At 39.5% G+C, this 72,089-nt stretch overlaps 3 protein-coding genes across 6 annotated transcripts; 2 read left to right on the top strand and 1 right to left on the bottom strand.

Annotated features, from left to right (window-relative positions):
- Positions 1-36,661: 36,661 nt before the first annotated feature.
- LOC149932447 (uncharacterized) lies at positions 36,662-37,689 on the top strand. Its single transcript, XM_090156980.1, has 5 exons — positions 36,662-37,055; positions 37,120-37,190; positions 37,252-37,347; positions 37,408-37,533; positions 37,599-37,689. The coding sequence occupies exons 1-5, from the start codon at positions 36,917-36,919 to the stop codon at positions 37,644-37,646; spliced, it is 480 nt and encodes a 159-aa protein (XP_090013106.1). The 5' UTR covers positions 36,662-36,916; the 3' UTR covers positions 37,647-37,689.
- Positions 37,690-38,868: 1,179 nt separating this feature from the next.
- Positions 38,869-55,945, top strand: LOC149932446 (uncharacterized). The gene is made up of 6 exons (XM_090157124.1): positions 38,869-39,004; positions 39,719-39,789; positions 39,883-39,972; positions 42,177-42,293; positions 42,358-42,420; positions 55,693-55,945. Exons 1-6 carry the CDS (start codon positions 38,869-38,871, stop codon positions 55,771-55,773), a joined length of 558 nt encoding a protein of 185 aa, XP_090013250.1. The 3' UTR covers positions 55,774-55,945.
- A 189-nt stretch (positions 55,946-56,134) lies between these two features.
- On the bottom strand, positions 56,135-58,920 carry LOC149932445 (uncharacterized). Of its 4 annotated transcripts, none has more exons than XM_090155526.1 (10): positions 58,798-58,920; positions 58,593-58,713; positions 58,437-58,531; positions 58,250-58,371; positions 58,028-58,178; positions 57,853-57,961; positions 56,979-57,227; positions 56,826-56,905; positions 56,592-56,759; positions 56,135-56,531 (listed from the first exon to the last, which is right to left on the bottom strand). In XM_090155526.1, the coding sequence occupies exons 1-10, from the start codon at positions 58,816-58,818 to the stop codon at positions 56,457-56,459; spliced, it is 1,191 nt and encodes a 396-aa protein (XP_090011652.1). In that variant the 5' UTR covers positions 58,819-58,920; the 3' UTR covers positions 56,135-56,456. The 4 variants fall into 4 exon arrangements, with proteins under 4 accessions (XP_090011652.1, XP_090011654.1, XP_090011651.1 ...); XM_090155528.1 differs by having other exon boundaries at positions 56,988-57,227; XM_090155525.1 differs by having other exon boundaries at positions 56,826-56,908; positions 58,798-58,918.
- Positions 58,921-72,089: the final 13,169 nt, after the last annotated feature.

Below are 72,089 nucleotides of genomic sequence, written 5' to 3'. Positions count from 1 at the left end.
TATAGGCTTCTGGTAGTATTAAGAATTAACAATTCACTGAGAACCGGTTGCCCTATCAATTTTAATGTAGAACTTTCCCATCAATTATATCAATCGAAAACTCACCAATATAGCTTGTCATTATAAAGTACTAAACATGTTATTGATTTTGAACCATCCAAAATTATAACTCAACCAAATACTCGCTCGTAGAGAAATGCACGTGAAAGTATAGAAACCACATAGTAGATTAATGATTTAATGAATCTAGAAGAAGATTCATATTTAAAAATTTAACTAGTTTCAAAAATAAATGTATGATTTATTGGTTCTACCACCTTCACCTTGTAGTTTATAAAATCCACGTATGTCAAAATACCACTCTTTAGTCTTGATGATGACGTTAACACCACTTTATTCATGTTTTATGCTACCTTAGACCCAAGTCATCTAGCTATATTTTTGACACACCCTCGTTGTACACCCTAAAACCAATTTCAATCCATTTAGTCCAAAATAAAGGTCAGTGTTCGGCTAGCCCTTGTCCACGGATAAGGTTAGGGTTGGGTTAACCAGACTTTCTCACGAGTAACTCCATAATGGTATTGATTTCAAATTCTAGTTTCTAAAAGGCCAATATTCAAATAACATTTTCCGTTGATTAATTTAAAGTTTTCATTCATAGCTAATTTAATCTCAAACTATTCAATATTCTAAAAATGTATTTAATTATACTTTGTCATTCTCAATATGTTGAAACCATTGGTTTCCACCATGGGCGCCAACAGGGGGCAAACGGGGCTACAAAACCACTAATAAAGGTATTAAGATTCTTCCCACTCTTAGAAGAAATGTCTGTGTGTATTCATGGCGGCCATCTCGGTTGAATATCTTTCCGGATTTTATTTTAGAGGGAATAATCGTTAGTTTGTTCTCTTCGAATATGACAACCAAAAAAAACGATAAGAACTCTCTAAATTGTCATGCAATCAAGACTACATCACAAAAAGGTAGTAAACAGAGAGATTAAGCAGAGCACTATAGACGTTTGAACAACAACGTCGAGAGTCACGTAGGCATTTTAGACGTTTTACTTTCCCCATTTGTACTTCGGAGTCGAATATTTAACAACGCCATATTTCTGTCGAGCTTACCTGACGCGTCGTAATATATTCATAGTGTATAAATACAAATACTGACAATTATAATTTTCTAACTCAACAAATCGAGACAGAGTTATGACTACCAACGTACTTGTTAAATAGCGTAAATACTTGTTTGAATTGAAATTCTTCAAGGCCTTGTAAAATTAAGAAACATTTGGCGAAATAAGTACGAATATACAAAGAGATACATTTGCGGTACACCCCGGCACATGAAGAAACAAATATTTATATTTCGACAACACTCATACCCATAACTAACGCCTGTTTTTATATTGATCAAACGACGTTTTTACTCTGGGTTAGCGAAAGATGTTCAATTTGTTAAAATTCGATTGCAAATGTACTTGATTGCGTTAGCCGGCGAACTGAAAGCGCGCTCAACTGATTTTAAAGAATGTTTCTCCTCGAACGTCGAGGTACTCCCAACATTGTTGTTAAGACTTCTAATATTGCATAAAATACCTTAAGCCACAGCTCTACTGTTGAAACGTCTTTCAGTACACGATTAGATAGACGGTACTAATATGAATCGAAATGGTTCATGTTCATTCGAGGGTTGAAATCCGTCTTCTCTTAACAACAGCAGCACGTCATTGGCATCAGCAGATATAAAGCTTTTATATTCAATCCTATAGATTCTGTAGAATATATAAAAATGTTATAGAAAAGACAGTCTTTTATCTCAAATTTCTATAAAAAAAATATGTATAGAAAATCAATATAAGTTTTTATATATAATTCATATAGCATATATTAGAAATATTGAAACAAAAAATATAATTTCACAACATTTTATTTCAAAATATATTATTTATTTACAAATATTTTTTAATTATTATTTTTTTTGATAGCCTATCAATCGTACGTCAACACGTTTTTATAAAACAGCTGAAATATTTCTATGAATTTTACTGTTTTTTTTTCTGCAAAGTAGACTAGCCTTTTTCTATCAAATATTCTAGTTTTATATATGCTAATTTTTCTACCACATATACCAGTTTATTTTCAGTAAAATATGCCACTTTTTCTATAGGTTTTCTATGAAACATTTCTGTAGGTCTTTTATTGAAAACATCGGTATTTATTAGAAAATATTTGTACGGAATTAATATAAATAGAACGACGTATCAATTAAACTTCTATTAAGTGCCATTGAGGATAAATCAATGAGTTAAATGGCGTATTATATTCTTAAAACATCCCCGCAACGACACCATTGAAATCAGCAACGACCTCCTCATTTAGATCCTGAAGGTTTTAAGCTAAAAAGGCATAACTTATCGAAAGAAATTTTACTTATGATCAAACGTATTTCTTTCAGACGATTATTTTCAACCCAGGACAACTTACTAATTTTGCAAATTGGCCAGTGGGAATCTCTAAACTGTCACCGCAGGCTAATACTAGTATGGTATTTTATCTGGGATAAGAGTGGCTAGTTTAACGATCGGGCTCCCAAATGTAGCAAACGAGGCTTATTTCCCGAGTTTTACTGCCGAGTGAGTAAAAGAAAAAAAGAATAATAAGAGCATCTGAAAGTTGTCGCGAAACCATAAAAAATCCGGCGGAGTAATCTAGTTAGTTACATTCTTGTTTTGCCAGAGATCTAGTTTCCAGCATTGCGGAGAGAAAGAGCTTTCACGCTCCATAAAAGCTGCTGGCCGATGTCGAGAAAACCCGAATAATAAGGGATTAGGAGCGGTTAATGGGGCGGCTCTCGTTTCAGCCTTCCCAGAACTGGCGGGTGGCGTGCCTGTTTTCGAATAATCCGCGGAATTCCCTTCAAACCCGCTCTTCTCTTCGAAGGAAGAGAAATAAACGAGACTGGCGTCAGTCCTATCCCACCAGCCGCAGCTCGAAAACACGTAAGTAATGAAATTAGGAAAGAGTTATAGTAAAACCGCTTTTACCGGAACGTACATTTTCAACCAAAGGTCTTAGGGAAAATGTCTAGCCAAAGAAAGCGTAAACCCTCTCCTAGATTCTTATATACCTTTCCAGTACACGCGCGCGTCCCCTTCGTTTTTAATCCCTTCATCAAGAGCTCTGATAATTTAATACATCGCCTCTCATTGCCAATCCAGACCGTTTGGGTTTTAAGGGGCCAAAGTAAGCGACTGTTAAGCTAAATTTAAAGGAAAGGTATACTGCAACGAGGAAGATACGGAGTTGCGAAGGTCTTCACCTCAATAAATTACGTCAACTAGAAACCTAATATACATCCGAATTGACGTGACTACGTAGCTTTCTCGACAAACTTCTATTAACTATGGAATAATTGGGTTCGTTTCTCCCTTACCAGTTTCTAAATACTCTCAATTGTGGGGCTACACGCACACGTCTGAAATGGCTTCCCTCGGTCAGATATGGCCGATATTAGAATGAAGCAAAATGGGAAGAAAAAAACACGATCTAACTCGATACGTGGCTAGAGCTTTTTCAATATGGACAGTGCGGGAGGTGGTGGCAATTTCCGATTTATTTCGTCGGGTGATCCATCGACTCGTACACGGCAGGAGAAAATATCGTCCGCGGCTTGTTTTGCCGAAGCCGCGTTCCGTCAACACGGGTCTATTAGAAAAACAAACGCGGCGTGGGCAATTTCCATATCCGGGGCGAGTAAACACGGGCCGCGCTGCCCATCGAGGGCCTCCTCACCTACTACCGAGTACCAGAACGTATACTAACGCCTAAGAGGAATGAAGAGGTGGCTGGGAAGGCGTACGAGCTAGGACTGAAGTGATGTTGGTCTTTGCCAGGCTAGACTGACAACGCGGCGTGGCTAGCAAAAGGGGTACAAGCTGAACAATAGATCGTAGCGGTAAGAGGATGGATTGAACCATCCAAATGCCTCGCGGTGAAATACCTACCGAGTTTGAGACTGAAGTGCCTGATATATATTATGGACGGGCGAGAGAGCGAATACGGATATTCGGTTATATTGGATACCGGGGTGGTTTACTCGGTTTACGAGCCTCGGGGCTCCAACGAGCAGCGGGGATCGACAAGCTTTTGAAACATTACGTTAATTTCCAACGTAAATAATTTATATCACGCGGGAACAATCTAGCTCCCTTTGGCGCCTTAGGGCACCTCCAAAATTGACTACCGATTAATTAAATGGAATAGACTTCTTGATGGTTTTTAAGCGGGTCTCCGGAAAAAAAGGGCGATGGAAATGTTTTTACGGCCTTCTCGCTATTTATTTCGAAAGGGGCGGTCTGTTTATTTCCCCGCGGAGGGTCCGGAAAACCTTATCTATATGATGGCTTTGAGTATGAAGACGGGGAGCGTCCGTTCTCGAAATAGTCGTAAAAAAGGGCCAAAAACCATTTCCCGAATGAAGAGGTCAGCGAGCGAGTCAATATTCGTCGCCTTTGGTTTATTATTACAGTACTATTACGATCTCGAGAAAATCAAAGTTCCCGATCGTGTCTCTCTCCGCTAAAGTGCAATACGATGTCGCCATAAAAATCGAGTGTAGATATATAAGACCCTCTGCCTTTCTCTTACGCGCACTCGCCGCTCCTTATAACTGTACGAAGGTCTTATGGCTCTTTCGGACTCTGGCGAAAAAATATAACGCCATACTACCGGAAGAGTAAGGCATCAATCCATAAGGTTAACCTTTAGACTTACACGCACTCTCTAAAGTTACTTCCCTTAAAGCAGCACCCCGGATCTATATAATTGAACCATATCAGTAAAAAGGGCATTATCTTTTTCCAATAAAAATAGGATACACACCGGATTTCCGAGCAAAATTTTAAGCTAGGGGATCGTTAAAAGTATACGTTAAGTTTGAGGTATTAAGTTTATAGCAATTAGAAAATGTTTCAAACAATAATAGCCAAAAATAGGGGCGAAATTAAAAATATATAACGGAATAATAAACTTTATTTATTTTATAGAAACTTCGAAGAACATTAGCCATACTTTAAGCGATATTTGCTAGAGACTATCCCGGAATTTCCGGTTGTCTGTCCTCTGAAATGTTCGAAAGCGGCGATTGTTTACGATTTGTTGTTTTTAGAGACTAAACTTTAACCGCGCCCATTACGTCTCTCGTAAAAAAAGGATTTTTTGTTTCTTTTCAACCATCGTTGTAGTTTGGGGATTGGAATTGAAGGAGAACGCAATGTGTCGGATCGTACTTAGACAAAAAGTAGAAGATGGAGGAGGACAATAACGTAACGTTTCTATCTTTTTTATATGGTATACGTTAATCGGGAAGAACAAATATCAAAGAGAAATAGAACCGCCAAGTTGAAGGCGCGGACTGGGGTGGCTCGTAAAAGCGGGTGCGAGAGATCGTAAACCATAAATATGGTAGGGTGGACACCGCATTTCGGGGCTGTTATACCTCTCTACGTTGTCTGATTCCGGGGGCGACAGGGATAAAGGAGGAACAGGCATCGTTTTAACGTTCTTCGTCTCTCTCTCTCTGGCTGCGCCATTCTCTCAGTCTACGCCGGAACCCCAGAAAAAGTGGAGGAAAAAAATGTCGTAAAACACTTTTTGGAGAGGAAATATTGCGAGGCAAAAGTTGCGAGCGCGGAGACAATGGGTGGCGAGCTCGGTTCTAGTGACAGACGAGCTGCCTTATCGAAATGGAGAAGAGAATTTCCCCCAGGTCTAATCCTTCACTTGACCCGCGGGGCTTTAAGGATTGGCGTCAATCGCGACTCCTTAACGCCCCATCCTCGCAGTTACGGTAGACTTACATCCAGTGATGACTGAGAAAAGCCAACTTGAACTTCCGGAAACACGTTACGACGGTACCTCGAACGACTAAAAAGCGTCCCCGACCTCTCTGCTCCCCGACCAAACTAGACTGGAAAACATTACGTTAAAAATAAACAGACACTTTTCGTCTTTATTTGGGTTACTTTGCGTCCCGGTATAGGTTCTCGGTTCCTCTAAATCTAAAAACTGGATCGTTGTTACTTTGAGAGCACAGCGTCAGCGGCGGCGTTTTGCGAAAATCACCCGGCGGTGGCGTGGCGCGAAGGGGCAAAAGTTTCTCCTCCCTTTTGAAAAATTTTGAAAAGCAATTGGTGCTTCTATAAAATACGGGAGGTCATGTGACCATGTTTTGTGTACGTCACTTAGCTCTTGAAGGTAGAGAGCAAGCGCTGCCGTCGCGAGACCCTCCGGAATATGAAAACCGCGTGCGAAACTCCCGTGCACGTAAAGAACTAAATAACTGGCGCTCGTGACGCAGACAAAAAAAATTTATACTCATAATTTTTATTGTTCTATTTTATAGAAACACCTATTTCCAAAATGTTAAAATAAAATTGATTAGAAAATCTCAAAAATATATCGGCAGCGGCTTCGGGGGCGCGCCGAAAAGTATATGACGTATCGGTTCGGCGCCAGATAAAATATTGGCGACGGCGGCGTGTAATCGGCGGCGCTAGGCTCTAGTTACATTCTCCTCGAAATCACACTATGGCTGCTTTCAAACTGCGCCGAGGACAAATAAACAGTTTTTGCCGCGCGACCAATAATTACAGGGACGCATCAACGCAACTCGATATATAGTTTTGGAAAAGATCATCGTACAGAAATTCCCGTAACAATAAATTGTAGGATTTCCACTTCAGAAAGAAATACGCTCGCTTATTATGTAAGAAAAGAAGAGAAATAAAATGAGATCTCGAAATCCCAGACGAGTCTAATGTTTATTGCTAAAATGTCTGGACCTTTTTTTGCCATCGCAAATCTTTTCTCTAACGAAAAGAATGTTAATAAAATATAGGGTGATAAAGGAATTCACCACTCCGTTAAGAATAGGATATCAACCCACGTCATTGCTAAACTGAAAGCCTCTATATTAAGATCAAATGGAGGTAACTTCTTCTTGTAAAGCAAAATAAAAATACGGATTAATTTATTTTAAATCAGATTAATTTTTAGACTCTTGACCATTCGTTGCAGCGACTAAACAATGAAAGCTCAAAATGAATTAAATAAAAATAATAATAAGCTAGGCTAATACCCAAGGCACCCACCACCTCAGGCCTAAGTCATCAAGCGACTTTTAAAGCCATTAATTCAGGTGGCTGGGTTACAATGCGTAGGAGGGTGGAGGCAAGCCCCTCACGTCACGCGTGCCAACAGCTAACTACGCTAACTATTACCGTTAATCTCAACAAGTTTTTATGGAAGGAGAAACCGAAGAGCTTGTGGGAAAACCCCTTAAAATAATTTTGTTAATTCAATGATATATGATCAATACCAGAAGGCATTTCAGAACATGATCTTAGTCTTAATCGAGGGGCTAACAACTTCCCGTAATCGATGTACACCCTAACTGTAATGATTACGTAATCTTCTGTAATCTTTTGTACTCATTCGTAATCCCGTAATCATTTGTAATCTTCGTACTCATCTATAATCACCCGTAATCATTATGAAATCATGCGTACTCATCTGTAATCACGTGTAATCATTTATAATACCGCGTAATCATCTGTAATCACGTGTAACCATTTATAATACCACGTTATCATCTGTAATACCGCGTAATCATCTGTAATCATCTGTAATCACGCGTATTCATTGGAATTATCCCGTACTCAATTACTCATCTGTAACAATTTTAAAGTTTTAAGTTGCCTGTGCACTCATCGTAATTATTCTGTACTCATCCTAATCACTCTGTATTTATCATAATTATTCTGTACTCATCGTCATCATTCGGTACTCGTCGTAATAATGTGTACTCATCGTAATAATGTGTACTCATCGTGATCATGTGTACTCATCGTAATAATGTGTACTCATCGTGATCATGTGTACTCATCTGTACTCATTAATGATTACGTAATCGGTGTACAGGCAAATTCTTACTGGTTAGCCCCTCGGTCTTAATTGAGTACTACACCATTTTACCTATAAATTTAACCAAGAAAGCACTTGATTGAACCTAGAAGGAACCAGAATGGGAGTGATTGGAGTAAAGGGGGGCGGAAGAGGAGGGGGTAGTAAAGATAGGCTAGCCAGCAGACTTGACGCGTCATTTGTAACCTCCTGACACTCCATTTATCCCAGAAAACGGCTTCGTCTTCCCCACGGCACCATCTCCTTTTCTAAATATAAAAATAAACTCAAAACTCAACACCACGAGATAGCGCTTAGCTTCACTCTAAAGAGAGAGAGAGAGAGAGAGAGAGACGAAACTCGCCATGTTTCATTAATATCCCAAAAGATAGCCACGTACACAGCGCGTCATCTTTTAGAGGAAAAAAGGAATTTTCCCTGGCAAAAAAAACGCGTTTAAAGAAATCTGGTTAGTCCGTACTAAGAGAAAACTCCTTTTACCCTTTCTGAAAGGGCCGTCCGAGATAAGCCGCGACGAAGTTGGCCTCTACGTGTACGTACTAAACCCAGGGAAAATACGGAGGGTTTATTTTTATAACCATACGAAAATGTTTAATGCCCTGTGAAGGCTTTACGACCGAAAAAGAGTGGCAATATTTATATATCTTCCCTAAGCGAGGTTATTTATGCTGGCAAATATCGCGTTCCGCTAGCCTTAAATACATGGTACAGAGTCACGACATATTTTAGGAAATAAAGCGCTCCAGACAGACGGCCCTCCGCGCAGTTATAAATAAGAAAGCAGTGTACTAAAGCTAGATTTGACCATAGTTACGAAAGATGTTTTTCAATTGCGGGTTCTATAAAAGAGCGAAAATTGGTCTACTAACTCCTGTAGAAGTGTTCAACTCGCAGCGCAGTGGTGTTCAAGGAGATGTTAATTTACAGGGTATGGTTTGTAAGCGACATCTACACGGGATAAAGTTTAAAAAAAGGTCTGTATCTAGATTCTTTAATATTTTACGAAAAGCTGCTTAATGTTATCTCTTTACAACGTAGATCTGGGTTGATTTATAAATAAGAGTAGTTAACATTAATTAAAATTAGTGTTGTTAATTTTCCGGAAAAATGAAATGCGGAAAAATCTTTAGAAAATTTTCTGGAAAAATTTCCGAATTGCGGAAATTTTTCGCAAATCGGAAAACTGGGCGTTCACTTTTGTAACCCAGAATTGATCCTTAATTACAGGCCAGGAATAATAATCCGAATGACCATTGGGACATATGCAGGATACCTTTAATTCGCAGAATTCATGCGAAATTTTCTCAACTACTGCTATATAGTAATTTTTTTCATAAACACGATACAAAATCCCCAGTAGATATTTTACCAAAGACATTCCGCAGTTCGAGACTCCCATTGTCCCGAAGGTTTTCATCTCTTTCATTGACGAAAGAGCTGCGGCATTTACTTGGTCAATTGGTGCTGTAGAAAATAATTTTTTTCTCGAAAACTAAAAGTAATATATCACGGATGGGGAATTCGAAAAAATTATTAAAATATTTTTAAAAAATGAGTAACAAGTAAAGGTCAAAGGTCAATGATTCAATGTGAATTATCATAAATAACGGTTCAATGTAGAATGTTCTAGATTTTAATTTGAAAAGAACGCAAAAATGTCTTTATAGGCCTAATAACTTTGTTTTGGTTAGAATCGGACTATTATATCAAAAGATATGAATTTTTGACTTTAGAGGCCATGGTCACTTTTTCCATTTTTGGCCAAATTTGGTATAAAATATCTTCAAAACCATTTATAGTTCATTAAAAATAATTTGTAAATCGGCTTTTTGGCCCAAAATTACCCTAGAAACCAGAAGTGGGGTGGCGGAGTGGTTAGCGCTTTCGCCTCGCAGCAAGAGGAGCTGGGTTCGATCCCAACTTGTGGCACTGGGTGAAAACTCGGAACTACTTCCGCGTTGAGTTTGCAAGTTCTCTCCCCACTGGTTAAAGGGGTTTTCCCCCGAGTTCTTCGGTTTCACCTTCCCATAAAAACTTGTCGAGGTTAACGGTAATAGTTAGTGTAGGGAGCTGTTGGCTCGCGTAGCATGAAGGGCTTGCCACCACCATCCTACGCATTGTAACCCGGCCACCTGTTTAAAGGCATTATAAGTCGCTAGATGACTTGGGCCTAAGGTGGTGCCTTGGGTAATAGCCTAGCTGATTATTATTATTGATTATTGTTAGGGTGGACACCTCTGGTTGATTTGTCATGGAATGACCAACTACGTAAAAATGTGAAATATATTACGTTAACTATTAGACCTTTCGAAAACCAGCCTTTATTGTATCTAGCTATTGATCTTCAGACGAATAGTTGAAAACCTTTTAATTCTTACAATTCATGGATGCAAAGTGAATGAAGAATATTTTTAATAAATATTTAATAAATATTACATGAAGTAAATATTACAAGGTCTACATAATTTATAAAGTAAAATTATCCAACTAGAAATAATCGATACCTAGCTTTATCAAACGCTTACTCGAGTAAAAGCCCCAACGGTTATCGCGATTCCGTAACGTATTTCACTTATCCTACATCTCTACGGCTTTTGTAATTGCAATAACCGAGAAGCTCAACCACTCAAGCCGGAAAGCTAGTCAAACTTTGGAATGGCAATTTCAATAACGAAGCTAATCAGGGAAATTTAGATTGGTATAAAAGGCATCAAATTGAAAACGATAAAAAAAAGGTTCAAATAAAGCAGTCATCGCGAGTCTAAGTCTAGCCTCGCCACAAACTGAACGCGCGCGGAATAGCGAGGTAGTCTGCGGTGGTTCGCGAAAAGCGGAGAATTTTTTCCGTTATCTCAACGATATGAAGGGGAGCTCCGGAGGCGGGTCAGGTCGGACAGAAATCTAGCGGGGAAGGCGGAAAATAGCTATTCGTCAAAATGTCAGAAATTCCGGGAGCCCCAATTCTCTCTCTCGTCTGCCGAATTCTAATTATCATCGGGCGCTGGTGGGGGCTGATGTCTCTCGTAGTCCCCTTTCATGCGCCATCCAGAAGCCAGAAGCGAGGACTGGCGAAAGAGAAAAGGAACGGTGATTATACGCGGCGCGATCGTCTTGGGACCCGGGAAATAGAAGCTCCTAATGCCGCCAGGAAGAACCGAAAAAAAATAAGGGAATAATTCGCCAAGCCGTGATCAGATAACGTCAAACGACGTCGAGGAGGGCTTTCCCGCCGACGCGCACTCGGAAAAGAGAAAGCGGAGATACAGGCGCGTGGGATGCCAGTTTTCCCTCTCTTCGGGCGCGGGAAAAAAACCTACCCCGCCGGTTAAAATATATAAGAGAAGAGATGGCGACGGAAAAGTGGCAAACATACTGGAATAGCGGATAAGATGGCGAAGAAAACGTCCCCCATTCGCGTCATTTACAACGGAGCTAGACTAGAGATTGGAAGGGGGATTCAACCGCGGAAAGAGAGCTAAAAACCTTAACAGAAAACTCGGTGGGTTGAAAACGGTGGCAATTTTCTTAACAGCATTACCAGGGTATACAAACTTATCTCCTTGTCATATTAGGTGGCCCGCAAAACGCGATACGCTATTGCAGACACTCATCAGAAATGAGCAATACGCCTCTCCAGCGGGGTTTTTTCGACCTCGTCTAGCCGCGGTTGCTCGGGGATCAAGGGAGAGACGCGGCTGATGTTGACTGTCTCCACGTGTTTCAGCCGAGAGATAGGCCGATTCATTACGATGATAAAAAAGCTTTATATCTGGCACCGTCGCTAATCGAGTATACCTCGGTGAAAAGGAATGCCATACTTCAGTCGGAATTTAGTATGAAGAAACACGTTACGGATTCGCGTTGGACGTTCAAACAAAGCGCTCTTTGACAACGATAACGGGACGGGGTGACGTATTAAAATTCTCCAGCGGCTGAAAATTCCTGTTCGCTTTAATTAAACAGGCCTATTTTTACACCCCTTTTATTCCGAATTTCTAAACTTCCCGTAATGACTGTTGTTAGACGTTTCAGGATCGCTGCTTTTGAAGGCGCGCGTTTCGCTAATGGAATGTTCCGGGCAGTTCGCGTTAAGGTATACGAGATTTAGGGCTCAAAACTGGTGGAGATTTTTGGGAAGTAACACGTGGTAGTCCGAGGATATATATATATATATATATATATATATATATATCTGACTGCGGTCGATTTTCAAAGCTTCAAGGCGGATCGATTTCAGCGCGTGGGATGGAGGGATAGGACAAAAACCGCTTTATACTGACGGTATATGGCGATTATTAGAGGCCCTCGATAAGCGAGGCAGTTTCTATCGGCACCGAAAAGAGGCCCGTTATTTCGGCTGCGGAGCCCTCTACGGGGAATTTGAGTAGATAGCTTTCCATCCAGCGGCGATGCGGGGCGGCAGCGGGTCGGGAGGAACGCTGGTGGGGGGTGAAGAAGAAAAAGATTTCCAAGATAGAGAAGTTGTTAGGGAGAGCGGTTTAAAGGGACAGCGGCGGACCATGATAGGGACGGAAAGAGAGAGGGCCGGCCTTCTCGTGATCGAGTTGCCAGAAAAAGAAGATGGATATATTTTACAATGGTTTTCCCGCGCGCTGATAGCCTAGTCTTTTCGTTTTCTTCTTTAAGGGGAAATTTCGATCATGGCTTGAATTCGCGCCTGGAATAGGAAAAAGAACCAACGCCGTATAAGATTTGTTGGACAGATATAAATGAAAAAAGTACGGAAAGAAAAAGGTAAAAATAATTGCCGTCGTCTCATTTCCAATTTCGAAGTATCTGGGCGGGGGAGATGCCGAATTAGAAACCTTTTTTTAATACAGACGATAAAAATAGAAAAAAGAATATTGGTGGCCGTTCCGGAGATAACTGCCACGATAAATCACCCTTTAGTGATTTTAATTATTGAGAGAGTCTGGTAAGTTAACTGTATAAAGTTCGGTCTAAATCTTATTTAAAAATAAAGAATGGAGTTAAAAAAATGAAACCAAGCAATTTTTGGGGAAGAACGGGAATCTATAAGGCCCTGAAAACAGCTCAGACAGATTTAACTGGCTTAGGCGGTCTCCTGGCTTTAGCTTGGCGCATCAATTCCCAAGATCGGATTTGGACGGAAACTCCCTCCTCAATATCCCGTTCCCGCGACTATCTCTCTACTACGGGATATATCAATATATCCGCCAGATAGAGATAAAGTTGGCAAAATTCCGAAGAGGAGCGACACCTTTAGGGACTGGCGGAAGTTACCTATCGTATTATACTAGACAGTAATATAGCTTCCAGCGCGTTTAGGCTCGATTGGCATTTTGGAGGTAGTCTTCACGAGGTGACTAGCGAATTCGAATAGCGCGAAATAATTCCAGCAAAAGTGGAATTAGTTATCTCTCGCGTACGCGCTACCGCGTAATAGAGTCCCGCGTGGCTCGATGACTCTGAAACATCATTCCGGGAAATCCCTTCATTAAACGGGACAACGCGGACCATCGATTGGAACTTAAACACGAACAGCGAGGCTCCACCGTATCAATCCTTTACTCGCCATATAATTACAGGGTGAATTAAAACCCAAAGCACTCGTTATAGTCCAGCTGATATAGACGATAGGCTAACCACCGACTAAATTAGACCCTTCCATGACAATATTAAGAAGGAACTTCAAGTAAATTTGAAATTATTTTCTACTACTCCTACGCATTAAAATAATTGAAAAAACAAAACAAAAAAACTATTGCGTAGTGGTTTTTTTTGTTTTTGTTTTTTCAATCAATTAAACTTCAAGTAATGTGAAATATATTATAAAGTTCATCGTCCTTTAACTAAAATACTAAAATATAAGCTTACAGTAACGGCACCATGAAGAAATTTCACCTCGGTTTTGATAGTGCAGCGGTGACTCGGTGATAAATAATTACCAAACATTTATGAGAAACACACACCAAATTTAATTCTTTGTTTTAAAGTTTGAATTTTTTTTAGTTTAGATTTAAAAATTTTGTTTTTAACTTTTCGTCGAGTTGAGACAACTCTTTAAACGTCAAACCTTTCTTTTGGTTGGTAGAACCGAGAAAGCTTCGGCAGGCGGGAATGCGGGATGGAGTGGGAAGCACAGGATATGGGGATGGACAACGGTAGTTCATTAGCCTTTAGCCATAATGGGTAAATCCATGGCTAAGCATGAAATTGTTTTGGAATGTTAAACCATTCTGATATCTTGGCCTCCGCGGAGTATACAAGACAATATTTATTTTTCTTACAACTTACGATTTCAGTTTGGTTTATGTTAAGTTATTGTGATTATTTTTTAAGTTATTGAAATTATTTTTTAAGTTATTGAAATTATTTTTTAAGTTATTGAAATTATTTTTTAAGTTATTGAAATTATTTTTTAAGTTATTGAAATTATTTTTTAAGTTATTGAAATTATTTTTTAAGTTATTGAAATTATTTTTTAAGTTATTGAAATTATTTTTTAAGTTATTGAAATTATTTTTTAAGTTATTGAAATTATTTTTTAAGTTGTTGAAATTATTTTTTAAGTTATTGAAATTATTTTTTAAGTTATTGAAATTATTTTTTAAGTTATTGAAATTATTTTTGAAGTTATTGAAATTATTTTTGAAGTTAGTGAAATTATTTTTTAAGTTATTGAAATTATTGTTTAAGTTATTGAAATTATTGTTTAAGTTATTGAAATTATTTTTTAAGTTATTGAAATTATTTTTTAAGTTATTGAAATTATTTTTTAAGTTATTGAAATTATTTTTTAAGTTATTGAAATTATTTTTTAAGTTATTGAAATTATTTTTTAAGTTATTGAAATTATTTTTTAAGTTATTGAAATTATTTTTTAAGTTATTGAAATTATTTTTTAAGTTATTGAAATTATTTTTTAAGTTATTGAAATTATTTTTTAAGTTATTGAAATTATTTTTTAAGTTGTTGAAATTATTTTTTAAGTTGTTGAAATTATTTTTTAAGTTATTGAAATTATTTTTTAAGTTATTGAAATTAATTATTTACATTAATAAAAAGATTTAACATACATTGGTAAAAAGACCGAAAACTAATTTCCTTTCAAAACGTGAAAGAAGACGCTATTTTGAGGGGCATTGATTTTACGAGTACAAATGAAATACGGAGACAGATAGAGATTGAAATTGACCAAGAGCTGACCCTCCCGTCGTCCATTGTTCATGGCAAAGCGGGAAAAAGTTAAAATATGTGGTATAGCGCGTGGGTGAGCAACGGGGGTTATGGAAGAATAGAGCGCCTGTTCCGAGCAGTTTCCTAATTAACTTTTGCTCAAAAGGGAGTAAACCCGGCGCGCCACGCGAGGATGTCCCCAGCGCGTACGTCTGGGCAAACGGGGACTGACGGGAGCAAACGTTGCCCCATCGGAATGGACGCTGCTGGCCGGGGGTCTTTTTCCCAACGGAGGAAGCGGCATCACTGCTATCTTTGCAAGAAACTGAACTGGTCTCTCTCCGCGGACCCTGGACGGCGGGGATTCGCGCCAGCCTCCCAGGAATCTCCCAGTTATAAATGCGGGAATGACGCCACTGATTCCCGGAGGCTGATCCGATCGTTAACCGATCGATGGGCGACTGTCAATCGATTTTACCGCCACCGGCCTCGAGACTATCTATATATACACACGCGCAACCACCAGCGCGACTGTACTATACCATCCCGAGGTCACTATCTACTTCCGTTCTCAATAGATACTTTCAAGTTGACGGGCTGCCATGACAAATACGCCCATAACTATGCGGGGAAACTCAACTATGGGCCACTTTCGAGGCCGCTTTGTTAAAAGTTAAAAGCACGAAAACCCCAAACCCGCAACTTTGTAATAGCGTTTTTAATCAGAATATGTTTATAAATGGTGTCTTTAAATTTAGGTCATTATACATTTTCTAACAAATTTCAAAGGTCAAAAATAGGATGTTGATTGCCTGCTGGTACATTGAATATCAGCGGGCCGAAACCCCCGTAGAAGAGTTCGACCCGCCTCGCGGAGGTGTTTAGGGAGATGCCTACTACCAGGAAATTTAGGCGACACGAAAGAGGGCGATAACCGTAAAACTTAAATTCCACTAGCGAGCGTAGTAAAATATTTTTTACGAACGTAAAAATTCGGTCGTGTCAAAGTAGAGAAATAAGCTAGTGAAAAGCAGTCTTAACGAGTCCTAAATGAGCGGCTTTTAATACCCGCGGGTTGGCTGACCCTTCATACATAACTCGCAACGGCTCTAATAACAATCTTCCAGTCATGAATTACAACGACGAGTGACGATTATCATTAATCCCGGCAGAAATTATCGCGTTAAAGGACAAGGCTTAACGGCGGGGATTTGCAGCGGCCATCGGAATAATACCCCCCGCACCGTCAAAAAATAATATATTTTCAAGAAAAACGGGAATCAGTTCCTAATGACGGCGTAAAACGCATTAGTCTTAGCCGCGTAAAAATCGTAGAAAAATTTGTCCCGGGTGGCCGATGCTTTACACTTTGCAGCCCTTCTCTCTTTCTATCCGCGGGGCTTCCGGAAACCGGCGATTAGCTTAATATCTCATGACGCGAAAACTGACAAAAGTTTGCTTAAAACTTTATTCGCATTTTCTGGGTCAATCCCGCCGAAATTGCGAACCGAGATCGGCTTACCGCCGACGCCACACTCACTGAGAATTACGCGTGATTCGACCTTAAGGTCTCCCCCCGCTTCGCCTAGAAAACGCTCCGGAGTAACCCGATTATTTTAATATAAACTAAGAAACGGGGTACGGACTGCGTTGGAAAACACCGAAAAGACGTATCAGGTATCGTCGAAGTGAAGTTTGGGAGCTAGAGACGGGAACCTAGGGCTAAAAAGGGCGATTCATCAAGCCTTACTAAATGGATGCGCCAGCATTTTTCTTCGCCGCTATCCCCTCCTCCCCCGCGCGTACTTTCTCTTTTGGCGATACTATTATTAGCGATTGCAGCCAGCTTTGGACCTGGGGGGAGGGAGGACGAAACGTTGGTTCCCTTTGGCACCACTTCTGTATTGTATTTCTAGACAAAACTAAGTTTTCGACGAAATTACTTTTTCAATGATAAATGTAATTAGAATGATTTTGCCGCGGATTACGCTAATTGATGCGGGCCCCTAAAAGATATTTCGCGGGCCCAAATCAAATTACCCTATTTATTTGGGCTGGCTAATTCGAAGCGACTAAGCAAAAAGTTTCGCCTTCTCGGGTCAGTTTGTTCCATTTCGCCCGAAAGAATCAGATATAATTTTTTCGTTATAATTATATTTGCTGTTTCCCCGTTGCAACAAATAACTGGATAGCCGTTTGATATACATACAAAAATTAAAAGTATTACGAGGTATTAAGCCTATAATTATCCTACATTAAAGCTCGCCGGCAAATAAATTTTAATAGAAAGATAATTAGCCGTTGGGCGGCCGTATTTAATCCTCCATTTGATTAATTTCTTAAAGGGAAATAGTACCATTTGAATTTCAGAAATTTCCCGCGCTAATCTCCAGAATTTGATTGGTCGGAACTGTTATCAGGGTAGAATTTTTCCAATGGTACTGTAGTCTCTTAAACCTAGGAGCAACAAACACAAGGAGAACGCAGCTAGCCTTTAAACACGCTAACGAAGGGTTGTGTACGAATTTCATTGGACGAGCGTCACGAGCCTTTACGCTGAACGTCTTACGGACAATTTCCGAATTTTCCCCTACCGACGGCAGCAGGCGCTAAAGCGTCTAGCCAATGAAAAATGTACACAAGAAAATCCACGACTTTTGACGGGTAGCGTTCTCCTTGTGTGGGGTGTTGTGTTTGTTGCTCCTAGATTAAACTATATAACGAAAAGAGATAGATTTCCCAAAAAAGTTATCGTTTGTAGAACTCGGTGGAACAGACAAATTAACCGCCAAAATGTTCGATTATTCATAAAAATTTCGGTAAACTGTTTATTTATGGATATTATTCGAGGTTATAAAACGATTTAGTATGCCAAAAATAAGTTTTTATTCGGATAATTTTCGGTTATGGATAAAAACAAATAAAACGGATATTTCTTATCCAAACCTCGAGCTCTATTCGTTTGGAACGTGAACGGTTTTGTTAAAATATGTTTCTGAAAAAAATATTGCTCTCGAAATACATAATTTGGTGGTTTTTAAAACTATTAAGGAAAGATGGTTTATTAATGAGCAAATATCCAACGCCATTGTATTTTTTACCTTTTTGTTGAATTAACCAAGCAATCAATAAAAAAATGCTCCACTGTTAATAATACAAAATCTATTTTTGTTAGGAATTTAATATTTTCAGCTCGTTGAATTTACAGACTCGATTTCAATTAGAAAAATGTGCGCCGTCACATTTTGGATCTTAGTGGCTTAATACTGATGTTAATTGACCAATAGGAAGCCAGGAAAAATAACAACAAAAACACAAAGGTCATTAAGTAAAAATGTTGAAGATAATAATTTAGAAAATACTTGTCCTACGGCATTGAAAATTTCACAATAAATTCACCTTGGTAAGCAATCTTTTGCTATGGACGCTCTGTTGACCAACCTAATGAAAGCCTACGATAGCGTATAGCAACCAATTTAAAAGTTCTATAGTTTAGTTATTCACAATTCCTTTAAACATTTGGTTCTATTCTTAAATATATATTTCTTTCCCACGTTTTAAAAATTCGACCTTGTCTCTTTCTTAGTAATGTATTCCGTGGGGTAGCCTTGGGCTACTCTGGTGGCGATGCAGGTCGTCACCACCAGGGGCCCAGGTGAAACTCCTTATAACTCTATCGTCTTCATTGAAGCATGGGGAAAATAATGATAAATCCAGGACATGAGTTTGGTACCTTCAAACGTACTGAATCGGTCATCCACCAAAAGATACAGGCGGCCATTTTAGTAGGGGGGGGGAGGAGCAAGTAAAAAAAATGGGAGCAAAATCAAGCAGAAAATTCCGGTTTCCCGAACGCCATCTAGTGTTTCCTAAGTCGGAATTCGGAAATAAGTGGCGGTTGTAATTCGAAAATCCTGCCATATTTGTTCCCATAATTTTTAGCTTAATGTTAACGATTCTAGGAAAGTATATGTTTAATATTATATAATTATGTATATTATACTAATTATGAAGGAGACGACCCGAGGTGTAACCCACCGATTTTACTTAAACTCGGTGAATTAGTAGACCTCAACGTAACTTCAAAATTCCCAAAGGGAAAAGTTACGCTGGGCTTTCGTTTTGCCATGGCAACCGAAAAGGTTTTTGACAACATCAAATCCAAATTTCTCTATGTGATTTAACACGGGAAAATCACATATTTCGAGGGTCCCCCCTACGAAAAAACAAAGAAATTTCCAAAAATTAAAATTTAAAAAAAATATGTAAATTAGGAATATTTTTGTATTTTGGGGTAAGAGAGACTATTTTTGGGTGAATTGGTACGTCGCGACGTTGGGTAAAAGCGAGCGAGGTAGGGTAAATTGAGGTAAGTTCAAATATTTGTGAGTAATTGCTAATTAAACTAACAAAATATAAATTTATTTAGATAAATTCGACTTAATTGGACCAATTTCAAAAAATTGGGTAAACCCGAAAACACAATAAAGTTTGGTATATTTATGTTAAATACGAGAAATATTCGGCAATATAAGTAATAACGTGTAAATTTTGTATTGGGCAGAGTCGATTAAATTGGGTAAATACTGATAATTTGAGGTAATGTTAATATATTACGGAAAATCAGAGTTAAATTCGGTAAGAGATAATAAAGTTCGGTAAGTTACGACTAATTTAAGTAAATTTTCTAAATTAGACAAAGACGATTAAATTGGGTAAATACTATTAAATTAAAAAATATTACTTTAGGTAAATGCGAGTTAAATACAATAAGATGAAAACCTAAAAATATATAAATTGGGAACATTTTAGTATTTTTGTGTGAATTATTCTGTCGTTGGGTAAATGCGAGCGAGTTAGGGTAAATGCTCATAAATTGAGGTAAGTTGAAGTATTTGTGAATATATGAACAACATATAAGTTAATTCAGATATTTTTGACTAAATTGGATCAATTTCAATAAATTGGGTGAAATACGAGAAATATTCGACAATATAAGTAATAAACGGTAAATTTTAATTAATTTGATTTAAATCGTCTAAATTGGACAAAGTCGATTAATTTGGGTAAATACTGATAATTTAAGGTAAATGTTAATATATTACGGAAAATACGAGTGAAATTCGGTAAGATAAAGTAAAGTTTGGTAAGTTACGACTAATTTAAGTAAATTTGTCTAAATTGGACAAAGACGATTAAATTGGGTAAAGTCGATTAAATTGGGTAAGTACTAATAAAATAAAAGAAATAATGTTACGAAACGGTTAATCATATATATTCTGATTTGTTAAGAATTACGTTTGTTATTTTATTATTGCTCATAAAATATTGATTGATAAATAATTCCACGTACGAAAATGCATCGCATAATAAGTGGCGAGAAAAAATAATGAATAATGAATAATGAATGAGAGGAGTAAAAATCTTGGGAAGAATACACTATTGATAGTGAGCCCGGACTAGCGACGCGCGAACGTAGAACGCTAACCGATGGGCCGTGAATCCTTTTAACAAATAGACTATACTAAGTTTTGTCCACTTTTGACCGCTGATACTGGACAAACCATAGGAGCTAGGGAAAATGGCAATGGACAATTTTGCTCCTTTGATCAAACTTAACAACATATTTTAATTTGAAAAAATCTGTCGAAAGCCAAATCCCATAGAAAAACTGCGATGTCCTTTACCCTTTATTACTTATATTGTTAAATTTTACTCGTATTTACCTCAAATTTACCAAAATTTATTGTATTTTTTGGCTTTACCCAATTAATTTAAATTGGTCCAATTTAGTCGAATTTATATGCATAAACTTATATTTTGTTAATTTATTCACAACTACTTCTACTGTGACGTACTTTATCACCAGGGCTAAAACCATAGTCGAAAACCCATCAGCAATTGACTCTGTCCCGAAGAACTCGCGTAACTTCACTATTGGCGTTAGCGAGAGACATACTAAATTTAGGAGTAAGTGTCTAGGGTTATGCTTACTAGTTAGAGGTAAAGAGAATAGATTGAAGTTTGATATATAGATTTAATTTTAAAATAAACATTGATAAAGTTAAACACAAAAAGGAACATTTACCGGATATACGGTTGACCAATCAAAACAAATTAAACAAAAACAAAACATTTCATAATTCAAACACCAACTTGGGTGTTTCTGGGAATTCCCATAAAACGAAGCCCATAGGGCCCTACTAATAAAACGATACTTAAGATTTTGAGTGTGGTGTCCAACGCCTGGATTCTCCTAAGAAGGTGGCACGAGCGGGGTGCGCGCACAATTTAGATGTATTCTGGACCTTCTTTATTTCGATCACTTATGCCGTCGCGTATAACGCGAATCATCGGTTTCGTGTCGATCACTTATACGGTCGCGTATAACGCGAATCATCGGTACCGAATAGATGATTGACTTAACAAATTTGAATTACTCACACCATCATAGGTGAAGTCGCTCACGAGGCTGTTTTTGGTCTCTTTCCTCAACTTCGTTTAGATTTCAATTCTGCCTTCCAAAAACGCGGACACCGAGTTTTTACTCGAGGGTCACGTGACCTCTTCATCCGGGTCGGTTTGTGTTCGCCAATCAGTTTCTTTAGTTTTTTTATTGGAATATCTTATTGGCCGAAACTTAGAATACCAGGGGACACCAAACTTGGTGACCCCCCGGGGCAAAGGTCGGAAACGCGCGCGTGCCAGTTATAAAACTTCCGCACTTAGCAAAGCGCAACACACATGGTAAATTTACTACAAAAACAAGTTTAATTGGACACATGTTCTTAAGATTGTAAGGTAGGTTAAAAATACGAACTTTCAAAGAAAACGAACACACATGTGTTCTTAGAATTATACTGGATTTCTTGCAAACTTCAATAGTTATTTTCATTGTAAATAAGTAAAAAGGAAACGAAGGTAAGAAACAGGGACGGATTCTCATAAAGCCCCAAGAGTGGCGACACGTGCGGGACAATGTCAAAAGCGAGAACGGGGAGTAAAGGACCATGGCCATTAGCCCTCTAAACCAATTTAAAGGCGACCCTGCCAACACGCCTTGAGGCGAGCGAGAAGAGCGCTGATTGTAAACCTGTCAACCGTCATGGGGGCGACCAGCGTCCACACATGACGATTGATGGTTTGTAAAAAAACGAAAATAGGAAACAAATGTTTCGGAAGAACTACTGCATTTCTAAGCTACACTCTTAAAAAAAGGGTTTCTTTTCAAACCTTTAAGGGTGTTTTCTTGTCCCATATTTAACACCTTAACAGGTTTATAAAGGATGTTATTCTACACCTTAAAAAGCAGTTTTCCTGCTAGGGAGTTTATTTACACTGTTTGGGGTGCTTATGTCCTCCGTTTTGGTTCCTTTGTTAACAGTTTGTGGTATAAAACTATTCCCTTCAGGGTTATTATCTACTCCCTCTAGGGTACAAGACGACTCCTTTTAGGGTACCAAACGACTCCCTTCAGGGTGTTACACTACCCCCTTCAGGGTTCTACAATACTCCCTTAAGGGTTCTATAATACTCCCTTTAAAGTTTTATCACTACTCCCTTTAAGGTTCTAAACTACTGCCTTAAGGGTGCTACAATACTCCCTGTAAAGTGTTAAAATACTCCTTTTAGGGTACTAAACTACTGCCTTAAGGGAGCTACACCCTTACCAGGTGTTAAATCACTCAATTTACGGGGTAATATAACACCCTTTATACACCTTTTCAGGTTTTTAATTTGGGACAATAAAAATCCCTTTAGGGCGTTTAAATTAACATTCAAGAGTGTTTTTTTACAGATATTACACCCTTAATATACCATTAAAACAACCTTTTTTTAAGAGTGTAGAAATAATATAACTGGGGAATATATACTTAGTTAAACTCATTGATTGTGAATATATAAAACTTAAATATTTGGCATTACGAATATATAAAACTTAAATATTTGGCATTACACTACTTACCTCCATTTATGAGCATTTACGTAGAAGAATTCACCCAATAATAGTATCTCTAACCCAAAAATACTAAAATGTTCCCAATTTATATATTTTTAGGTTTTCATCTTATCGTATTTAACTGTAATTTTCCTAAATTATTTTTTAATTTATTAGTTTTTACCCAATTTAATCGACTTTGTCCAATTTAGATGAATTTTTTCAAATTAGTCGTAACTTACCGAATTTAACTTGTATTTTCCGTAATATATTAACATTACCTTAAATTATCAGTATTAACCAATTTAATCGACTTTGTCCAATACAGACGAATTAACTCAAATTAATTAAAATTTACACGTTATTACTTATATTGCCGAATATTTCTCGTATTTTCGGGCTTACCCAATTTTTTGAATTTGGTCCAATTAAGTCGAATTTCTCTAAATAAATTTATATTTTGTTAGTTTAATTAGCAATTACTCACAAATATTTGAGCTTACCTCAATTTACCCTACCTCGCTCGCTTTTACCCAGCGTCGCGACGTATCAATTCACCCAAAAATAGTCTCTCTTACCCCAAAATACAACAATTTTTCCAATTTACATATTTTTTTTAATTTTAATTTTTTTAAATTTCTTTGTTTTTTCATATGTGATTTTCCCATGTTAAATCACATAGAGAAATTTGGATTTGGTGTTGTCAAAAACCTTTTCGGTTGCCATGGCAAAACGAAAGGCCAGCGTAACTTTTCCCTTTGGGTTTTGAAGTTACGTTAAGGTCTACTAATTCACCGAGTTTAAGCCAAATCGGTGGGTTACACCTCGGGTCGTCTCCTTGTTAGTACGTATAAAAATAAGTACTTACTTTAATAACCACACTATATTTGATATCTGTGAATAAATATTCCAGGATATTTACTACGATGACCACGTGTATTATTTTTGAAAACTGTCCCTAACAAATTTGCCCCTAAAATGACGTAGGGGGCAATAGTGGTTGGGTGTTAGCGCTGTTGGACGGGTTTTTCGCATAGAGTCATGTCCTGGATTTATCATTATTTGGCCCATGATTGAAGTGACCACGCAACGGACAGTCTTTGGGAAGGGTTTGTCAAAGGTGACCTTATGGCCAAAGGGTATCCTGAGTTTTCCCCTTCACTTTATTTGTATCTCTCTGTCCGTACCCTCAGTCTTGACACTAGCCGGTCCCCATCTTCTTTGAAAATCATGCCGCGAGCCCATCACCCCCTTTCGCTCTCTCCTCCGCCATGTTTTCACTAGAAGTCCGAATTGAGGGTTGACAATTATTTTATCCCGAGACAGTCTCCTATTTGTGTGTGTTGTAACAAATAAATTAATCACTATTATTTTGTCCCTTAAACCTAGGAGCAACAAACACAAAGATAACACAGCTAGCCTTTAAACACACTACCGCAGTGTTGTGAACAAATTTCATTGGACGAGCCTTAACGCCGAACGTCTTACGGGTGGGGGGAGACAATTTCCGAATTTTCCCCTTCCGACGGCAGCAGGCGCTAAAGCGTCTAACCAATGAAAACTGTACGCAAGAAAATCCACGACTTTTGATGGGCTGCGTTCTCCTTGTGTGGGGTGCTGTGTTTGTTGCTCCTAGCTTAAACATGAAATATTATGGTCAATCATTTTTGAAGGTAGGATTATACAAAATATTATTTTAGAATTGTTTTCAATTTGTATATTTGTAAAACATCGACGATGGCTGGTTTTCCCCATAATACTGGTTTCCTTTAAAATATTGCTCGATAAAAAGACGACGCTCCCTTCTGAACTCTGCGGGGCGCGCTCAAGACTTTTTTCACGGGCTTGGCGTCTTGGCCCATCTCTTCAAAAAAATCCCAATTTGTCCCCCTACGTCAGGGAAATGCCAAGTTTCCTGACGAGATCTTAAAAAGGGCTGCTCTGAAGATGAGAAGATTTTCCTGGTTTTGCTGCATATTGTCGGACTGGTCCGGAACTTCGCACTCCTACGTTTCTCGCGTCTACTCTAGCACGCAGTCAGAACAAGGATTCTTTATTAATAAAGAATCCTTGGTCAGAATGCCCATGTGGCTAAGTTTAATTTTCGGCATCTAAAGGAAGAGGAGTGTCGGGCAACAAGAATTGCGCTGCCGTCGATCGACAATTCCGGAGCCGTGCCGAGAACCAAGCTGCCGTATTTCACCCGCCAGGAGCTTCGGCATGGTCTCGGGACTCGTCGTCGTCATAGCAACAAGTCAGACGGTACCTTAAAAACTCTAATCGTAAAAGGGAAACCAGACGATACTTTAGTATGTATGTTAGCTGGTAAAAACATTTTGGTTAGGTGTAATTCGATGTACGCGTTTTGTTGGCTTTCTCATTTTTTAAATAAATGATTGAGCATTGCCAGTTCAGTGTATTTGTTAATCTCTTAATGTTGACACTTTATTTCTATATTATTCATACTCCCAAATTCATCCCCTAGACAACTATTTAACTTTTAACCTTATCCTCCCATAATTTTTAATTTTAACTTTAATAAATAAATTAAACGTCATGCTTTCGAAAAAGTGTCACCGTGTATTGTATATATATGTATATTGTGGAATGTCCCTAGGTATGGTGTGATATGTACCTGGCATCTGGGTGGTGGCAGGTTTGACATAATTGTGAGCTATGATTTATTTCGGACGCTTCGGCTAGCCCTTTGAGGTGTCCGAATGGAAAACCCAAAGTGAGGATGATGACGCTATGTTGGTGATTGGTGATTGGTTAGATAGAATTCCGAGCCCGTGATTGGGGTTAAAGCTCGCGCCAACGAGACCCACAGTACTTGGTCTCGGAACAAAACCAGAGGGTGGACACAGATTTCACAGATAAAATTGGCGAATAAGTAGATAAGTCCATAATGAAAAGGTATAATAAAGCTAACAAAAAACGCGAAACTCGGACCAAATAGATCTTCGAGTGAATATTTAAATTAAATTAAATAAAATAGCCAGAAAATCCAACGGTAGACCGGTTTCGTCCTATTTGGGACTCGTCAGTACCGTGCGGGAAATCTGGCTTGCGACTTTAACACCGAATAGAGAAACTAAGCCTAAATATCCCTTCCATAAACTGCAACCTTGTACCTCTTCGTGGTGGAAGGGAGTAACAGGTGGAGGGGCAACCCTCCATGCTGGCCAACTAAGGCTCTGCTTCTTCCTTAAGCTAAGGTGTAAGGTATCGTGCTGGGGGCTGAGTGGTACCGGGGAAGCGTAAATACGGTATCATGAACGATCCCCTCGGGGAACCAGGCGTAACCCCGTTGTAATTAGCCCTCCGCCCGGACAGAGGATTCAGGGCGGTGACCTTCTACTTTCCTCTTTTCTCGTGGGACCAAAAATGGATGCACAGAGTGGTTGGGGAAGGAGTTTGACTAGAAGGAATTGGTTCCTGGTGGGTCATTACTTTCAGTAATGAAGGTAACAGACCTGCCGAAACCATTCAAGGTCGCCTTCCGCACCATGGAAGTGCATACGAAGGACGCTAATGTCCTTCTACGCAGACTCAAGACTTTCAACAGCGCGTTGAATACGCAATGCTGGAAGATTGTCAACTAGTCTGAGGTTCCGACTGCCATCCGCTGGATTTTTCAGATGGATGCAGAGTCGGTCAAGGCCATCAGGGAAGCAGGTTTCAGAGCTGAAACCGGCTTGGACAGGGGTTTCTTTAAGATACTCTTTGATCCAAGCACGGGCAGCTCGAAGGACCCGACCAGCCTGGAGGGCTCTTCGCCGAATAGGGAACAATCTGAGGTCTCGGAGATGGAAGACGAGATTCTAGCCATTGGGGAATCTGGAGAGGAAACTCTCGCAGAGGACCTTAAGGCTATTGACTTGTCAGATATCGACGAGATCAAAGAGGATGCTCATATGGAGGGAACAACAGGGGGGCAGGCTGGGGACGCTAGTCGGGCCGGTGAGAGTGATGTGGCCTCCACATCTTCCACTAGGTACGGCTTGGCAGAACTGGCTAGCAACCAAGTTAACCCCACCTAAACATGAGTTTGAAGGTGCTGCAGATCAATCTGCACCACTGCAAGGCATCCTCTGCTGCTCTCTGCAGAAGGTTTGCCAAGAAGAGCTTCGACGTCTCTCTCATACAGGAGCCATGGACTGCCAATGGAAAGATACTTGGTCTCCAAAATGCAGGTAATATATTCTATGATTACAACTCTGCTACACCCAGGGCTTGTGCACTGATACGCATGGGCATTCATGTCCTTTCGCTCTCAATGTACACCTCCAGGGATATTGCCACAGTAACACTCATCACGGATTGTGGTGGGGAGGTTACTATGGCATCGGCATACCTACCGTACGACGATGCTTTACCCCCCCCCCCTCACAGGGGATGGCCAAATTGGTCAACTACTGCGTGTGAGAGTTTGGGGAGGAAGCTGGTCATCGGTTGCGATGCTAATGCTCACCACAAAATCTGGGGCAGCTCAGACTGCAACCAGCGTGGTAAAGACTTCACATTCTGAATAGGAACAATGTACCAACTTTTGTTACTTCTAACAGGAGTGAGGTCATTGGTCTCACACTGTGTACAGCGAATGTCGCAGATAAAATCAAGAACTGGCATGTGTCTAATGAACCGTCTTTGTCGGATCACAGACACATTTGCTTTAATATTCTGGTCAAACCTGTATGGGCTTGTACCGCTATTCGTAACCCTAGGGGCACAGATTGGTCCGGTTACAGGGAAGACTTAAGCTTCTTCCTTAAGGGTGATAAGCCATGGCTGTCATCGGTGTTGGATTTTGATTTGGCTGTTGACCGCGTTCAACAGTCCATTATGGACTCCAATCACAGCAATTGTCCAGCAAAGCCTGCCAACCGGCCAAGGTTAGTGCCTTGGTGGAACAACGAGATTGGCAGGCTGCGCAAAGAAACTCGTAGGCTCTTCAATAGGGCAAAGAAGGGGGTGATTGAGATGCCTATAAACGCACCCTCACCACCTACCACAAGTCTATCCGCGATGCCAAGAAGGCTTCGTGGAGGGACTTCTGTGAGAACATAGTGGATGTTCCCAGTACGGCCAAATTAATGAAAAGTTTGGCACATGATAATACTAAGCATCTTGACACCATTAAGTTGAAAGATGGCAGTTTTTCCACGTCCGGTAAGGACACTCTGACACATGTTAGATGTACACTTTCCGGACTCTAAGCTCACCAGCAATGGTGGCAATGGTACTCGCCCTTTGAGGATCAATCGAACCAAAAGGGAAGATTGGGCAGTGGCGAATAAGGTCGTCACGCATTCTAGACTTATATGGGCTGTAAAGTCATTTAAACCCTATAAGTCCCCGGGACCGGATGGGATTTTTCCTATCCTCTTGCAGTGGGGCAGTGATATTCTATGCCCTCTAGCGCTGAGAATCTACAGAGCTTGTATTGCTCTAGGGCATTTACCTAGCACCTGGAAGCTGTCTCAAGCAATCTTCATACCCAAGCCTGGTAAATCTGATTACCTGGAAGCTAAGGCATTTAGGCCAATTAGTCTTACCTCTTTTCTCCTAAAAATTCTGGAGAAAATGGTGGACAACTATATTAGAGAGGAGGTTCTTTGCAACTCTCCTCTGTCGGCTGCGCAGCATGCCTATCAGAAAGGCAGGTCTACTGAGACCACCCTGCATGGTATCAGCAGCTGCCTGGAGAAGGCAATTGAGCATAAGGAAATTGCGCTAGCAGTTTTTCTTGATATTGAGGGAGCCTTTGATAAGGTCTCAAGCGCAGTTATACTTAAGGCTGCGAAAAGGTTTGGTATCAATGACACATTGTGCCTTTGGATCAAATCTATGTTAACTGACCGGAAAGTGACATCCTCCTTGCTGGGTGACTCCCTTCTGGTCTCCACCAGTCGTGGTTGCCCACAGGGGGGGGGGGTTTCTCCCCTTCTGTGGTGCCTGGCGGTGGATGAACTTGTTCGGAGGTTGAACAGGGGAGGATGCCACTGTTTCGGTTACGCTGATGATATTGCTATCATCCTTACTGGGAAATTCCCGGTAACAGTGAAGGACGTAATGAGGAGGGCCCTAGCATCAGTTGAGAGCTGGTGGAAAGGACCAAGTGGAGAGCACCGAGGTGAAGTACCTCGGTGTCATCCTGGATAGCAAACTAACATGGAAGCCACACCTTGACTATATAGTCAAGAAGGGCAAAATGTTATTTTGGAGAACTACAAGTTCAGTTAGCAAGACCTGGGGCCTAAGCCCCAGAGCTGTGTACTGGCTGTACACCATGATCATCAGACCTATCCTGTCTTATGTAGCTGTGGTCTGGTGGCCAAGAGTTACTTTAAGGACTGTGCAGTCTGATCTGCGCACTCTACAAAGACTGGCTTGTGTCGGCATTATAGGAGATATGAGAACAGCCCCAAGCACTTCTCTGGAAATACTCCTGAATATGCTTCCTCTCCACCTTTTTATTGAGGAAGCTGCCTTTTTAAGTGCCTATAGGCTTAACCAAAATGGCTGGTGGAAGGCTAATAATTGGGAGCATAGCCACACCAAGCTCTTTCGGGATATTTCCAATCAGATCCCGATTCTGACAATGGGTTCTGATATGATGGTTACTAAACTTCACTTTAGTAAACCTTTTGAGGTCAACTTCCCTAGCCGTGCAGAGTGGAGTAACTTGACCCTCGGTACCAGAGGAGAGATCGTCTGGTTCACTGATGGGTCTAAGGCCCACTATGGCACTGATGCGGGGATGTATTGCCTTACTAATAATTTTGGCTTTTATGAAAGCCTAGGGATACGCACTAGTGTATTCCAGGCGGAAATTTTTGCCATTTGCTCCTGTGTTGCTTACTGTTTACATCAGGGGTATCATGGGAAGGTTATCCAGATTTATTCGGATAGCCAGGCCGCTCTAAGAGCTCTTAGCCAGTATAGTATTCTTTCTAAACTGGTTCTTAGCTGCTTAGATCTCCTCTGTGCTCTTGGGTTGCACAATAAAGTTCAACTTTGTTGGGTACCTGGGCATAAGGGGCATCTTGGGAACGAAAGGGCCGACGCCTTGGCCAAGGAAGGTGCGAGATCTGGGTTCATTGGGCCAGAACCTGCACTCCCCATCTCCCGGGGACTTGTACGCGGCTTGATCTCCAAGTTTATGTCAGATCGTCAACTCAGACAATGGTCTAAGATTGAGGGTCAAAGGCAGGCCAAAGAGTTTACTCTTGGCCCTTCTAGGGAGAGAGCCAGAGAATTACTCTCGCTCTCTAGGTCTAGTATTAGGATTGTCATTGGCCTACTCACAGGCCACTGCCATCTAAACAGACATTTAACGCTTATTGGGGTAAGTGATGACCCGATTTGCAGAGCTTGTCTAACTGAGGAGGAAACTGCCTCACATGTACTCTGTAGCTGCGATTACTATGCAGCCCAGAGGTTTGAGCATTTGGGTATGCATCGGTTGGAGAAGTATGACGTCTCTAACAACATGGCCAGGCAGATTTTAAGCTTTGTGTCAGCAATAGGACTTGTTTAAGTCACCCAGTTTGGGGATGCACAATGGACCTTAGGTCGAAGTGTTTGGCTTGCCACCCCACTCAATAATAATAATAATAAGCCTAAATATTAAAAATTTCAAAACGAGTTGCATAGCAACGGAAAGCCGAATAGGGGGAGAGTGGTGGAGATTAGTATATACGTAATGTTAAGTTAAAAGGAACCACCTATGGACTGCATTGTAAAAAATGATGCTGTCCATAGGTGGTTCCTTTTAACTTAACATTACGTATATACTAATCTCCACCACTCTCCCCATATTCGGCTTTCCGTTGCTATGCAACTCGTTTTGAAATTTTTAATATTTAGGCTTAGTTTCTCTATTCGGTGTTATAGTCGCAAGCCAGATTTCCCGCACGGTACTGACGAGTCCCAAATAAGACGAAACCGGTCTACCGTTGGATTTTCTGGCTATTTTATTTAATTTAATTTAATTATTCACTCGAAGATCTATTTGGTCCGAGTTTCGCGTCTTTTGTTAGCTCGAAGTACTATCGGTACGAGCTATTAGTAAGTTTTTCAATTTCTTCAAATTTATTTAGCGCTTAGCTTTATTATACCTTTTCATTATGGACTTATCTACTTATTCGCCAATTTTATCATTTTTTACAATGCAGTCCATAGGTGGTTCCTTTTAACTTAACAGATTTCACAGAGTTCCGCTGGGACCCTCTTGGACACAATTAAGATTAAGATGTGGTCGCGAGATGCGAATGGCCGAAAGTTTGTGGAGATGCTGCATAAGTATTTTTCCGAACGATAATGGCTACGGCCAACCGCTTTGGGTTTAATTCGGATTGTATCACTTTTACGCTGATATAATGGCAACCAGTAGGGTTGTTGTAATGTTTGATTTGTTGAGTAGGCATTCCCTTTTGTTTAAGTAGTTTCAGTGTCCCCTTTTGTTTAAGTAGTTTCAGTGTCCCCTTTTGTTTAAGTAGTTTTAGTGTAACCTTTTTTTTAAAGTAGTTTCAGTGTCCCCTTTTGTTAAAGTAGTTTCAGTGTCCCCTTTTGTTTAAGTAGTTTTAGTGTCCCCTTTTGTTAAAGTAGTTTCAATGTCCCCTTTTGTTTAAGTAGTTTTAGTGTCCCCTTTTGTTTAAGTTGTTTATAGTGTGTAATTTGTTTATTGACCGTAATTAAATAATGATAATTTCTAATGTTTTTAAATCTACAACATGGCAATCCTCAATTGAATCATTAAGCAAACAACCCCTAGATACCCTATTCAACCTCGCTAACCCCACATGTTGAAGTTACGTGAGAGGGAGGACCATATTTTAATGTAGGCTTGGTCGCCGGGAATCCTTTAGGCTAGCAATTTAAGTTTATACTAGAAAAACCCCTACATACGTCAATAGTGATATTCCTTGGAACACTCTTCTTCAGCTTGGAATACCTGAGAGGACAGTACGTTAAAATTCTGCTATAAAATGGCGAAAAGAAATTGATAATTATCGCAGCCTTGCCTTATATGACCAGAAGGAGGAGGTGGGAATTGAGCCTTTCTACAATAATGACCATCTCAGTCATCTACTATTTCTCGCTCGATCCGGAACTCTCCCAACTGCCGCGAGATTTGCCAATATCTTTGGAGAGAGTCCGGATTGTTCTCGGTGGTGCATCGGTAGAAGTGCGTGGTTTTCGTAACGTGGAATTCTGGACTTTCCTAAATCCAAATATTTCGATGCAGAATTCCGCGGTGGTATCGGACTTCTGTTTCTGGGTGTTGGTCGCTTAGAAGCAGTAGTTCTGGGAAATTGGTGCTTGTCTGGCCAGGAAGTGCCAATTATCCGCTCGGCCGTGGCATAATTCCATCTAGTTATAGCTTACACCAATTCCATTTTACCTCCCTTTAGCCCACCTTCGTAATTTATTTTGACTTTAAATAAAAGTTTGCCAATGTTTTCAGTTTTATTGATATTTTATAGCGTTGTTAATTTTCCAGAAAAGTAAAATGCGGAAAATTTTCCGCAAATCGGAAAAATAAAAAATTGAAGGGTTTTTATTGTTTTTAACTTTTTATCGATATAAAATGTCTAATAACAGTAAACATACTACAAACCCTTAATAGTGTTACATTGTTAATCAGTTTAAACTAGTCTAGAGGTTTAGTTTTACTTTCAGATTCGAAAAAATGAGGCGAAAATGCCGCTTTATTTAAATTTTCAAACAATATATTAGACTAATCATGGAATTAAAAAGTTTTTTATTTGTTTACGGAAATTTTCCGGAAAAAAAGCCTCTGTCATTTTCCACGGAAAATTTTCCGACTTACAACACTAATGTTTTATCTGTTGCTCGATCCTTTTGTTAAGGCTTTCTTAAGATTTTATATAGGTACTCGAGCGGAGATTTGATTGAGGCGCGCACTTTTTAAAAAGGCTGCTCTGGTTTTAAAGAAAGAATTAGGCCCGGTTGTTATTTAGAGAGAAAGAAAAGTTGACTATTGTCGTTAAACCACGAATTAAACGAAACTTGAAAGAGAGAGAGGAGGATCATTTCACCAACGGCCATCAAGTTGCAGCACAACGCTCCAGCACGATACTTAGAGTATCATAGAGGCTTCAACCGGTTCGTGTACAACAGTGGTCATCGAAACCTGAGTATCTAATTGTCTAAAATCAAAAGAAAGGAACTAGCTTAGTTTTGTAGTGTCTTATTATTCGTAGTACGAGATGGGTGGTTGGGTCAAGCCCAACCTAGCACTTCGACCAGATGTCCATTGTGCAGCCCCAGCCTTTTAAACTTGGAAAAGCCCAGTCTCCGAAACGAAGCGCAATATTTGCTTCGCCGAGATGCTGGAAAGATCACTCGTTTCCAGCCTGTGAATACCAAGATGCTCAAACCTTTGAACCGCATACAAATCACAGACACAAAGGACATGAGAGGAAGTTTCCTCCACTGCAAGGCATGCCCTGCACATAGGACTCTCACTGATGCCAATCAGATACAGATGTCTACTTAGCTGGCAGTGACCTAAAAGTAGGCCCGTTACCACCCTGATACTACTCTTAGAGAGTGAAAGCAACTCAGTTGCTCTTTTCTTAGTAGGTCCAGAGATAAACTCCTTGAACGGCCTCTGACCATCCGTCTCAAGCCAAAGCTTGACCGGTCTCTCAGCCATAGTGCCATGCACCTAAGAACCTAGTTGAACTTTGTTATGGGTGCCCAGTTCTGAAAGGAGATCCAAACAGCTAAGAACGATTTTGGAAGTGATACTAAACTGATTAAGAGCCTTAAGGGCAGCCTGGCTGTCCGAGAAAACCTGAACAGTCTTGAGACAGAAGTCTACACAGAAGCAGATGGCCGAGATCTCAGCCTGGAGAACCGTAGCAAAATCGCCGAGGCTCTCAAAGAAGCCAAACTTCTTAGTCTGACAGTAAACTCCAGCTCCCATCCCTGAGTGAGCCATCCGTGAACCAAACAATTTCACCCTTGGTTCCAAAAACTGTGTCGCCAGTCCAGTCTAGGTGGCTTAGAAAGTAGACACTAAACTGCTTTTCAAAGTGTAACTTAATTGCAGCTATGTTGTCAGAACCCATCAATAAGATCGGTAAATGACCAGAATAATGCCGAAACAATTTGGTGTGGTTGCATTCCCAATTAGCAGACCTCCACCAACCATTATGTAGTATCCGACAAACACTCATAATTGCAACCTCCTCTATATAAAGATGAAGCGGTAGAATATTCAGGAGCACCTCCAGAGAAACGCTTGGGGCTGTTCTCATAGCTCCTGTAATGTTGACACAGGCCAGCCATTGCACAGTGTGTAGATCAGCCTGCACTGACTTAAGCACTACCCTCGGCCACCATATATCAGCATAGTATAGATCCAATAAACAACCTTTGGGCTAAGACCCAAAGACTTGCTTATGGTACTCCTTACTCTCCAGAATAACATTTTAGCCTTCCTGATACTAAGATAAAGATGAGGCTTCCATGTATTTTACCTAGGAATCGGTCAAAATCCCATGCTATTTTCAATGGGAAAATTTCCATTTTATGTTGTCAAAAACATTTTTCGTTGCCAAGGTAAAACCGTTGCCCATTGAATAAAATCCCTTTAGGATTTTTCAAGTTACATGAAGGTCTACCAATCCCCCGAGTTTGAACAAAATCGGTGTGTAACACCTCGGGTCGTCTCCTTGTAAGAACCTTCTCTCTAATATAACTATCAACTAATTTCTCCAAGATTATTAGGATAAAAGAAGTAAGACTGATTGGTCTAAATGCCTTTGCTTCGAAATAACTGGTTTTCCCGCGTTTAGATAATAAAGATAACCTTAATTATCTTAAAATTAAATACTTTCATTGGCAACCTTTTAACCCCTTCTAATAATTAATCATAACCCCATAGACAAAGTGTTAATTAAGATTTTAAGTTTAACGTTGTCCTTGAACCATGTCTTCAAGGTTATTCAATTTTTATTCGGAGAACCCGCTCGTTAGAACCTTTGGGTTTTAAAGGTCACTCACAAATTAAAAAGTGTGTGCCTGCACTTTTCAGATACAAATCTAATATACTAGATATATTATAAGCTTCTTGTCTAGTGAGAAAACAAAGACTTCGAATGAATCATTTATAGAATGTCACATCAAATACGTATTTTTAATAAACCTAAACCTCAATAAATGTTAAAACTTATTTCGAACTCTGGAAAATACGTAATGAAATTTTAACGACCAAATCAGTTTTGTATAACTGAAATTTAAACAATCGCGTAATTCATATAATATTATCAGTCAAGTCGGAATAATAAATTATAATATATTATAGAGGCCAAAATGACTCCGTAGCGCCAAGGAGTAGTTAGGTACTTTCTAAGATTAGAACATGGCGAATTCTAGGGGTCATTAGAAATTAAGCCCCGGTTTTTCCCTGGAGCCAAAATACCACTTTAAAAGTGAATTAAAAGTGGAAAGTCGGCCATTATTACGACTTCGGGCCATTACGCTCTCGGTCCTCCGTATAAGCAATTCTCATTCTTTTGCCCGCGCGCCCAGCCTAAAAGAAAGGGTTACGCGAGGCCATTCCTCTCCGCTATAAATTGGACGTATTTTAACACGGAACCGCGATAAATCTTTTAAATTCTCGTCTTCGAGAATGGCGAAGGAGCTTCGAGGCTGAGCCGCGAAAGAGACGCTCTTGAATTGGAGAAAGGAGTGGCGGTGCTGGCAAATTGAAGGGTAGCTGCGAGGGAGGGAGCGACTTTTGAGGTCCTCTTTTCTCAAAGATACCCAGGGGCCAGATTAGCCCCGCTCACCTGAGATTACGGCCAATTAGAAAAACTAATTAAAAGTTTCGTTTTCCCCGCCCGCTCCGACTGGCTATAATTATGAAGCAAATCTCTAAATTACATCTGAAAAGCAAAGTCGAACCCCAAAATATAAATATCTCTCTTCTCCTTCTCTATACGCGCGCGTTTCTCGCGGTGATTTTCTCGGCCTATTTCTCCGTCGTAGCTATAATGGAAAGGAAGAAAGTTACGCTTTCACTTATTTTCCGGGGAACGAATCGGGTGAGCTCGGGGCGGTTAAACAAATGGAAAAAGGAAGCGTAAGAAGGGACGTATGTAGACCAAGATACTTTAGCGGGAAGAAGGAGAGCGGCATCTTTTCCGTTCGTTTGAGAAGAAGTCCGCTCTCGAAACTCCATTAACGAGAGGAATTAAAACGCGCGCGTGTCTCGCAGGAAAGGCACCCCGCCAAATTGATCCCGAAAAGGAATCGCGCTTTCGAGATTTTATAATGGTGAGGGGCCACCGAGCTCTTATTATTCATTATATACGGGATTAAAACGCTAAGCCTAATTAGTGAATGAAGCGATTCTCCTTAGCGGTTCCGGAAGGCGGCGGCGTAGGGCCCTAATATTAACGCCAGAACTAGCTGCTAGATGGCGGTTTGGTCGGCGTCGGACAACGGCCATTTATATCTTCATTCCTTTTTACGCTCTCCGCGTAAAGACAGCCACTTACTATTAATATAAAACGGGTCAGCTTCCTAAGATTCGGAGTTGTCCTCCAACCCCCACTTCCCCTTAGTGTTACGCGTCTTCCCCGCATAACAGATGGAGACAGTGCAACCCGCGGTGAAGCTAGCGTAAATAGCACGTGATTATATTTCAAAGGCAGCCGTTGCTGGCTTCGTTTATCAAAAAAAACGTAGCAGCTTGATATCGCGAGCTGGGGGAATATATACGCTACGCAACGCCAAGTGGAAAACGGACGACAAAAGAGAACAATTTGTACGAATCGCCATGTTTGTAAAATTCAACGTTTGTTTTTTAGTATTTGTGGCGGGTACTTGCCAGGCCTTCCAGATTCTGTCCGATATGAAACAGGCCAGGGATGACTCGCTGACCAGGCTTTTGAAACAAGCCCAAGTTTATTCTTGCAGTTAAGAGCGAAATTTTGCAAGTACGATTGAAGTAATATTTATAACCTTTTTTTAACCGCATAGTGGTGGCCGATTTGAAAACTCTCAGGAAAGAAAGTACCATATCTTGTGCCGGAAAACTAATGCCTTCCATAGTAAGTAGCTAATTTGAGAGTTAAATGAGTCAATTTTATAGTGTTTGTAACTTAAATGTAGATGGAAAATGTAGCCCAAGATTGCTTCGGTGATACCAATTTTTCTTTGATGGATAAAGCGGAGATATTTTGCAAGGCGGATCAGTACGGTATCAACGTAAGAAATTTACTATAAATAGGACTAATTGTAAAGTCTAAAATGTACTCTTATAATTAGTCAGCATTGGAGAAAGCAACCTGCGTTACACAGAGACTAGCTCAGATGCAGTTCAATGAATTACATTTAGCAGCGGCTGGCGACAGTGATAAGTTTAATATAAAATCATATCTGGATGATGTCAATGTACGTACGAAATTTGTAATTTATTCATAGAAATCCAAGATTTATTAAACTCTTTGTATTTTTAGGAATGCTACGCGAATATGCAGAAGGAACAGAACTTCACTGACAAATAACCGCGACTTTCATAATTAAAATAATTTTACATTTTTTAGTCATACATTTTAATAATATTTTATCTCAAATATTTTGTTTGTAAATTGAAATAAAATAATGTATCCATTTTAAAACGTTTATCGATGTTAATTCTTTCCTTTTATACAACCACAAGCATATATAAATACCTTACGAATGAGGTATTTATCTCATTATACTGCTACTCTTATTCGCTTGAATCATGTAGTAAGTATTGAAATTTATAGATCGCTTGCTAGAATCTGCATTACTAATAGACCTGATTACTGGTCATAGTGTCACAATTTTTGTATTCTAATCACTTGTATACTTATGTTTATTTACTTTTGTTATTTTTTTTTCTAAGCCCTAGGCCAAAAAGTCGTTTTTCGACTTGGCCACGCCAAAAAAAACTGTAACCTCTATGTTGTTGTTATTAAATAATAATAATTATTATTATTATGTACCTTGGCCAGCTCTCGTCAATTTTTCAAAATACGTTTCTGAAGTAAAAGGTACAGAGTTAAATATATTATTTAATGATATCCTATAACTATTACAAAAAGGTTATAAATAAATAAATTGATATTTATAGGCAGTGTTATTTCTACAGTTTACGTCTTTAGGCGAAGTTATACAGACAGAACATTTTGTACTCTAATGCGAAGGTACACGTTAATTTTAAATGCCCTGGATGCGTACTTTATTCTTAAGTCCAATTAGATATTCATTTTGGCACGCACCAGTACCCAACAACCAGACATGGGCTTAGTTCAAATATAAATAATTATGATACATCATAGTGCGGAACAATGGCTGGAACTAAACGAGATCTCAAGTACAGGTGCGAATTAGCAAGTAGTTGAAAATGGTGAAACATTTCGAAAAATGTTGTAAGGCAGTAATGAAAACGACAACATTCGCAACGTAGTACGGGTTTTATTTCGTGAATCATCCTTTCGCAAAAATATGGATTACTTTCAAAAACAACTCGAAGGTCTATAACGAAAGATAGTATAAAACGTGTGTTTTCTAAAGCTTGCGGCATTCGTTTTAAGCCTGATAATCCCAGCTGTCGACAGTAACTGTAAAACGGGCATTCTACATCTATAATATTATTCGTCAAATTAACCCACGCGCTAAAAAATACGGATCTACTTGTTTTGCACAAAGCGTTGCCCATTTTCCGAACGAGAACAGTGTAGCGATATACCCTTAACAATTATGTCGTTTTTAACTTCGAGTGCAATTGTACTACTTAGTTTAGTCGGGGTGTTCTCCTACGATTTGCACAGCCTGGCCGACCCCTTTCTCGAGGCTTTCGAGCAAGCCAATAACGCCATCAACAGCTACGACTGTGGTAAGCGTTCAATTTCGTTTAGGGTTTTTCACTTATTCCAGAAATTCATCGAGAAGGGAATTTATCGGATTGGAATATTTAAAATTTTTAACTATGTAAATTAGCGACGGTAATGATCACTTGTGGGTGAGATTTGGTGGTAAATTTTAAGGGCAACTGAAAAAATGTTTAATCCGTAATAGAACGCACTCACTTACTTTCGGCTTTACACGATAAGTAGCACCATTTTAAATTTCATAAGTTTAATTAATTTTTCCAACAGACGTCGTCTCGAACGATACAATTTACATTTTAATAAAAAATATTCATCTATATTGGTATCCATTTTCCCAATAGACCTGCCTTTGTGAGTCATTTCTGAGAACACATTCACACTTTAAAATAATTTTCTTCTTGGGATGCCTTAAGCCATTTGCTGTATATATACAGCTCTATAACCAAACATTTCGTAGAGGTACCCACGACTCCTATATTGACTGTGAAATATGTGACAGATATTTGTCCTCGAAGATCCTTATGACACCTGGTTGTAATATTCAGTGGCGTAGACAGAAATTCGTCAAGTAGAGTGATCAGACTATGTAAAAGTTCAGAGTGGGGGTGAATAGGGGGTTAAAATCTAGAACAGTCAAAGAAAACTCCTCTATACCACTACTTCCAAAATCATTAAAAAAATACATTAAATAATATCTAATTTGTAATTATTTAATACAGCTCAGACTATGTTCGAATCCGAATTCCCAAAGAGAGTTTACGACTGCATCGCGAAAGAGATACCGCAAGTGGTAAGTACGGCTACTGCCGAAAAAAATGCGATATTTAAACTTTAGGACTATTTGACTTTGTAAATAAACTAGCTACAACTTATGTACTTGCAGACAGAAGGTGTAATGGACTGTTTCGAAAACCAAACTCTGACCGAAGCCATAAGATCGTTCTGCGGAAAATATTCAGAGTTGTCTTTAGAGGTGTTGTTTAATTACATTCGTAAAAGCTAAATTACAAATTACGTAACGCAAAAACCGTTCAATCCCACCTCCCCTCGTAACAAAGACGAACAATTGAAACGACGTAACAAATAATAATAATCAGCTAGGCTAATACCATAAGGTCCCCATAAGTAAAAGTCTACCATAGGGACCCATGGTAACGGCGTTGTCCTGGAGAGAAGAAAATTAACGTACGACGATAGGGCAGTAACGACATCTTTTTAAAAATTTCTACATCTAAAATATTATCTTACTTGGTAGAGCAGCCACGCTCGGGTTGACAATTGCCACACAAAACGCTTCTAAATTTCAAATTTAAAAAATAAATACCTTCAGGAACACCACTCTTATTCCTAATAGCCAATTTTAGATTCTGATTAATCATTTTGCAAAGATAAGTGTTAATTTTAAGTTTTAAAGCGATAAAATTGTGAATAAGCCTTGGCTACTGTGCTAAGGGCCAAGGTCCGTCGAGAAAAATACACTATTGGTTAAGGGCTCGCGGCGGAGATTTCTCCCGCGTGGTTCTAAGTTTAAAAACGTCCGCGCACGGCTTGTGCGCATTCATAATGCATTTTGCGAAGTTTATTTCAGAAATACATAGCCACTAGGAGGTGCAGGTTTTGAATACCTACCTCTTAATAACCGGTATGTGATCGTCAAAAATTTGGCCTATACCTTTGCTTATGGGGACCTTATGATAGGCTTATGCTAATACCCGAGGCACCATCCTAAGCCCAAGTCGTCTAGCGTCTGGCGTCTTTTATTGTATTTTTTTATTTCGGTGGACAGGTTAAATTGGTGATCTCCTTCAATTATAACAGCGCAATAAACCTTAAAATTATTCAATTGCATTCAAAATAAAATTCGCTATTTCTATGGCTTTTCACATTTTCGGCGTTACTTACCATGGTTTATTGCGAAGGTAAAGAACGCATTAAGTCTATATTTTATTTTGATACAACTATAAAATTAATCATACTATTATAAATGAGCAGTATTAAATTGCTAGTGCACCTTAAAATACTTAATAATTTAGGTTCCATTATAGAATTAGGTGACGTGACACATTTTAGTGACACCCCTTTCACGAACCAACTGACAAGGAAACTACCCGGGGTGTTTATCTCCGATTTGGTTAAAGCTCGGGGCGTTAGTAGACCTTCATGTAACTTGAAACTAGCTAAAGGGAAAAGTTACAATGGGCTTTCCATTTCAACCGAAAATGCTTTTGACAACTAGGAATTATCCTTTACCCATTTTAAATAGCATGGGAATTTACACAATTTTACTTAAATTGTTCAATTTTCCAAATTTTACTCATATTTACCTACTTTCACTTATATTTACGCAAATATTTATAAATTTGAAGTTGAGATTTTTCCCCAAATAAATATAAAATATTTGAATATTTTCATAGTCCCCCGAAAATTTATATAAATTTTTAAAATCCGTGAAATTCCCATGTTTTTTTAAAAGGCAAAATTCTCATTCAAAAACATTTTCGGTTGCCATGGAAAATCGAAAGCCCATTGTAGCTTTTCCCTATAGAGTAATGGCACTGTGACGTCCTAGTACGTCACCCATGCTCTTTCCTATAGATAAAAATTTGCGACCAAAATGGCGGCCATGGCCAAAGCTACGGAGTGCTACTACTCTATAGCTAGTATGCTAGTTACATGAAAGTCTACTAACCCCCCGAGTTTGGACCAAATCGGAGATAAACCCCTTGGGTAGTTTCCTTGCTAGTGCGTTACGTAATTGTCGAATGGCCCTTTATAATACCATATGTAAGATGATCACTCATAAGTATGCCATAAAAGCATTTTCGTTAATGAAACCTTGTTCACGGGATATGACGTAATTTACGTCACTTACAACTCCGTGACGAAATATGCATCATCAACTTTACTGATGGGAAACGGAAGTTAGTGAGAATTCCTCGCGCGTTTCTGGCTTGGCCAATGTCAAGTTTAGCTCGTGCCTCGCGATCACATGATTTCATTTCCATGGTAACCTTTTCAATAGCGCAAGGATTATAAGCATTTTTGCATTTTTGGGTCCGCTCAATGTATGTTCCGCGTGAAACAAGGTCTCATTGAATTTTTTTCAATGGAAATATTATACAGAGGCATACTTATGAGTAATTATGTTACATATGATAATACCAATTGAATTCAAAGGATTTTAAACTGAAAGTGGAATGCATGGAGCAAAACATTGGAAGGCTTGATTACAACTTAAAAGTAGTCAAGCAAAAGAAATTGACGTTCGATACACCACTCAGCATTTTCTACGAGGTGACCTTTTTATCAAGTTATTAATACATGAACTAATAACAGCAGTAACTAAAATTTCCCGCAGGCATGCTTAGCTAACACTATGGGCAAAGAGGGAGTTTCGGGAGAAATAACCTTCAGTAATAAAGTACGTACATTCATATCAATTTTATCCATATAGTCTGAGACGATAAGATTACAAAAAATTCGCTTACTTAGGCCTCGAGCGAAAAAATATATAGTGCCATCCAGGGCCGGACTTAGAGATCCTGGGCCCATAGGCAGATAAGAAGTCTGGGCCCCCTTTTCACGCGCTGCATTTACTCTTATCCCTGGAACTTGGCTGTGCCGGAATTTCTCTGATTCAGCGTAGAAGTCTGAGCTCTACGGTTATATTACTTAATAAAAGCTCTTAACAATCGTCGACTAAATACGCGATAATTATGCAACATTGTGATTTAAGGCTGCGTCCGTAAACTGCCAGGCAGAAATTTTGGTATTTTTAAAACAAAATCTTCTACCTAGGAATTTCTCCAATATAAATTACGATTGATATTATCTACGTAGCCTTGAAGTTCGAGGTTTTCAGACGCTGGTAGATGAAGAGACAGCTCTTGAGTTCCCTTCAAGTAGCGCATGACTTTTTTCACAGCAGTCCAATCACATTCTCTTGGTGACTCGACTCTTCTGCACAGTATGCTGACGCTGGCCGATATGTCTGGTCTTGAAACAGTAGCTATATGCAATAATATCCCAATAGCTTTGCGACATTGATTATTGTTTGGAAGTATACCATCGTCACCCAGTAGTTTTGGGTAGGCTAAATCCATAGGAGTCTTCGACGGTGTGGCGTCTTCCATTCCGAAATCTTCCAACATGTTCTTGATTTTAGCTCGTTGGTTGATTTTGAAACTTCCGTCTTCAGATCTCTCGATCTCTATTCCAAGGTAGTACGTAGCCTCTCCAAGATCCTTGGTTTCAAAAAAATGATTCAGCTTGCTGAGTAACGTGTCAATGGTTCGGAAATCTTGGTTGGCGACAAGCAGATCATCTACGTACAGTAACACGTAGGTCCAGGAGCAATCGTCTTCCATCTTACTGTACAGACCAAGGTCTGTTTTACTTCTAGTGAAGCCTTCTTGGAGTAGTATGTCGTTCACCTTTTTGTTCCATGCCCGTGCGGACTGTTTAAGTCCATAGATGCTTTTTCTCAGCTTGCAGACTTTGTGCTCTAGACCGTTCTTGACAAAACCGGGAGGCTGAACCATAAATAAATCCTCTTCTATGTCGCCGTGCAGGAATGCAGTTTTGACGTCAAAGTGCTTGACAACCATCTTCTTAGAAGCGGCAACAGAGAGCAGGATCCGTACGGTTTCATACTTTGCGACTGGGGTGTAAGTTTCTTCGAAGTCCTCTCCGTATTTTTGTGAATATCCTTTGGCAACCAAGCGAGCTTTGTATTTCGTAACTTCACCACTCTGATTATATTTTACTTTGAAGATCCACTTGCATCCAATGGGTTTGCGACCTTGAGGTAAGTCGGTCAATTCCCAGGTACTTCTTTCTTCTAGTGACTTCATTTCTTCGTTGGCCGCTGCAACCCATTTAGATTTCTCTCCATCGTCGAGTCTGGTTACTTCTTCCCACGAAGAGGGTTCTCTTACGTGTTTAATGGACGCTTTATATCCAAACCTCTTTGGTGGTGCCCCGTGGTTAGGCCTCGTTGAAGTTCTTCGAGGGACTGGTTCTTCCTCGTTCGGTTTGCCATTTTCTTCGTTAGTTGCGGAGGCCTCTTTTGTTTCCCCTTCTGAAACTGATGTTGACATCGGAACCTGAATTTCATTTCCGCAATTGGTGTGGCCCATTCTTTCGTCGAACTTTACGCTTCTACTGAAGTGAACTGTGTTGGTTTCCAGATTCAATATTCGGTAACCTTTGGTTGCTAGACGAGTATTCCTTCCTCCGCTTTGTCATCCCATTTCGAACGGTCCTTTTTGGGAATGTAGGAAAATGCTCTACTTCCAAAGACTCTGACATGACCAATTCGTGGTTTTGACCCAGTCCAGTGTTCGTATGGTGTCTTTTCGATAGCTTTACTTGGTAGGCGATTCTGGAGGTAGCACGCAGTCAGTACCGCTTCTCCCCACCATCGGTTGGGTAAATCTGCGTCAAGTAACATCGTTTTCGCCATCTCAATCAACGATCTATTTTTCCGTTCGGCAACGCCGTTTTGCTGGGAGTGTATGGGACCGTTAATTCATGCTTGATACCTTTTTGCTTCAGATACCTTTCCAAGCCCTTTGATACGTATTGTCCACCGTTGTCTGTCCTTATTGTCAAAGGTTTGCGATGAAACTTGTTACTTACGGCGGCCACATACTCTTGGAAGACTTCCATGACTGCGTCTTTGGTCTTGATTAAGTATACTTGAGTAAACCTCGAGAAATCGTCGATAAAGGTTACCAAGTAACGGTTTCCACCAGGTGTGGCCTCCTTCATCGGCCCGCATACATCGCTGTGAATAAGATCGAGCGGTTGTTGGCACCTGGTCGTGGACGTGGGAAACGGGGTTTGCGTCATCTTTCCCTTGATACAGAATTCGCAGGTCGATAACGTCTGATTAGTTGCCAGCTTGATACCCTCCACTAGGTTTTTCGTGAAGAGTGTCTTCACCGCTGACGGATCCCGGTGGCCCATTCGTCTATGCCAGAGGTGTAGAGATTCATCACTTGAAGCAATCTTAGCCACAATGCTACTTTCTATCTGTAGACGATATAATGACCCATCCATTTTGGCTGTGGTGACGACAATGTCTCCTTCTTTAATGCTGCAGGTGTCATCATCAAAGACGACCTTGTGACCTGTCTTCGTCAGCTGATAAACGGACAATAAACTCCCTCCAAGTTTGGGAACGTACAAGACATTGTTGACTTGAATGTTGCGGATATCACCTTGTGGTTCAATAAATCGTAGCGTACCGCTTCCAATGCCCGCCGCTTTGATAATTGATTCATCGGCTAGATGGATACTCTCGTCACGGGGCTGTATCTCCTTGAAGAATAATCGGTTTGAAGTCATATGACTGGTTACCCCAGAGTCCACATACCAGGCGATGTCTGGAACACTGTTTGAAGCGATAAACGCACTGTAACCTCTTGCTTCGATTTTTCCGGTAGCCATTCTATTTTGCTGAGCTTCGTTCTTCGGCATTTGTTTACTCTGGAACTTTTTGTACTTCCTACAGTGCCGTTTAAAATGACCAGGTTTCTTGCAAAAATGACAGGTTTGATTCTCTTTCTTGAAGTCGGTCTTGGTGCTGTGGTCAGCAACGTTTAAAGCCGTTTCTGACTTCACCACATCTGAAGATGCCGACTTTTCCTGCCTTCTATTAAATTCGTCGATTAACTTGCATCGGATAAATTCCAGAGTAAGCTCGTCTTCAGGTCGGACTTCCAACGCTGTTATCAAAGTGTCATATGAATCCGGCAAACTGCAGAGTAGTATCGCTGCGAGGTTCGAATCAGAGATTTCCGTTCCCGTGCCACGAAGACGTTCTACTAACTCCTTCATGGACGATATGTGCTGCTGCATACCTTGACCTTCAAATAATCGTAATTTGTACAGTTTTCTAAGAAGAAATAACTTGCTTGTGATATTAGCTTGCTCGTGCAACTTTTGTAGTGTGATCCACATATCTCTGGCGCTGCCTGAATTTATGATGTGAATCAGCTGATCGTCTTCAACTGAGAGTGCTATAGTTGACCGTGCTTGTCTATCCTTTTTTTCCCACTCAGCTGTAATTTCCTTTGCGGCCGTCGGTTGATCAACGATCGTCCAGAGATCATCACGAGTGAGCAGCATCTTCTCCTTGAATTTCCAAAGGTGGTAATTCACGTTGTTCAGCTTCGTAATGGAGAATCTTACATCTCCGCCAGTAGCCATGTTGACGTTTGAAACGATAAATAATACGAGGGCCTGAGACCTAACTACCTGACTGGCTAATTATAATGAAGACTTTACGCAGTGGTAGCGTGCGGGGACCATAACCTATTAGATTTCTGACCTTAGCTACTAGAAACGACGCATAATTAACACAAGCAATGTTTATTGAGTTGAACTGGTTAAAATTAAATTACATGCGTGTTTATATACAGATGAGAAAAAAACATTTCGGGTTAAACAACAACAAAAAAACCAAATAATAATCTTAAAGATAACAGTAGGGAAAAACAACAATTGCGAAGGGCGCAGGCGCTTCTACTCCAACAGTAATTACGGTCACTGGAGGGCCCCTTCCAAGGATGGGCTCCTAGGCCACGGCCTAGGTTGGCCTAGGCGGAAATACGGCACTGGTGCCATCTACATTTATATAATCGAACTAGATGCTTTGAATTCCTCCGCTTCATTCCGTTTTTAGAATGGTTTATTTAATGAAAGTTTTGCGAATGAGTAGAGCGAGCAAGGCAGCAGACGAAAATGTAGAAAGACTTGTTACATTTTTCGCCGGTGTATGTCCCTATATAGTGTAACCAAAATTTTGAACTAGGTTTGTAAATATATATAATGAAATTGGTCTCAATTCGCGAAAATTAACGTATTTTGCCCAGCTATAAGTATGCCCATGTGAAGTGACTATACATTTAAATTTATAAACTTTGCCTCTTGAACCACATTAACCATCGAGTTTGACTAATTTTTACGCCACTAGGACGCAAGGTGCCAGGTAGTCTGTTGATGCTTAAAGCAACTGTCGGATCTATCATTGCCATCTGCATTATGATAAGGCCCTTGTTATTTATTAGAGATGGCAATTAATCTATCCAATTCTTCGAAAAAAACGACTACTGGAGAGCGTGGTGCCATCTATTAATGGCAAAGGAGGCTAAAATTCAAAATAGCGAAACAATAACGTCGTCAGAGAACCATTGTTGAGTACTATTACTAGACAGCTTATGCTCTACTTAGTGTCTAGACTTAAACCTAAGTTATATATCACACTACTATAATTTCAGTTATTGTCAAATTTACAAACGAGCTAATCAACGCGAGGGGTACTTTTATGTCCCGCCTGTTGGGGCAAAATGTAGCTGAAGCATCTTGTTTTGATTTCGATAATAGCGACATCTGTTGAAAAAAGAGCTACTTCACGTCGAGCCGATACTTGCTTTAACACACGGACCAAGTGCACGAAACTCCTTGTTGATCGTCTACACAATTAAAATTAGTTAGTCAGTGGAATTAAAGTTTAATGCACTAATTAAGACGCCAACCTAAGGTTTAAGTCAAAAATGGTGTTCTTCTTTATCCTGCTCGGAAACCGCTTCCCCTAAATTTTACACGTGACTTCATCGTTCCGTTACAGAGATTTCCCAATGTTTTTCGTTAACAGTATTTTGGGAGCAAAATTAAGATACATTTTAATAATCTTCCCTAACGATTAAATAAGATCCGATACGTAGTATTTCATCTAATAATTTATTTAATAATTAAATTTTGATTAGAAGTGAAGAGAAGCACAGTGTGAAAAAACTAAATTAAAAGAAACTTAAAACGGTTTTAAAATTCACACTTTATTTATTTATAAAATCCAACGTTTCGGAGGAACTCTTCCTCCTTCTTCAGGGATTTTTACAAGGTCCTCCGAAACGTTGGATTTTATACAGGGTGTCTGAAAATATTCGGCATGGACATTTTTCTCGAACATCACTCATACTTAAAATCTGAAATTTTCAGGATATGTTCCTTAGTAATGGTCCTCTTTAATCTGTGAATTTCAGAAGAATCGGAAAATATTTCTCGGATTTGGAAAAAATATTTTTTCACCGGCAGGTGGTAGACAAAAATGTTCAATAACAAAGTTGAAGAGAATACTCTGAAACCTAAGAATACATTTTGTTCTGTGAATTTAGGGGGTGTTTGGACCTAGATAATGGGGTCCGAAAAATAACAAGTTGGTACTACCCAAATTCTGCTTTTTGTTTAAAAGTATTTACTTGTTAGTTTTTAACACATCAAAAATAATAAGAAAGGTTATCAAATGGTAAAATTTATTAATTTACAAAAATGGTCCGATTATTCCCCCTTCTGCTGCTATGCAATTCAATCAGAACGCATCAAGTAAGCCTCGTTATAATCATGAGCAGCACGCGTTAATTGTCGAGTGGTGTTTTGGTGAAGGTGATCGAAACGCTGCTTTATTAGACGTTTATTTTGAAGGCCCTATCCCAATAACACTCCAAATAAGCATCCTGTTCGTCGTGCTGTTTGTGAAAGTGGTGAAGATGATGGTCCGCAGGGCCCGCGGAGTGAGGAGCGGGGCCCATTGAGCTTTTTGCGGGGAAGCCTCTGAGTTTTCAGCTACGCTACTGGTTCGAGACTTCAATTTGTATGGAAGAGGTCAAGGAGAAGGTCCTAACAAAATCGACGTGGAAATTAATGTTCTCGCTTATTTAATAGGATTACCAAGGTCGAGCATAAGAATGGCAAGTAGTGAAAATGGAATTTCCTAGGTCACGCCTGATATGGTCAGAAGAACTTTGCAAAATATCGTTTATCGTTGCGAGACTTGTATAGCAGCAGAATAGAAGGGAGAATCATCGGACCATTTTTGTAACTTTTAAACAAAAAGCATAATTTGGGTAGTACCAACTTGTTATTTTTCGGACCCCATTATCTAGGTCCAAACACCCCTAAATTCACAGAACAAAATGTATTCTTAGGTTTCAGAGTATTCTCTTCAACTTTGTCATTGAACATTTTTGTCTACCACCTGCCGGTGAAAAAATAATTTTTCCAAATCCGATAAATATTTTCCGATTCTTCTGAAATTCACAGATTAAAGAGAACCATTACCAAGGAACATATCCTGAAAATTTAAGATTTTTAGTATGAGTGGTTTTTGAGAAAAATTTCCATGCCGAATATTTTCAGATACCCTGTATATAAATAAATTGTGAATTTTAAAACCGTTTTAAGTCTCTTTTAATTTAGTTTTTTTCACACTGTGCTTCTCTTAACTTCTAATCAAAATTTAATTATTAAATAAATTATTATCAATTAAATATTACCGACTTTACTTTTAATCAAAGAATTCCACCCTTCGATTACCTCTTTTCCCAAATTCGTCAACTACTAATTGAGGCAAATTAGGTAGTTTGATAGATCACCCTTAATAGAAAAAGTGACTATTCTTGATAGCCTTTCCTCCCCCATTGCGGTCCGCGGACGTGTTATAATTATGTTGCGATAATTGAAACTCCTTTCGGATATAGTATTTTCCACTGTAATGCGTAAAATAATTAGTATTTGACAAGATCCTCAAAGCCATCTTGCAATGCCATTAAATAATTAAAGCAGTCATTCAGTGGCGTTACTCAAGTTTTTTGGGCTATTCTTAGAACCGGTTGTATTATAATTCACTATGAGCTAGGACATCGTTTTCGTCAAGAGAATTTTTAGACGCAATTAATTCTTTCAAAAGGCCAGTATTTTCTGTTTCCATTACTGATATATTTATCCATTATTTTGAAGTAAGTGGTTCTCATTCGCTCAATTGGGATACTTGCTTCTGTTGCTCCGCTTTCAGTAGTTGAAGTATATAATGACGCTATGTTTTAGTCTCCTGTTAGGTATTATCTTCCGTTTGCTTAAAACATTATCCATAAGGCTGACTAGGCTAAAACGCATAACAAGGGGGAAGGGGTGTTGAGGGGTTGAGGGGCCCAAAGAATCTCGAAGACTAGGGGTCCTGCCATTGGTCAATACAATACGCCATTTCCAGTACTGGAATCTCGGTGGATTCTGCCAACTTTCTGCTTTATTTAAAATTAAGTCAATCCGTTCAGATCTTATTACACCTAAGCTAGCTACTGTAACTTCGCAAATAGCAACGGTTTACGTTAAAACAACTTTAGATAATTTGTACCACCTATCACTTTATCTAATACCTACATTTTAAGCCCAGTTGCGGAAGCTATTTCATTTTGAAACATACAAGCAACACTCAGCGTCTTTCTCGGGCTATCCGTTTTCAACCATATTCTGCAATGCTATAACTATGGAATCAAACCTATTTCTATAAAAATTAGAACCTTTTTAATCGCTCCACCAGCTAGTGCGGCGGCTTTGTGGCATTTTGATAATGATATCATAAGCCCGATCTCTCTGGGACTCTTTAAAACCTTAACGTCTATAACTGAATTGCTTTGAAAGCTGTAGATACGTTTCCCAAGGATCCTTTATAAATGATCCTTGCGTTGCCGCTCCTACGGAGTCACATATTTTGAAATACGGTACTTCAAACGATTTCATGGAGCACGTCGCGGGTGTTCCTCCAACGATGTAAACAAATAATGTTTTCTAAAAAATAATTTAAAGTTTTCTTATCTTCGTAAATACAAAATCCGTCTAATATATTAACTTGCATGTACTTGGTTCAAATATTAGAAGCTCATATAGGCACATTTTTCCAGGTAGGCACATGCCTAACGCTGGCTGGCACACTGTCAAGTTAATAAGAAATCTTTCAAAAATTTTAAGATAATAATCAGCTAAGCTAATATCCAAGGTACAACCTTAGGCCTAAGTCACTAAGCGACTTTTAAAGCCATTAATTAAAGCTTCGAGTGGCCGGGTTCCAATTCGTAGGAGGGTGGTGGAAAGAGGCTTACGAATACGGAACTGACGGTACCCTATCATCAATTTTTTAAAACGTTTCTCGATTTAAAAATGTTCATATGTATTTTAAAAATTAACGTTGTTTACCTTCAAAACGGCTTAAAAATTTATTGGTAATTAATCCCACTGCTGTGTGCGAAGTGGGGATTGGTCCACCCATTGCTGCTCCTTCCGCTAGATTGAGTGGCTTGCGCCAAAGGTGCGACCATCAGTAGTAGGGTACTGCTACCCATGCTGGATTTGTCACCTGTCCAGGCTAGGTGGACGCTGGAGTAGGGCACTATGATGATCGAACTACGGTGGTATTGTCTCTGTTACTAGGTACACCGGGCTATAAATTCTGACACAATGCCCCCCTCCCCTTAACGAATATCTGGCTACGCCACCAGCTGTAGTGACGTTTTTATTATCTCCAGATACCAGGTCAGGTTAATTATATTCTTCCATTTAATAGCCCTTTTACTGTCCAGAGACACTCGCGTATAAAAGTAGGTAAATAGGCATACTATACCCCATAAGGTAAAGGTAGTGTCGCGCGCACTAGACATTTGCTAATAGGTAGGGGGCCGGTGAAGACTCTAGAGGAAGGTCTTTGAGTCCTATTAAATCTCAAGCCTAGGGGCCCAGGTTATAGCTATTCCGCCACTGTCTGCACCTAATACCATCCTCTGGTTCTATTTCCCTGATTGTGTATATTCGAAACTGAATGACTTGTGCCCTTACTCCGAGCAAAACAAGATGCCACAGACATTAGCGTACACACAGACCCCCCGATATGTTAAGTCTATCTAGCATATTAAATTTAAAATTAGAAAAAAAATCAATCGCGTTGTACATTAACTTAATAAGCGTACAATAACAACCTAAGAGTAATTTTCAACAAAAGTAACGGTTTCTCAACCACCCTGTCTATTTAGGTGCAATATTTCCAACAGCCTGTATCTGATCATAATTGCACTAACTCTGGGGTTAGGTAGACCTTATGGTAGTATGAACATTTTTGGTTGCCATGGGACAACTAAAGCCCATTGCAACTTTTCCCTTTGGGAATTTTCATACTACCATAAGGTCTACCTAACCCCCGAGTTACTTTACCACAATAGTGCGTACACAAGTTGTAGGTCCCCCGAAATAGACCCTTCAATAAATCATCCTCCAAAGAAATCGCCAAGAAGTAATATTTCCGAGAGCCAGGACCTGCAAGTTACTGTTTATATAGTGCTTGTTATAATAATGGAACTTTTTCACCTTTACGGCAGCAACAAGCGTTCCCCATGGCGTTCCCTTTTAACGAGGTAGCTTTTTTGACATATTAAGGCTTGGCAAAAACATGACGTTCTGTTTACAGGTGAAAAGTTTCTATTATTTATACAAGAACTATATCAGAAATATCTTGCGGGTCCTGGCTCTCGGAAATATTACTTCTTGGCGATTTCCTGGGAGGATGATTTATTTAAGCGCCAAAAATCACATTTACATTTTTTTTATGCAACCTTAAAGGGGAACGGTCAAGCTTTAATCAGTTAGATAGCCCTATAGCCCGTTAAAAACTAAAATTTATGGCGAAAACCGTATAAAAAAATATTTAAGTGGTTAATTTCTAATAAAATAAAGAAAATTCGGGAAATTGAAAAGCGCGCGTCCGCTGCGACACCTGGTGAGAAATTGGTGAGACAGAAAAACAATAGCGCGCGCTGCTGAAGACGCGAAATATTTGTTTTGCACGCGCGGTGCGTTCCAGTTATACGAGACCTAAGCCTAAATTGCGCGATTTTAAAAGTTAGGATAGTGCGCAAATCGCTCGCTAAGGTGCTGCTGGCGCTGGCTATACACCTTAAGATGGCGGTGAAAATTCAAACCCAAATAATTGGCGTTATTTTGCGTTTCAAACCATTTTTTCAAGACAAAATAAGGTACGTGTAAGAATATTGAAAGTCTTGTTGATCTTTTGATATGCAAATAAGGCGATATTTGGAAAACCTTGGCCGTTCCCCCTTAAATTAATAATAATCTTAATTCAAGAAACCAGTGGAGACCATTTAAAGGGCCCCACCGGTGTTTGAAAAATTCACACAGAAAATCAGGTAGCAGGCGACGTGTCGTAGCTTTCCCTATGTCCGCGATTCGCGTGGGAAACTGACGAATTTCAAACGCTGGTGGGGCTCTTTAAGCAACCAGTGAAGGAACATTAAAACAACCAGCGGGCACCATTAAAACAACTAGAACTAGTGGGTAACATTAAAATAAACAGTGGGGATCCACTAAAACAACCAGCGGAGACCATTATAACAGCCAGTTGAGAGCGACTAAAACAACTAGTGAGGAATATTAAAACAACCAGCTGTAGGGGCCATCTGGTTAAACCATTAGAGACCAATTGATAAACCAGTAAAGACTATCTTTTGTTTACACGTAAAATTTGGCGCGCATGGTGTGAAGGCTTTCAGCTATACAGGGTGTTAACTAAAAACCGATACAGAGCCAATTACTCAAAATGTGTTTTATGTAAGAATTTGAAATTTGCAGGTTACATAGAGGGTGCAGGGGGACAAATGTCAATGAAAATTTCAATGACCTTGAACCAGGTCTTCAAGGTCATTCAAATTTTATCTCGAGAACCATTAGGATTAGAAGAATGGTTCCAATTAAAAATGTGTTCTACGTTAAATTTTAAGTCTAAACAGCTTTGATCCGATCTAATTTGACCAATGGGAAGCCGATAAATGTTAGACCAAACACCATAAGGTCGTGTGTGGTATTCTAATCAAGACACGACCTTTAACGGCTTATAAATCGAAAACTACCAGATCAAATGGATCAAAATTGTCGTGACACTCTAAACCGAGTGGAGGAGTTCGAAATTTGTAACTTATGATGACCTTGAAACATTAGTTCAAGGTCATTCAAAATTTATCTCGAGAACCATTAGTATTAGGGGAATGGTTCCAATTAGAAAAATGCCCGCCAAGGTTTTTTAAGCCAACTTACCTTTCACCTGAGGTAAATAAACCAATAAAACTCGAAAATAAACGTTAATTAATTGTTTTAAGACGTACCAAGTATTTTTAACTTTTTTGAGTTTAAATGTTTTAAACACAAAAGAAACGAAACAAGTAATTGAAATAAATAAGCAACTAATAAACGTTGCCTACTTAGTTTTTTGGTTCTTTACTATTAAATTTTTCTAATTGGAACCATTCTCCTAATCCTAATGGTTCTCGAGATAAATTTTGAATGACCTTGAACTAATGTTTCAAGGTCATCATAATTTACAAATTTCAAACTCCCCCACTCGGTTTAGAGTGTCACGACAATTTTGACCCATTAGATCTGGTAGTTTTCGATTTATAGGCCTTTAAATGTCGTGTCTTGATTAGAATACCACACACGACCTTATGGTGTTTGGTCTAACATTTCTCGGCTTCCCATTGGTCAAATTAGATCGGGTCAAAGCTGTTTAGATTTAAAATTAAACGTAAAACACATTTCTAATTGGAACCATTCTTCTAATCCTAATGGTTCTCGAGATAAAATTTGAATGGCCTTGAAGACCTGGTTCAAGGTCATTGAAATTTTCATTGTCATTTGTCCCCCTGCACCCTCTATCTAACCTGCAAATTTCAAATTCTTACATAAAACACATTTTGAGTAATTGTCTCTGTATCGTTTTTTAGTTAACACCCTGTATACACCAAATTCCCTTCTACATTATTCCGACCCCTCCCCACCCCCCCCCCTCCCCCTCCCTGTTGGGAACCATAAGAGACCATTAGGAAAACTAGTAAAGACTATCTGATAGGAACCCTAATAGACCATTAGGAAAACTAGTAAAGACTATCTGATAGGAACCCTAATAGACCATTAGGAAAACCAGTGATTACCTACTGGTTGAAAACATAAATTTAGACCATTAGGAAAATCAGTGATTACCTACTGGTTGAAACCGTAATAGACCAGTGACTACCTTCTGGTTGAAACCGTAATAGACCAGTGACTACCTTCTGGTTGAAACCGTAATTGACCATTAGGAAAACCAGTGATTACCTACTGGTTGAAACCATAATTGACCATTAGGCAAACCAGTGAAGACTGTTAAACCAGAACCCATATAGTACCAAATGAAAATTTGTTCCAATACACATAAAACCTTTACCGGCCCATTAATAACCTATGGTAAATTCAACTGTTTACCTATTAAAAGGGTAACCCAAAATATAATTTTCAATAAATTCTTACACCATAGCAATGGAAAATAGTATCGCGAGACATTGACATAAGTTATAAAAATTAAATTTTATAAGCTACACTAAACTTTAGAAACCAAAATTATTAAACGCATGAGAGTGCATTTGATATAAAAAGATGGAATTTTGATCAGAGGCGCGCTAGCAGTTTTTTTGGGCTCTTAAGCATATTTTTCCATATTTTTTCCCCCTAAAATAACTGATAACTGTAAAAACTTACCTTTAGAATCAGGGCTTGAGGAAATTGCCTATATTACCAAGTCAGTAACAGCCCTGGATCTAGTGAAGTTGAACAAAACCGTTAACATTCTTATAACATTTTTTAAATAATGTATAATGTACGCAGAAATTTAATCCTCTTTACCATTTAAACAAAAAAAAAACAATTTATTGGAGGCACTCACCACATAAGACCATATAGAAATCCTACTAATAATTTTTGAACTTCAGTAGCACCTCTGTTGTTCCTAATTTGAAACTTTGATTATTTCTTAATCTAGATTGAATCTTTGCTAACCTACACTGATGACTATGAATCTGGACATGATTATGATTATAGTAATTATAATTATTACTATTAATTTCTGGCATTAAAATGGACCATTTTCCTATTGGCAACTTTCATAATCGTTTCAACATATAATTCTGAATAGACATGTTGTATTTATATTAACAACTATCTCTGTCAAGCAATTTATTCTTTTGTTAACCAATTGTTGGAAGTCTGGGTTGTCAAATTCTTTTGAACGCTTAATATTTTGCATCAAAAACGCATGGCGCTCCTGCTTTTCATCAAAACTTATAATCATTGATAAAAGTCCTCACTGTGTCAATAGGAAAAAATAAAACTAAGACTTCCATAATAAAAAATTTAATAAAAATGTGTAAAACAACGTTTTAATGAAGAAAATATACCATACTTCCGATAAAAAACTACACGGATTTAGAAATGGAATAGCATCATTCATTTATAGAAAACAATTTAAAAGATACAAATAAATAATTATTTAAGTAATAGAAATATATTTAAAATTTAGAATGTATGTTTTTACTGGATATTCAATAAATTACACACAGTATACAGGGGCATAGCAAAGTTTGTTTTTTTTGGGGTTCAGGGTGATGCTGGCCAACGGTTTCAGACTTCAGAGCTCTAGAAAACTCTGAAAAAAGTTGGTGGGGCTGAAACTCGCCCGATGACTGTGTCCCTGATTGTATTCACTCCTTTATAGGATATTTACCAAACACGTTTTTTAAAGCCTATTTAATAGTATCTTTGATTTGGCTGACTCTGATAGGGTAATCGAGTAACGCTGCCAGTTTGATTGACGAAAGAACCCTTAAAGAAAAATATTCATATAAAGTTCTAATTTAATTTACCAACAACATGAATTATTACGTGTGAGTGCGACTGCGGTGGAGGTCCAGAAGGTGGTGGTGCTGGTTGAAAGTGAGGAGCAGAAGCTGGAGCTCTAACAGGATAACCAGTAATAATACTTCCAGATGCCTTAGCAGTTGGTTGTTGTATTTGAATCATTGATTGTCCTCTTATTGGAACTACAGAACCCTGTTATTGCAAATAAAAATTTTAGTGTAATAAAAAATACAGTGGAAAATTTAAACATTTTCTTACAGGTTGAACGTAATATTTCTCTTCAGGGAACCGGTTTTCCTGTTTCACCTGTTCAATTTGTTGTAGTGTATTTACAAAACCTACTGAAAGGCATTACGTCAAAATATTTTAAAACAAACTTCTAAAGGTCTTAAATGTTTTAGAATTAGTTACATTTATTACTTTGTTGCGGAATGTGTGGTAAATGATATCCAGGATGACCAATGTGTTTGTTGGATTGAGCCTGTTCCGGCGGTGGCCCAAATTGAGAAGGGAAAGATGGATAGCTAGATACAGTTGTCGGAGGAGGAGCTCCAGATGGAATTGAAGTTGATACAGATGAATTAACAACAGGATTGACCGTTAATTGAACGCCTTGACTCGGATGAGGGTAATATTGGCCTGAAGGATAAACTCCAGATTCTACAAAATATTAATACATTTAATTTTCAAATAAACAATCAAGTGTAATTTTTATTAGTGATCCCCTGGTTGTAAAATTTTTGGGTCGGGTTTTTTTTATGTCGGGTTAAAAAAAAATTGAGTAAACGCCTAAGCGAGTGCTTAGCTATAGCCTACAACTAAAACGAAGAAGGACGGGGCAAGCCAGTAGCCTATTTTCTCAGCGACTTCGAAGGTACAAAGGTTGCATCACACTCGCCTCTCGTTAGCCCTGGTTTTGATTTCGTTTTTGGTTTTAGCATAACTTTATAATATTGTAATGAAGTGACATCATCACAAGAAGAAAATCTCCCCCTATCGAGGCGCTGTCAAAGGCTACGTGTGACGTGGGAGCAAGCGGACGCAAAACAGCAACGAAGCCCGTAATGCAGTCTGTCTTGCGAATAGAAGAATAGAAAGTGTTACACTTATGAAACAATACTATAGACTTATGGTTTTAATTTTACTTTTAAATAGTCAGCCGTTGAAGCGACTACTTTCGTCACTTTTGTAATTAGAAAACGCTTAATAATAAAAATTTCAAAAAACCCCGAACTGACCCCGAATCAAATGTCACCCCATACAATCACTAATTTTTATAATTTACTTTGATTAAATGTAGTCACGTGGGTTTTAAAATTAAAATTTTGATGATATGCCCCATGTTGAGGGGGAGGAGGAGGTGGAGATGGGCTTCTTTGTCTTTTCATGGCACCCTACATACATAAAATTTATTTCAACAAAATATTAAAAAGTTTTCATAAAGAGAAAGGGCTACGTACCGCTGGGATAAGATTCTGAGGTGGAGGAATGCCTTTATATAAAATGGGAGCCCTATTTAAAATGTGTTGTCCTTGAGCTGTCATGTATAGAGGAGGAACACCTAAACTCAAACCATGAGGTACAAAGCCATGTGAAACAGGCACCATTTCGCTAAAATATAAAAAAAGGTTGGTATTTTATTTCTTGAAAGAGAAAAATGCTTTTGATTTGATCATCCAAACCTAGCTTCTTTAACTTGGGCCCGACGACGATTTTCATCTTCATTTAGAACTTTTTTCAGCTGCAGAAATAACTGATGCTTTTCCTCTTTTAACTCGTCTAATTTTCTTTCAAATCGAGAAAGCTATAAAATTATGTACAAAAAAATATAAGATACTATTGAAATAAATTATTATTTTATGAATATACTTGATCTTTAATTTCTTCTAATGTCATAGCATCTTGTTTCCTTTTATTCTCTTGCTCCCGACGAAGTCGTTCAATTGCTGCATCGGCTTCTTGTTCTGAAAAAGTGAATTTAAAGATAAATATCAACAACTAACACTTTGCAAATTGTTATTAAACCTTGTTTTTTCTTTTCTCTTTGCTTCATTATATGCATTTTCATGGCACTCCACATCGCTATACTCATTTTAGGCCTCTCGATCATTGCTGGTGCTTGGTCTGGTGGTTCTTTGTTTTTAGTCTAAAAACCGGTAAATATAATTAATAAGACGCATGCTAATTAAAAAACAAACCACTATTAATTTCGTATAAATTTTAAAATTACCTGATTGTCTCTGTTAACCATTTTTATATTATTAGGAAAATAATTACACTATGTGACTTCAGTAAGAAATTAATGGAAGGATTTTCTTATGTTTCACAACTTTCACACTCGGTGAGCAGTGTTTCCACTCGACAGTCGAAATTTTCCCCTATTTTAGGTGCCAATATTATATTTTTCGCCAGTTCAATGAATGGTTTTCGCCGCAAAATTTTCCCATAGGAGGTATTATAATGAGGTCATTAGAGAGGTTAAGAAAATGATAAAAAAGGTTAGGGTTAATTCAAAGAGTATGGAGGAAATAGAGATAAAACAACCGGGAGAGGTCCGCAACGAAACGTTCACCACCGAGGGGGTTGAAAATGGGGGAAAACCTCTGTAAACCGAGCTTCAAAAGAGCTACCGCAGCGCCATTTCGGGACTCTTGTCCTGCTTTTTGTTTTGAAACTTTTGGTAGATTTAACTTGGCCATATTTCTGATCTAAATTCAGTTTCAAATTTAAGAGGTCCTCTAAGAAAATACCAAGCGCTATCGAAGAATTCTCTTTGGCGCTATTGTTGCAATTAAATTTGTGCCTTTTCGATTACGAAGAATCCAGAAATGGCACTGCGGTAGCTATTTTGAAGCTCGGTTTACAGAGGTTTTCCCCCATTGTCAACCCCCCTCGGTGGTGAACGTTTCGTTGCGGACCTCTCCCGGTTTTTTTTATCTCTATTTCCTCCATACTCTTTGGTTAATTGGTATTACGTGTAGATAGTCATAGACATAATAAAGACAGAGACACCTTACGCGGAGTGTGATTTGCCAAAAATATATGGGAGCGATAACTAGCAGACAACCAGCAGTTGTTCCGTATTCCTGTGGTTCTCCGTGTAAAGCGCCACCTAACGATTAAGAATATTTATCGGTTTTAAAATCAGACGCAAAAACTTTAGCGGTGAATTTTAAAAACGGGTAGTATGTTTATGACTCAGGTAACATGACATTGTTTTATAATTAAATACCAAAGTTTTTGTGATTTTTTTATTTAAAAAGAAGTAGTCAAAGTGTTTTCTACTGAAAATCTAATTATATAATTAAATAATATTTTTTATTTTTTATTAAAAGATCCCCTGCTGCTTTTGAATGAATTGACTTATTTACAACTTAGAATTAAAATTAACTTTACTTTAAATTATCACAGCCGAAATATTCGTGAATCACGTCAGAGTACCCAAAAGATTACAAACACGAACACGGTATGATTTTTTTATTTTCTTACCTACTCGACAAGCTTCTTTAGTTCTTTAGTTCTTTATTAGCTTAACAAAAAGTCAATGACCTATCACGTCAAGTCAAGGGGGAGCATACAAGAAAAATGGGGCTGCAAACATAATGTACCTAAAGGCAGTAATACCTGGAAAAAGTGGAGAAACCGAGAAGATAAAAGAAAATATAACACTAGGCGAGGAGGAAAAAAAGTGATTGAGGATGAGTCAGTCATAAATGTCCAGGAAACGACACAGCTTCTTTTTGAACTGGCCTGATTTGGGAGCCCTTTGAGATGGTCGGGGAGCGAGTTCCAGTCGCGGATGGACGAAGGAAGGAAGAAAGGAAGGAGGGTTTACGGCACGCGAGACGAAAGCCCGGCAGAACTAGTGAGGCAGTACGGTTACCATGACGGATCCGAAACCACGAGGAGGCCGCCACAGAGAGCTCCCCCGTATCGGTGGACAATGGCATTTGCAAGAACCAGGCGCTTTAATCGGCGACGGGAAGCCAGAGTGTTCCACTTGAAATTCGTGAGCACGTTAGTCATACACGTACCCCACGATAATCCGATTTGCGCACAAAGCGAAGAGCCCGCCGCTGCACCGATTCGATTGCGTGAGTCCACTAGCGGTAGAAGGGGACCACATCGCCAAACAGTACTCCAGTATAGGGAGGACGATGGCCAAGGACTTAGAGTTGAAGGAACAGTTGGCTTGGTGGCGTTTGACAAATCCTAGAGCCCGCGCAGTCTGGAAGGATACCCAAGCAATGTGGGTGTTCCACTCCAGGGTGTCCGTGATGGTCACTCCCAAATACTTTTGAGAGGTGACGACCTTGAGAGGAACGCCGTCAATTCTGTAGTCTAAGGCATTTGCCGGTTGACCAGCGTGGCGCAGAGTCACGCAATCCCGGTCCGATACAATTGCACGGGAGAGAGCAACATCATCGGTGAATATGTAGAGAGTGGGGACCACGTGGTCGCCAATATCGTTGATGAAGACAATAAAGAGGAGCGGCCCGAGAACTGACCCCTGCGGAACACCCGAAGAGGCAGGATGCCAGTCGGAGGAGGCGCTGGGGAGGATGACGCGAAACGTCCTACCACTGAGGTAGGCCGAAAGCCAGTTTAGGATCTTTCCCCGGATTCCATATTAGTGGAGTTTGGTCTTCAAGAGCTCGTGAGGGACCGAGTCAAAGGCTTTCCGAAAATCAAGGAAAATAATGTCAACCCGTCCTGCAAGCTCGAGCCCAGCGGTCCAGTCCTCAATACAGCAGAGAAGTTGCGTCTCAGTGCTGAAACTGCTGCGGAAGCCATGTTGATAAGGCTGGAGCAGGTTTTGAGTGATGAGGTGCGTAGTGATCTGCGATGCATGTGCATGTTCATCGAGCTTCAGGACTTGAGACAGAAGAGCGATTGGTCGGTACTCAGACGGGTCAGAGTCGTCCCTTCCTTTCGGAACCGGGGTGACGTTGGTGTTACTCCAGTCAGAAGGGATGGAGCCGGTGTCATAAGACATTTGGAAAAGTTTAGTCAAGGGATCAGCAAGGGCGTCGGCGCAGTTGCGCAGGAGGACAGAGTGGATGCCGTCAGGGCCCGGAGCCTTGAAGGGATTAACGACTTTTAGCAGCTTCCGGATACCAGGTGCAGATAACACGATAGGATCCATTGTAGGGGCTCGCCTGGGCAGGAGAGGAACCGACTCAAAGACGTATTCAGGGAACGACTGCTGGAAGGTGTCCGCTAACAAGTTAGCCTTAGCAGCGGTGGTGGTGAACAGAGCCGATCCCTTCTTTAAATCTGGGACCGAAGAGGATTTGCGCTTACGGGAAATAAGTTGAAAGAAGTGCTTCCGGTTTGTTTGAAGGTCCGACGCAACAAGGTCCAGGTGGCGAGTGCGTGCAGCACGTAGGGCAAACTTCACGATGGCCCGGTGACGTGTGAAGTACTTTCTGTTGGTGTCACTTGGGTGGAGCTTGTGTCGATTATAGCGGCGCTTGGTCTTACGAATCAGCCGCCGAAGTGACGGACCAACCGAGGGTAAGTTGTGGCGAGAAGAAATGCGCTTAGTGGGCTTATGGGCCTTCGTCGCAAGTTTGATTTCCGACGTTAGCGAGCACCAGGCTTCCTTGGCCGTCGGCGGTAGGTAAATAGTAGAGAGTATTGCAGAGATAGCCAGGAAATCAGCCCGGTTGATGTCCATGACCACACGGGAGGGCTCCCGGGTTGGAGGTTTTATCCCACGGATGTTGCTGAGGAAGGTCACTAATCCCAGGAAGGTGGATGACGTCACCCAGCAAATCTGGGTTTGAAACAAGGAAGAGGTCTAGAACGTTCCCTCCATTTGCATTGTCTTGAATGGGCTCCAAGATACACTGAGTCAGATTTGAGGACAGCAGAGTATGTAGGAAGCACGTGTCGTCCGCGGCTGGGCTGGTGAGGGTCGACCAATTGATTTTCGGGAAGTTGAAATCGGCGACGATAATGAGATCCGACTCGGCACGCTTAAACGTAGTACCCCAGGAATACGGAACAACTGCCGGTTGTCTGCTTGGCGTCACTTCCGTATTAACCGAACGTAGAATCTTTTATCTTTTTCTTTATTATGTCTATGGTAGATAGTAGACGTAGTACAAAGACCACTAGTCTACTTCATAGCTCATGGTTTGGTAATCGGTTGTTCACAATGAATTGGGAATAGTACCGCTAGAATGGCATAGGCGCGTTCGGGAGTCACGGTTTCGCGAAACAAATTCTGAAATTTCGAGTCAGCTTACTCAGCCATCAACTCTATCATTAAACGGGTGGCGCCATCTATCATTTTCAAGGTGGAATATTGGAAAAAGTCATTTTCATAGGATATAGTTTCCGCCGCTAACAGCGGATGGCGCCACCGACAAATGAGAGAGTTCTCAAATTGAAAATTTGTTTCGGGGAAGGGAGATTGCAATTGCCAATCTAGCAGTAGTATTCCCAATCCAATGGTTTTTCATTCCACTATTATCAAAAATGTATGCCCATAGCCGGCTGTAATACAGGCCATATTATAGAGAAAATCGAGAGGGTGACATTACGGTTTTTTGAAATCCAACAGATGGCGGTAATATGGGGAAAATAAGAAGTTAAATTTTTGTTTAAAATATTAATGTAATTATGAAAATAAAACAAAGTACTTATCACTGTGCTCAGGGGTGTTCGATGTTCGCAAGTATTTGGGCTTTTTACTATATCATAAGGTACTGGCTTTAACCCTGTAGGTGCAGAGACACATTTTGCTTTCTTTAAAAAATTGTGAAGGAATGTCTTCTGGTGAAGCCGTTTTCTAGAAGTAGGCGTCATCAAATAATCGCTTAATACGAAATGCTTACTACAAATACGCTGATTTCCGTCTAAGTTCAAGGTAACTGGTTTATTTTCATTGTCATTAGGAATCTAAAATTGCCTGTTCCCATTTCCATTGAAGTTTTACATTTTCAGGAAATTTGTGAAAACTAAATTTAGTTAAAGCAGGGTCAGTTTGCTTTTTAGTCGACAAGCAATTTTAATCAAACAATAATGAAGCATATGGTGGAACCTAAGAGCAACAAACATAGCACCCCATACAAGGAGAACGCAACCCGTCAAAAGTCGTGCATTTTCTTGTGTACAATTTTCATTGGTTAGTCGCTTTAACGTCTGCTGCCGTCGGAAGGGGAAAATTCGGAAATTGTCTTCCCCTTTCCGTAAAACGTTCAGCGTAAAGGTTCGTCCAATTAAATTTGTACACAACACTGCGTTAGCGTGTTTAAAGGCTAGCTGAGTCTCCTTGTGTTTGTTGCTCCTAGGTGGAACTAAATAAAAGCAGACAATTCTTTCATGTCAATTGCATTACATGTGTAACGGTATCATAGATAGTAAACAAATAAGCCTTAACTTAATGTATTAAAACGTTTAAAAAATCACACGTCCCACCGTTTAAATGCGAATAAGTAGATTAGTCCATAATGAAAAGTAAGTTTTTAAATTTCTTTAAAATTGTTTAGGGTTTAGCTTTTTTTCCCCTTTCATTATGGACTAATCTACTTATTCGCGTATTTTATCATCCTTTGCAATGCAGTCCATAGGTGGTTCCTTTTAACTTACCGTTTAAATGCAACAGTTAATGAGCAAGCTGAAGTCACACGGGTTATAAAATGCGGAAGCTAAGAGCCATATTTAAAAAACTGTTCATAATACATGTATGGTTTGTATTACATGTCAGACGGCTATGGTATGACCTACAAGAATATTAAAAGGTATTTTGCACAAAAAATGTTTTCGCAGGCTTTTTCTCCGATTTGGAAGCTTCTCGCTACATTTTCCCCTTTTCCCCGCTTTTAAATTTTTTGGTGCTAAGCTTAAAGCTGAAAGGTTTTCGCCGAAAACGGACTTTTTCGACGCAAAGTGGAAACACTGCCCGTGAGTCCGTTATTTTCTCATCATCTTCGCTAAGAAACTCGTGAAAAGATAGGTCTTTCTAATTTACATGGTTTGATGTACAATATGGTACGTAACACGAAGGCATTGTGATGAATATATATACGTATAATTGAATGACCATGAACCATGTGTTCAAGGTCATTCAAAAACTATATCGAGAACCGTTGGGTTTACGGATTTGGTTCCAACTAGAAATTTTGTGCTTGCCATATTATTAGTTCAAATAACTTTGATTTTACCAAATTTTACTAATCAGAAGCCGAGAAATTGAGGGTTAATGTTCCCTAAAAATATGAAATTAAAAAAAAACACGTTTTTCAGGTATTTATAATTTTTCGTTTTTTAGTGAAAACGAAAAATATAAATATTCGCATCTCTTTTTCTTGATTTCATTTTTATAAGTTGATATTTTTTTTAACTATGAATTATACATAAATATACTGAGTAAGTTTAACTTACTAAGCCGTTTTTTTTACTTAAAAGGAAAGTGGAAAACTGAAGAAATGTTTTCTGTGATAGTATGTTTTTCGTCGTTCGAAGCTGCCCGTGCTCAGTGGTTTCTTTTAACCTGTTCTAGAACAAAAAGTGTACTCTTTTTACCCTCAATGCTGTCTTCGCCTGTTCCGGGGATGAGGATTACTCGGCGCCATTCACTATTCACTAGTTCTCAAGTATTAGGGCAAATCTTTTTACTCCTTCTGATGAGAGGAAGAGGTTCACCCGAAGGTGTCCCATTAACTTTCTCCAGAATCCCACACTGGACGGCGCCCATCTCCTCTGTGATAAGGTTGTTCGGAAAGCCATCTTTTACAATGGCCATCTTAGGCAACCCTACTGCGTCACTATAGGACATAGGAGTTGGACGCTCCTTTGCCTTTTTGGCCGCAGATTGAGAAAACCCAGGAGAGGGATTGGAATCCTCCGACCTGAGCCTCTTAAGTGAAGGGGTTACTTTGTCACCCGAGGATGACTGAACCTCCTTCTTAGCGATCCTTGCAGCCTTGCGGTGTGCATTGCGTATCGACGTTTTTCAGAGTCGGGTAACATCCGAAGATAACCCAGACCCTCCATCAGGCTGGGTGCTGCTGGAAGCAGACCCTTGCTCGTTCTTTTCTTCAAGCCGGGTACTACGGGAAGTAGACCCTTGCTCATTCTTTTTATCAAGCCAGGTACTACTGGAAGTAGACCCTTGCTCATTTTTTTGGTTTTGTTTTTGTTTTGAGTTCATAAATGATCCCACGAGTATGGAGGAAAGTAAAAGGTCACCACCCGGTAGTCCTCCTCCTGGGTGGAAGGCTAATTACAATTTCGCCTGGTTCCCCGAGGGGATCGTTAGCGATACCGTATTTTCTCTTCCCCGGTACCATTCAGCCCTCAGCACGATACCTTACACCTTAACTTAAGGAAGAAGCAGAGCCTTAGTTGGCCAGCATGAAGGGTTACCCCTCCACCTGTTACTCCCTTCCACCACGAAGAGGTACAAGGTTGCAGTTTATGGAAGGGTTCTAGAACAAAACGTGTACTCTTTTTACCCTCAACGCTGTCTTCGCCTGTTCCGGGGATGAGAATTACTCGGCCCCATTCACTATTCACTAGGCCTCAAGTATTAGGGCAAATCTTTTTACTCCTTCTGAAAAGGAGTTGTAAAGGAGTAAATCGGATTTTGTCATCTGCTAGCCAGAATTTATCTGCAGCCATTTTGGAAAAACGTTTTTACTCCGACTCAAACTTTTCACCACCCCAGAATCGGATTAACCTGTTTAACATCAACAGCTTTTCAGCAACGATTAAAGCTAAGAAATAAACTAATTTAAATAAAACGAATAAGAGGAGTGAGTAATTATTTTGAACGTTTTCGAAATGAATATAATTTCGCTGAGTAAATATTTTAAAGGGATCAAATGTGAAAAAAGAGTAGCCTTGTGAGAATTATACGAACTTCAGAAGCTTTGCATTCGCGATCGAAACTAGTCAAGGTGGCGTAAAACGGCGCTAGCTTCTCCGAGGTAGCGCCTAAGATTTAAGATTTTAATATTAAAAAGTCATTTAAGAAAATTTTTTCTTAAATAATCTTATCAAAATATAAGCAAACTATGCAAAAATTATTATTATTATTATTTTCATTAGGCGTATTTAAAGATTTCCCTCTAAATATTATATGCGCTTGGAAAATTATTACATGCGCTGTGAAAACCAGTGGAAACTAGCTGGCTTTAGACTCTCCAAGCTTGCAACCAACGGCTTTTATGTCGCTTTTGCTACAACATAACACTGCAGCAGCTCTAGCCAGTGGCAGCTCAAACGACACTTTTCAGATCACCAAGCAAGCGATGTGATCGAACAGTGGAATTCCATAGGGTTCAGTACATTTCACTGCTTTCGCCATCTACATGAACTGTCATTAATGAGCTGTTCAGCATTCTTTATTCAGCCTTTTCGCCTAGAATACCAAACTCACAAATGTTTTAAGCCAGATGCACTTCAAGAAAATCTTTATCAAAACCTGGCTAGCTAACTCCGAAATTTCCTTCTGCGCTTCAAAATATTGTGTTCTTCACCTCCGTAAAACAAATCCCCCGGATATATTGTGCAGACAGTATATTGGTGAATTTTCAGCTCTCCAGCAATTTTATAGTTTAAAATTCCCCATGAAGATATGTTGATGCACGCCGTCGTAAACGGTTGTCCTCGTTTGAAAAAGCCTTTAATCTCTAAACATGTGTAACTTTTTCAAGAAAATATTTTACAGTAGTTTGTATCAGTTAGTTACTTAACTGTAGCGAGGATATTTGGCGCCCAGTGCAAAACACCCAAATTTGCGCCCCCACGTACTTTTGAAGTTTCAACAATAATGAAATTAATATATAATCCAAAAATCTAATTTAATACTTTGGGCACCCCTTGGACGACCCCTAGTACCCACTGCCCCCCCCCCTCGCTACACCACTGAATAACTTACTTTATCTCGCGAAGACAAGTCAGAGAAAATAACGTAGGGTCGGGCTTTGGTCGCTTTTGGGTCCTGGTCCAAATACCGACTGTAAGAGTCCTAAACGTTTTTGAGATAATTCCTTGTAAGTACGTTTTTGGTCGCTTTTAAAGTCTGTATGGCGACCTTAGATTTTGGACCACTTGCCGACTCTAAAAGTCTTAAACATTTTTGAGATAATTCCGCGTAAGTACGTTTTTGGTCGCTTTTAAAGTTGTATGGCGACCTAACATTTTGGGCCACATGTCGAGTCAATAAGTCTTATCATTGGAACTATTTAGCATCCGAACGCCGACCTTACATTGTAATAGCTGTCGTGACTTGTAAAAGACATGACACATTTATAGCCCGACCAACGACCAACTTGCCCTGTAGCACAATTAAAGAGTCGCTTTTGGGTCCTGGTCCAAATACCGACGCTAAAAATCCTAAACGTTTTTGAGATCATTCCACGTAAGAACGTTTTTGGTCGTTTTTAAAGTTGGTATGATGACAAAACATTTTGGACCACTTGAAGACTCAATAAGTCTTATCATTGGAACTATTTATAGTCCGAACGCCGACCTTAAATAGCTGTCGTGACTTGAAAAAGATATGAAACATTTATAGCCCGACCAACGGCCGACTTATATCCGACATTTTATTAGCCAATTAATCGCGCAAAACTGTGAAAGTTTGCGATTTAAAAAAACAAATTGAAATATTTTTTAAATAACTTCTTTTCCGTTCTTTTTTTTTCCAAAAAGATCATATATTCAATCTGCAAATGTTTGCATTTTTAAAAATTTCTCAACTCGAGTAGGTTACATTCATATAATTAAATATGTTAGGTGAGATATTATTAATGAAGATTTAATTATTACTTTTTCTAAATCCTAAGGAAATACGGAACTCCGCACCCTAGATTCGAAAGCTTTCCGATTGACGGTTATGTAGTGAAGTGACTACCCACTTCCGTGGCCTCCGAAAAATCGGTCTCCATCAGTTATTCATTGTTTCACTCCCATTCATATATATAGCTATATTTACGACTTTACGTGGTAATTTTTCAGTCAGATAAAATATAAAAAAGGAAGTCGGCCCGACGCCGTTAGGCAGTTGATCCAGTGCCTTTTGGTAGTCGGTTTAGGGTCAAACAGTCAAGGTCGGCCTATCCTATTTCGACTAAAAAATTAATATTTGGGAGTCGTACAATATTTGTCGGCCGACCGTCGGCCGCTCCCGATGCGGCTAGGACATTTCGACCAGAAAAAGGAAGGTCGGCCAACGGTAGACCGACCATGCGGCTCGACACTTTTTGTCGACGTCGGCCCGACCCTGAATTGCTACAGGGGTTGTTCTCATAAGAAAAATCAACTAGAGTAAGCTAATTGAACAGCAGGAAATATAGTAACATACCTAAAAGGTGACTACCCCCTGCTGAGAGGATCGGTATTATCAAGGGCGTATTTAAGGGGGGGTTTGAGGGGTTCAAACCCCCCCGAAATGCTGATGAGTTGCCTAATAAAAATCAGTGAAACTTCCATCAGCACCCCCCCCCCTTGAAATTTTACGCCAAAACCCCCCCTGAAATAAAATCCTGGATACGCCCTTGGGTATTATGCTAAAAAATAAGTACTGTAATACTAGGGTGTATCCGTGATTTCATTTCCGGTGGGGTTTAAACCCTTTTTTGCAAAGTTGATTACGCCCTTGGCGTAATAAGTTATTATTTTAAATTATTATAATTGTGTAGGAGTGTAGTTATTTCACTGATTTAGAATTACAAGTTGTAATGCTTTATAAAATAGATTCCATCCCTTAGGGTGTCCGCTATCTGAAGCAAGCTGTAAGTTGCATCATATGTAAGAGTAAGTTAGAAATAGTTTGTTAATATGACTGCACCCGACGACTGAGAACAATTATCTACCACGACGAATTTCGCCGACTTGAGAAATTTCGTAACGTCCCTTATGAAGCCACAGCAGCGTTGCCAGACATACGATAGTTATCATACACGGTGGTACCCAAAATGCATACTATAATCATAGAACGCTCATTCGAATGGCGGGAATCACGCCGATTAGAAGCTGTAGCGCTGACCGTGCTTTTGTTTGGCGGATGACGATAGTACCTTGGAAGTTCATTTTCTTAAAGGGGCTGGAAAGTGGGGTTTTGAAAAACGTCATCCGTGACGTCATTAACGAAATTTGGCGCGTAGAACTACTTTTTCTCAAGTTCGCGAAGACGTAAACAGTCACCGCTGTGTTGAGATTTTTGTATGACGAAATCCAGCGTGGTCTTGGTTAGTGTTATAGCTGAGCTCGTAGGAAGTTTTCAAATTTCATTAATCTTTATTGAGATTTAGTTTAGTGAACAACAAATGTTTAACGAAAAATTCATTTGAGTGTTTCGGCCTGTTGTAAAACTCGTAAATAATAATTTTTTAAATTATTATTTACGAGTTTCATCGAATTTTGTAAAAAAACGCTAGATGAATCGAAACCAATTTCTTAGGGCCTTGGTTTGACTGGAGCATTTTGATAAACCTTAGTACTACACCACAGTTTTTTGCCTTTTCCCACTTATCTAATTCGCCAACAAGAGATATTTTCGTATCATCACGTTTCCGTTTTTTATTTGAATTAAACTCGTTCATTAACATCATTATAATTAAATAAATATTAAAATACTAGAACCAAAACCACGTCCACGAAGGCCCGAATATCTTAGTTCGCGTATGAATACCTGTCATTAGTCTCTCTCGGGTCGCTCCTCACTATTTTCAAAACATCTCCGTCAGAGCCAAATTCCTCAAGCGGGGAAAAAAGGAAATAAAGCAGGGTCCGGATTTTTTTGGAGATACCACGTCACTAGACGATTTCAAAACCCCACTTTCCAGTCCCTTTAAGTGCTCAGGCCTTCTTTATATATAATGTAGACACCCATATAAATAATTAATGAAGAGCGTAATTGATTGATCGGGGTCTTTTTCATTTCCCCTAACACCAGGGTGCAACGAATTTAGCTCGCATTACATAACTAGTTACTACTTATTAGAGAGAGGCTTACCCAGCTAGTAAATATATATTTCGAAATATGAATGTATCTAAAAATTTCAATAATTACTGATGTAATGTTTAAAGATGGCAAGATAATTAATATTTTACCTAGTTTTGAGTAAATATGAGTTTCTTTGAGCGTTTTTAAACATTTACAACCTGTTTTTGAACCATTTGTTGGTTTTTGAGCAGTATTCGTGAGTCAACAAAGAATGAGGCATATGGAATAATTGCATAAGCGTCAAGTTGGTCAGCTTCTTTTATATAGAGATGATTAATGATTGTCATGAAAATTGAAAACACTAATTTAATGAAAAATAGTAATGAAGATGAGATTAAATTACATACCCATATCCTTAGATACCGAATGTATTCTTGGAGTCAATCAAACGTAGAATGCATCAAATTAGTTGAAAGTACATAGGAAGTAAACTAGGTAGAGTGGGAATCGGCAACTCCAAGCGTATTTTACAAAACCTGAAATAAGGAAAGTTATTTTTAGGTCCATGAAAAAATTAAAAGGATGATACCACGAAACATTCGTTAAACACATTATCCCAACGTTTCAGCTTTAGTTTACCCTATTTTAAATAAACTCAATTTCGCCAAACGCTGTTTTGCGCTGTAATTCCGTACAAATTTAGGTAACTCCGAAACTCCTTTCTGCAACTCCGAACACACATTTATCTTCTGTAAATAGTTAGCCTATCTTATAACGTATATGGCATACTATTTCTTGGATGTGAAAAATTAAAACGATTAAGAAGTCGGAAGTAATAGTTAAGGACTAATAGCCTTTCGCAGAATGTCACAAGTTGCCTCAATCACACCCAAGGACCCGGCGTCGATCCCCATTAGTACGCCAAACAATGATTCTGTAAGACCCTTCTGTTTTAAGGAACATCTGAATAGCTTCCGAGCAGCTGCATTTGAGGGACAGTCAAAAAGGATATGGGAGGCATCTTCACCGAATAAGGGAGTCGGTGGGGTTCAGCCGAAAACGACGGAGCAAAGCCTTGGTAGGAAGTCTGCCGCAACCGAGCCTCGCTAGTAGGGTGTCCTCCCGTCACGTAAGATAATAGCACGAGAGTCATGACTGAGCCTCGCATCGCGAAGAAGCCAGGGATCCGCGAGTGAGAGCCAATGCCGTGTCCATGCCGAAGTAATAGCCCTTCCACATGCACTCTTTAAATCCGCTAGAGTAGAGAGGATGAAGTCAATCCGCCCAGGTCGTGGGGTTTGAGTAACCCCTGCAAGACTGTCCACCAATTCGTTTCCCAGTATTCCCACATATGCCGGACACCACAGCAAAGTTATGGAACTAGAGTACTCGTCACCGATGGTATTAATTAGTTGAACCACTGAATCAGGAGAGCACTAATAAAGTTGAGTAAGGGTGCTTTTGGAATCCGAGCAGATTAATAGCGGCTCGTGGAGATGAGACGAAGCGTACGAAAGTTTCATTTGGATAGCGAACAACTCAATCCTATTGATAGGATGCCCGGAATCCAGGAACGAAGTTGCACCGACTTTCAGAGCAGGAATCGCGAAAGAGGC

The sequence above is a fragment of the Leiobunum rupestre genome, chromosome 8 (genome assembly GCF_980474605.1).
Source record: "Leiobunum rupestre chromosome 8, qqLeiRupe1.1.hap1, whole genome shotgun sequence".
Classification (NCBI taxonomy): Eukaryota; Metazoa; Arthropoda; class Arachnida; order Opiliones; family Sclerosomatidae; genus Leiobunum; species Leiobunum rupestre.
This window is presented reverse-complemented; position numbering and strand designations above follow the sequence as displayed.

Excerpts from the sequence above, each read along its gene's own strand:
- LOC149932447 (XM_090156980.1), top strand. The coding sequence starts at position 36,917 with ATGTTTGTAAAATTCAACGTTTGTTTTTTAGTATTTGTGGCGGGTACT. Across the intron at positions 37,056-37,119 it reads AGCCCAAGTTTATTCTTGCA|TGGTGGCCGATTTGAAAACT; the intron begins GTTAAGAGCGAA and ends TTAACCGCATAG. Across the intron at positions 37,348-37,407 it reads CGGATCAGTACGGTATCAAC|TCAGCATTGGAGAAAGCAAC; the intron begins GTAAGAAATTTA and ends TCTTATAATTAG.
- LOC149932446 (XM_090157124.1), top strand. The coding sequence starts at position 38,869 with ATGTCGTTTTTAACTTCGAGTGCAATTGTACTACTTAGTTTAGTCGGG. Across the intron at positions 39,973-42,176 it reads ATTCAGAGTTGTCTTTAGAG|GATTTTAAACTGAAAGTGGA; the intron begins GTGTTGTTTAAT and ends TTGAATTCAAAG. Across the intron at positions 42,421-55,692 it reads AAATAACCTTCAGTAATAAA|ATTGAATCTTTGCTAACCTA; the intron begins GTACGTACATTC and ends TTCTTAATCTAG.
- LOC149932445 (XM_090155525.1), bottom strand. The coding sequence starts at position 58,818 with ATGGTTAACAGAGACAATCAG. Across the intron at positions 58,532-58,592 it reads AAGAGAAAAGAAAAAACAAG|AACAAGAAGCCGATGCAGCA; the intron begins GTTTAATAACAA and ends TCACTTTTTCAG. Across the intron at positions 58,179-58,249 it reads GCCCAAGTTAAAGAAGCTAG|CGAAATGGTGCCTGTTTCAC; the intron begins GTTTGGATGATC and ends TTTATATTTTAG.